General features: G+C 41.0%; 3 protein-coding genes across 8 annotated transcripts; all 3 read right to left on the reverse strand.

Annotated features, from left to right (window-relative positions):
• Positions 1–15,151: 15,151 nt before the first annotated feature.
• Positions 15,152–40,513, reverse strand: LOC311085751 (interferon-induced very large GTPase 1). Of its 4 annotated transcripts, none has more exons than XM_084118371.1 (6): positions 40,434–40,513; positions 39,776–39,829; positions 30,278–30,348; positions 29,662–29,745; positions 21,415–21,446; positions 15,152–20,326 (listed from the first exon to the last, which is right to left on the reverse strand). In XM_084118371.1, exons 4-6 carry the CDS (start codon positions 29,692–29,694, stop codon positions 16,309–16,311), a joined length of 4,083 nt encoding a protein of 1,360 aa, XP_083974497.1. In that variant the 5' UTR covers positions 29,695–29,745; positions 30,278–30,348; positions 39,776–39,829; positions 40,434–40,513; the 3' UTR covers positions 15,152–16,308. The 4 variants fall into 4 exon arrangements, with proteins under 4 accessions (XP_083974497.1, XP_083974496.1, XP_083974494.1 ...); XM_084118370.1 differs by having other exon boundaries at positions 15,152–21,036; XM_084118368.1 differs by having other exon boundaries at positions 15,152–21,039.
• Positions 40,514–44,582: 4,069 nt separating this feature from the next.
• LOC311085908 (uncharacterized protein) lies at positions 44,583–51,323 on the reverse strand. Of its 2 annotated transcripts, none has more exons than XR_014606976.1 (2): positions 44,822–51,323; positions 44,583–44,672 (listed from the first exon to the last, which is right to left on the reverse strand). XR_014606976.1 is itself a non-coding variant. In XM_084118526.1 (2 exons), exon 2 carries the CDS (start codon positions 50,814–50,816, stop codon positions 45,135–45,137), a length of 5,682 nt encoding a protein of 1,893 aa, XP_083974652.1. In that variant the 5' UTR covers positions 50,817–50,951; positions 51,101–51,323; the 3' UTR covers positions 44,615–45,134. The 2 variants fall into 2 exon arrangements, 1 of the variants encoding a protein (XP_083974652.1); XM_084118526.1 differs by having other exon boundaries at positions 44,615–50,951; positions 51,101–51,323.
• A 6,704-nt stretch (positions 51,324–58,027) lies between these two features.
• LOC311093258 (nuclear body protein SP140-like protein) lies at positions 58,028–65,994 on the reverse strand. Of its 2 annotated transcripts, none has more exons than XM_084130519.1 (13): positions 65,719–65,994; positions 65,521–65,601; positions 65,228–65,361; positions 64,928–64,981; positions 63,230–63,263; positions 62,912–63,097; positions 62,299–62,432; positions 59,159–59,206; positions 58,938–59,053; positions 58,756–58,852; positions 58,533–58,592; positions 58,311–58,451; positions 58,028–58,195 (listed from the first exon to the last, which is right to left on the reverse strand). In XM_084130519.1, exons 1-13 carry the CDS (start codon positions 65,813–65,815, stop codon positions 58,127–58,129), a joined length of 1,251 nt encoding a protein of 416 aa, XP_083986645.1. In that variant the 5' UTR covers positions 65,816–65,994; the 3' UTR covers positions 58,028–58,126. The 2 variants fall into 2 exon arrangements, with proteins under 2 accessions (XP_083986645.1, XP_083986644.1); XM_084130518.1 differs by having other exon boundaries at positions 58,938–59,056; positions 65,719–65,992.
• Between the last annotated feature and the right edge of the window lie 6,095 nt (positions 65,995–72,089).

Genomic DNA, 72,089 nt, shown 5'->3' on the forward strand with positions numbered 1-72,089 from the left:
GAGTGACGGGGAAGGAGTTTTTGAAAGGCGGCTGCCTGTTTAGATGCCTCTTGAAATTTCTCAACAGCAGAATTAATGGTGTTGCCGAAGAGGCCAGTGGTAGAAATAGGGGCATCCATAAGAAAATTCTTCTCCTTTTCTTTGATATTGCTGAGGTTGAGCCACAGATGCCTCTCAGTGGCCACCAGGGCTGCCATAGAACGGCCGATGGATTTTGCCGTCTCCTTGGTGGCCCTGAGAGACAGGTCTGTGGCTCTACGTAGTTTGCACACTACCTCAGGTCCAATACCCCCGCCCTCATCTAAATCTCCCAGCAATTCCGCCTGGTAAGCCTGCAGCAAAGACATTGTATGTAACAGAGCCCTGGGGAACACGAGCCTGAGCGCCTGAGCGAAAGAACGCCAGGCGGGATAGGAGCGTACGCAATGGAAGCGCGTCACAATGCTGACAGCCAGCACCCTCGAGTGCTGACTGGGCATGCTCCTCGCCCAAACAAGCAACACATAGAACGTGAGTGTCCCCACCCGTTATATAATGCGGGCAGGGGTGCACACACAATCTGAACTACTGCTTGCTCGCCATAATGCTTTATATATATATATATATATATATATTAGGGCTGTCAATCGATTAAAATTTTTAATCGATTAATCGCATGATTGTCATGAGTTAACTCGTGATTAATCGCACATTTTTTTATTTGTTCTAAATGTACCTTAAATTAATACTTTTCAAGTTTGTAATACTCTAATCAACGTGGGCATGGATGAATATGGATGCTTTATGCAAATGTATGTTTATTATTGAAACCATAGTCAACATAGAGCATGAAGACGAGACATGTTTCAAAGGTCATAGATGTTTTTCAAAGAACTTGTTCATGTCTATTAGACACATGTAGAAAGAACAAAGAAATACCAGGTTCCCATTACTTCTCTTTCTTTGCACTGAGCAATTAACACAAACATGTTTAGATTTTTGCATGACAGGGCAGCTCTTCTGAAAATGCTAAATGTACATTTATTATTTATTATTAGGCTACATTATAGTTTGTCTCTCTCTGTGCCCATTTTGATGAAGCTAAATTCTCAATAAAACTGTTTTCATTGGTATATTTTACTGTTTCTGTTGTCAAACAACGGAATGAATATGAAATGGTGACTGAAACGCGACCCATTAAGACATAACCAGCTCTCCCTTCCAAGATGTTAATCTGCACAAAAATCCTGATAATCGAGCCGTCGTCTGATGAAATCAAATACACATAAGATAAACACAATATCTGTTTTGCGATTTCGGCTATACTTGCATGTAAAATTAGAGAAGCAACATCATATCTGTGTTTAACTGAATTAAAGCGCTGCTCCTCTCTCCAGCGCGAGACGCAGAGAGAGAGAGAGGCGCGCGCGCGTGCTGGGAGAGCAGTACCGGCGGTACCGGTAGATTCTCAGAAACGAAATAAGGTTTGGGCGCTTTGTTGAAGGGGAAAAATCGCTAAATGGGTCTGCAATGTCGCTAAGTTGGCAACACTGTGTATCTCCATTTCTCCAACTAGGTTTTGGGCCACGGGTCAAACAGAAAATACGCGCTGCGTTAATCGAGCGTTAAAAAAAATAGTGCCGTTAATATGATTTTGCGTTAACGCGTTATTAACGCGCTAACTTTGACAGCCCTAATATATATATATATATATATAGAGAGATATGATATAAAGACAAACAACACCAAATAACGGGACAGTTTCACAGAGAGCGCTACTGAAGACACAGAAGCTGACGCTCTCTGTTTTCGAGCAGGCTTTATAGCTTCCTGGTTTGTGACGTCACACGCATCTGACGTTCCACCACACCATTGGACTGATTTTACATGTGCTTCAAGACATCATCACGCAAAGCATTCCCCATAGCGTCAATCTCAACGCAACGCGGGTTGCTTTGTGTTCTTCATTTACTGTTACAAGTACTGCTATAAGTACTAGTCAAGTACAAATACAATAACAGGAAAAATTATATGGATTTAAAAACCGCGAATCACTGAGAAAAGTCTCAATATAGGCGCAGTAAGGTGTGTGAAAATAAACACAAAAGGTCGGCCTGTATAGAACACGAAAGTGCGTTAAACTTGAAGCTGTTGAGCAAATAAACCCAGCAGACACAACATTAAATGTCATCTGCAGAATGTTTTGCTTCCCTCCTGACATGATCTTTCATTAACGCTGCAGGAAGTAAATAACCGGCATAACATTAGTTTTATTCTTGTGCACGCTCTAGTGAGTTCCGTTCATTGGTGGGAGAATGTGAACATGCAGAACTGCTTGAGTTTCAGTGCGTGCAGATGGAATAAAAGCATCCGAAACATTTCTCTGCCGATTGTCTCTGCTATAGCTTCAACTCTCAATGCACTGCAGAACTGTCTACTCCTGATTTAAAACGCAATGAGATGATTTGGCGTTTTGACCGTCTCGCATTACGCTAGAAGTGCGGATTTAAATGGGAAGCATGAATTGAAATTATTTTAATGCATTTTATGTTGTTGCTTTTTATGCAGTTAAAGCTGCAGTCCATAGCTTTTCCTCTTTGTCGCCATCTCTGTTCAAAATCTGCAATTGCAGTTATTTGCGGAATTATCAACTTTACGTGGGTTGTAAATCGGCATGAAACAGCGTGGATGCATCCAATGTTTTGAGGTGAGTGTGCGGCTGTCAATCACCGCGCCGGTGTGGATACTGTCATTCAGAATCACAGAATATACGTTTTGGAAGTATGACCAATATTAGAATTTTCAACGGAAAATGACGTCTGAACAAGTAAGTAACATCCACTTTTGTTCTGATCAACTAAGGGGAAAAAGCATTGCAGTAAATCGTGCTGATTAAATCTAACGATCGCTTATCATATCATGTCAAACCGTGCAAATCATAGAATAGCAGTTATTTTGTACAAACAATTAACAATCATAGTGCTATGAAATAAACGGTGTATGAACGGAATCCCTGTTATGCATAAACGTGTTATAATATAACATAATATAAACATCTTACGTCAGGAAAATTTTCACTTTACCGATCTGATTCAGATCCAATACTTGACAACGGAGGAGGCGGGTTTGATTTTTTTGGAGTAGAGGTGAATTGCTCCCTCTCATAGCTAGCACAAAATAATTAATATTTACCATAATAGCAAAACGAGAAAGGCACAACAAAGGAAACTCCGTAACTGTGTAAATTAAGCGAACAAGTGTGTTACTGTTACGTAATTAAACTATTTAAATGACTTACCTGTCTAGCAAAAAAAAAAAAAAAAGCCGTATCTGCGTCCGTTTTGAACCCCTTTAAAACACGGAGTTCACGCCATCTTTCAAAAGCCCTCCCGATGTTTATCCTTGTTTTCACATGGGCCCGGTTGTAGTCTCTTTTTTTCTCTAGCCGCCCACTCCGAAGTCCGAAGTCTTTTGGGTTTTACAACTGGTGAATCTCCAGTTGTCACTGGTGATTGTCGTTTGAAACATTCTGGATCCGCTATAAGTTTAATTATTTCAATTCTCCATCTCCAAAATTCTCACACACAATATAGCCTACTAGTCGGGACTCCTTCTTTATGTGTACAGATGTGACGTAATGATGCAAAGACATGCTCGAATTTCCCGTGGAAATCCACCAGTACCACTGAAATTAAAATCAATATTAAAAGCTAACCGATTTGAATCGAGCTAAGTCTTTCACCATTTCAAATTGACTATATTTTGTTTGCATTATTTGTCATAACTACATATCTTTACTTTTGTGACTAGGCCTACAGTACATTTGATATGTAGGTTATGTAAGCTGCTTTGCAACCATGTAAAATTGGTTTTGGTGGCCATAGAAAGTGCTATAGAAATAAATTTGATTTGAATTAAGCAATACGCCATTTACGCAAAAAATGGAAATACGTCAACGAAGCGTAAACCCAGTTCTGGTGTAAGCATTGTTGGTGGAGAAATGGCAGCTAGAGTGTTTTCGAATAGCCTGAGTTGACATCCGAAGTTCACCAGCGCTGATGTGGTGAAGAGTGTGGAGATACATTCGTCCACTAAAGGGAAAAAAATGGACAAGGGATATATATTCTTCCACGAAGAGTTTATCCACAGTTACCAAGGTAAGTAAAGAAGAAATTGCTTTAGCTAGCTTTAGCTTTAGCCATATCACCGGTTATAACTCTGTTTACGTTAACTGTAAATCTTACGTGTTGTGAATTTATTTGTAATATAAAGTATAACACATATATGGAAGTAAAATAATGCCAAATGTTTTTGAAACAAAAAAGCCTGTTGAATTGAACTACTTGAAAAAAATAGGCATTGCATTAACCATGCTTGCATTTTAATGCATCGTATTTTTAGGGCTTGCATTTTTATGGGCTGAAATTCAACATGGTTGAATATTTAAGCTGTGAATATTTCAATTAAAAACATTTCAAACACATTTTAATTATTCAAAATTCAATAATCCATATTCACCTTTCATATTTCACTTCTAAAATATTCAAACTGTTTAAAAATACAACCTATAATATTCAACATACATTTTTCGGTCCATTTTATTTCGCTTTGCAAATTCGCTTCCACAAATTCAGTGGTTCAAATTCGACAGTAAATTCAACATTGACATCCAGGAACTGCAGGAAAAGCAGTAGATTGCCGAGCATACTCGCCATCTGCTGTTAGTCAACCTCACCAGCAGGGGGTGCAAAAGCGCGTGTTGTTGACGAAGACCAGCAACAGTTAGAACAAGGCAGTTTGGTCAGTTTATCAAATCATAAACTTGTGGCACTTTCTTCACTTACTATTACTTTACTGAAAGTAGGGTGACCAGACGTCCTCTTTTTCCCAGACATGTCCTCTTTTTTGATACCTATATAATAAAATAACATTGAACATACATGAAATGTAATCATATTTGCATTATGTACGCAGCTCTGCACACCCATTACTCTCGATGAAATATCTCACAAACTCTTCACTCCTCTTTTTTACCAACTCAAATCTGGTCACCCTACTGAAAGTTATAGTTTCATGTTATTATGAACATTGATGTAGCAACATAAGTATGACTTCAGTGTAACCTATTTAATTTATTGTGTCTAGATATCACTTGAGGCAGAAAGTGCCAACCTGAAAGCTTTCTCCTGCAGTTGTGCGGCTGGTAAAGGATTCTGCAATCACATAGTTACCAGACCGCACATTATTCACAGCTGGGTCTGCAGGCTGTTCCACCCCCCCTGGCCTGTACAAGTGGCTTGCAAAGATGGCACAGACCAAGAACACAGGTGGGTTTGTGATAAACATATCATTATGATTTAGGAATCGATGTGTATCTATAACAACTGTAAATTATTATAAAAACACCCCCAGTAGTGACTACAGACTGTAATTGCTTTCTGTCTTTTACTTTTAAGGGAATCCATCCTGAACCGGTTAGTGAGCTGGTGGTGCAAAAGTCCAAAACAGTGGGCAAGAACAGTCTGAGGTCCACACAGTACAAGGCATATACATGTGATTAATTTGTTAACTGTTTTGTTGCTTTGCGAGAGTAAGTTACGTTTTTTTAATGTTATGACTAACCAAATTATGGTTACCGCAGATATAATGAATAAAATGTAAATGTAGTCAAGCACTCATGTCTAACTTTTCTTTTGTGTGACCAATAATCTTGTGTTTCTCTTTGCTCTCTTGTCTAGGACCACTGCCAGATCCATATATGATGGCATCTTGAAGCAAATTAAGCCAGGTGCAGCCCCGACCTCTCATGGCTGTTGTATTGGATGGGGTTTCTGAGATGGAGCTGACGCCATCTAAATTTGGGTCTGTCCCTCGTGGATCCCCCATATCCTATCACTGTCCACCCAAGAAGTCCAGTGATCTCCTCCTACACCACATGGCTCCAGAATTTCCGTCCCTTCCTCTTGATGCAGCACACTTTTCCGAGGTTGCATTTCGTCCCGACCTTACATCAGTTAATGCATCTCCAGTCTCTTGAAGTGTCACCGCAGCTGTCCAGCGAGATAGCAAAAGAAACTCAGCAGCAGTCCAAATGTCCTGCGTGGACACAGCTACGGCGACCATGGCTGACTGCTAGTCGTTTTTGGGATGCTTGTTATAGTAGGGCGTGTCGTGCAGAGCAGGAGTCTGCAGCTATTCAGATGATCAGAGGCTCCACAAAGCAAACAGCTGCAATGAAGCGTGGTCTGCTAGTGGAGCCTGAAGTGCTGGCAAACTATGCTGAACTGTTGCGAGCTAATGTGCTACCAGCAGGATTCATCATTCACCCTGACGCACCACATCTCGGGGCCAGTCCAGACGGTTGCGTGTATGACCCTTCAGAGTCGCCTCCTTTTGGCCTGGTTGAGGTGAAGAGCAGCACAAAAACTGATCTATCTCAGGTTGCTCACCTCAAGGTGCAGGAAGGCCACACCAGTCTGAGGCGTTCACATAAGTACTACTGGCAAGTTCAGGGCCAACTGGCAATCACAGGACTGACATGGTGTGACTTTGTTACAGATACCCTATCAACTTTAACTGTGGAAAGAATTTGGCGTGATGACTCATTCATAGCGGAAATGAAATAGAAATTAGATATATATTATTATGGCACATACATGAATGCATACCTTGAATTCCACTAATCTTGTCTTTACCAATCAGTTAAGCCTTCTGTCTTACTGTTGATGATCTGTAATGTTATTTTTTATTGTAAATGTTTGATGTTATTTATTAAGTTGTTATTAATCAGTTGATGTTACACATACCAAAAAATTAAATGATGCATCATTTTGACCAAAATTGTTTTAATTGTTCATCTAATGTTTTAGTGAAATCAAAGTCACATTTCAACAGAAAAATATTAAGAATTATTATTATTATTTACACACAAAACATTAATTCATTCACTCTTCAAAACAAAAAGGTCCTTGATAATTTGCCAAAACACAGCAGTTAAGCCAGATCTGATTCACACTGCCAATCAGTGTGAGCGGCACGGGAGAGTCCCAGATGTGAAAGGACTTTACCCTACCGATCACTCTTTCTACTATAATTCTGAGGCGGGCAATGGCTTGGGTTTGTTCCGTTTCCTTATTGCTGAATTAAGCTGAACGCTAAAAAGGTGGAATGATGAGCTTAGCTCCAACGTTGTCAGGACCCGGTTTCGAACTCGGGTCTCCGGTGTGAGAAACAGTCTCTTAGCAAACTGAGCCACTAACAGTCAGCAGAACCCAGGAGATGAGGCAGACACAGCAGTACTTGAGACGGTGTTTTAATAATGTAAAAAGTAAAGTTCTTCAGACAAAAATATAAATCCACAGCGTCAAAAGTAATTCCAAGAGAAAAACAGATAATCCACCAAGTCAAAAGGTAAATCCACAAGGCAAGTAGGTACAGCAGAAAAAGTCTCAAAAAAATAAATCCAAAAATGAATCCAAAAAGTAAACGTGTACCAAAACAGAGTTCCACAAGAGAGTCCAACTGGAGCAACAAAAGTTTCACAGCTTCACATAAGGCTGGGTGCTAACATACAAACACAGAGCAAAAAAACTGAGGAAAACTAAGGGTTTAAATACATACAAGGGAAACGAGGCACAGGTGCAAATGATTACTGGAAACAAGGGAAAACAAAAGAATCAGACAAAAAGCACAATGGGGGCCTCTAGTGGTCAAAAACGGAAAACCTGACGTTCCTACTAGCTTTCTCGGGGTGGAGGGCCCTGAATTGTCGAATGAGGTCAGGGTCCAGTATGTCTTTGGCAGGAACCCAGGAGCGTTCCTCGGGACCATAGCCTTCCCAGTCCACCAGATACTGCCAGGACCGCTGCACCTGGCGGGAGTCCAGTATCCGGTGGACGGTATAAGCCGGCTGGCCTCCGATGACACAGGGCGGAGGGGGAGGTCTGCCTGCCGGGACAAGGGGAGAAAAAACAACAGGTTTTAATAAGGAGATGTGAAACGTAGGATTAATATTAAGGGATCTGGGTAAGTGCAGGCGATAAGTAACGGGATTAACTTTCTTGGCAACCTTAAAGGGACCGATGTATTTCTGGGACAGCTTGCGAGACTCCACCCGTAGAGGTAAGTTTTTTGTGGAGAGCCAGACTCTCTGGCCTGGGCGCAGGGTGGGGCCGGAACGGCGACGTCTGTTGGCTTGTCGTTGGTACCGCTGTGAGGAACGCAGAAGATTGAGACGGGTCTTCCTCCACGTAAGCCGACAGCGTCTGATGAACTTCAGGCCTGAAGGGACTCCGACTTCTGCCTCCTGGTCAGGGAACAAAGGGGGGGCATAGCCGAACTGACTCTCGTACGGGGACATACCAGTGGAGGAGGAGCGCAAGGTGTTGTGCGCATACTCGGCCCAAACGATGAAGGACGACCATGTGGACGGATTGTTGGAGACCATACATCTGAGGGCGGTTTCCAGCTCTTGATCCATCCTCTCGGTTTGGCCGTTGGACTCCGGGTGGTACCCTGAAGATAGACTGGCAGTGGCCCCTATGAGCTGGCAGAAGGCCTTCCAAAACCTCGAGGCGAACTGGGGGCCTCTGTCAGAAACCATATCCTGGGGAATGCCGAAGACTCGGAACACGTGGTTAATTACCAGCTCAGCCGTTTCCTTAGCAGAAGGTAACTTAGTCAAGGGGACGAACCTGGCCGCCTTAGAAAACCTGTCGATGATGACTAGGATAGTAGTATTACCATGAGACGGAGGAAGGCCAGTAATAAAATCCAAAGAGATATGGGACCAGGGACGGTGGGGAATAGATAAAGGGTGAAGGAGTCCTTGAGGGCGAAGGTGAGAATATTTGCCCTGGCAGCAGCTGGAGCAGGCCTTGACAAAGGTGCCAACGTCTTCTTTTATGGTGGGCCACCAGAACTTTCGCTGGATGAACTCCAAGGTGCGACCTTCGCCAGGGTGACAGGTGAGACGAGAGGAGTGTCCCCACAGAAGAACCTGGGACCTCGCTGCCTTGGGGACAAACAACCGATTGGCAGGACCTCCTTTCGGACCCGGTTCAGTAGCTTGAGCTCGTCTCACGGTGTCCTCAACTTGCCACGAGATCGGGGCCACGATCTTAGCGGTAGGAAGGACAGGCATGTCAGTATCTTCTCGAATGGCAGGAGCGTAGACTCGGGACAAGGAGTCCGGTTTGAGATTCTTCGACCCGGGCCGATAGGTGAGGATAAACTCAAATCGATTGAAAAAAATAGACCATCGAGCTTGTCTGGAGTTCAACCGTTTCGCCTGCTGGATATACTCCAGATTTTTGTGGTCCGTAAGCACTTGAAACGGTTGAGAAGCCCCCTCGAGCCAGTGTCTCCACTCCTCCAATGCCATCTTAACCGCTAGGAGTTCACGATCCCCCACATCGTAATTTCTCTCAGCCGGGGTAAGCCGGTGAGAGAAGAAGGCACAAGGGTGGAGCTTCTTGTCTTCACCCCTCTGAGACAGGACAGCTCCAACACCAACCTCTGAGGCGTCTACCTCCACCACAAAAGGTTCATCAGCTGTAGGTAGTGTCAGGATGGGAGCAGAGAGGATGCGCTGCTTGAGTCCTTGGAAGGCCGTCTCAGCTTCTTTTCCCCACAGAAACCTTGCGTTGCCACCCTTGGTTAAAGCTGAGAGAGGAGCTGCCACCGAGCTGAAGTTCTTGATGAACTTGCGATAAAAGTTTGTGAAGCCCAGGAAACGCTGAACTTCCTTAACAGACTTAGGGGTGGGCCAATCCGCTACTGCCTCTACCTTCCTGGAGTCCATTTGGATACGACCGGGTTCCACTACAAATCCCAGGAATTGTACTCGGGAGGAATGGAATTCACATTTTTCCGGCTTAACGTACAAATGGCTGTCTAGGAGGCGTTTGAGTACTTGTCTGACATGCTTAGTGTGTTCTTGAAGGGAGCTCGAAAAGATGAGGATATCATCCAAGTAAACGAACACGAAGATGTTAAGCATATCCCTAAGCACATCGTTTATGAGCGCTTGGAACACAGCCGGGGCGTTGGTCAGGCCGAAGGGCATCACCATGTATTCGTAGTGACCAGTAGGCGTGTTGAAAGCGGTCTTCCACTCGTCACCGTGTCTGATCCGCACAAGATGGTATGCGTTCCGCAGGTCAAGCTTAGTGAAGATGGCTGCCTCCTGGAGCAGCTCAAAAGCTGTGGCCATAAGGGGTAGGGGGTAGCGGTTGCGGACGGTTATGGCATTGAGTCCCCGGTAGTCGATGCATGGACGTAGTCCACCGTCTTTTTTAGCCACAAAGAAAAAACCTGCTCCTGCGGGCGAGGTGGATGGACGAATGAGGCCTGCTGCCAGTGCGTCCTTGATGTAGGTATCCATAGCAGCTCGTTCGGGAGGAGATAGGGAAAAGATCCGACCCCTGGGGGGGCAGGTGCCCGGAAACAGGTCGATGGGGCAATCATAAGGTCTATGGGGTGGTAGCGTGGTGGCCCTCTGTTTGCTAAATACCGGCTTGAGATCATGGTAACACTCGGGAACTCGGGACAGGTCGATGGATTCTAGAGACTCGGGAGGAGAACCCGGGGAACTTGGAAAGATGCAAGTAGCTTGGCACGTAGGGCCCCACTGCTTGACACTGCCCATGGACCAGTCGATGTGAGGGTTATGGGTGTGCAGCCAGGGGTAGCCAAGGACGAGAGGGAACTCGGAACAGGAGATCAGATGAAAGTTTATCACTTCCTGGTGTTGGGAAACTGAAAGTCGCAAGGGAGCAGTGACGCGAGTGACAAGTCCAGATCCCAGAGGACTTCCATCCAACGTACTAACCCTCACGGGGTCCGAGAGAAGTTCAGAGGGAACGCCATTCTCCTTTGCCCAGATACCGTCCAAGAAGTTTCCTGCGGCTCCAGAGTCTACCAAGGCTTGAAGGGGTAGCTCGTGGTTGTCCCAGGAAAGGGTGACTGGGATGAGCAGACGGGAGTTGGACGGATGGGGGGAGGTTATGTTTCCCATTACAGTTCCCCCAGGCCTGCACGGGACACTGCGTTTCCCTGGAGCCCGGGACACGCAGAGCGGAAATGGCCCGGTTTTCCGCAATATAGACAGCATCGCTCCCTCATCCGGCGGTCTCTTTCAGCCTGGGAGATGCGTCCGATCTGCATGGGTTCCGGTGGAGCCAGTGGGGATAGAGGTGGGGACTCGGAGCTGGGACCAATAGGAGCTAGGGCGAGAGGTCTACGGTTGAGTTCTCTCTCTCTCAGGCGCTGGTCTATACGCGAGGCCAACTTGATCAGGGACTCGAGACTGTCCGATGGTTCCCGAGTGGCCAGTTCGTCTTGGATGGTGTCTGAGAGACCTTTCAGAAAGCACACCGTGAGCGCCTCGTCGTTCCATCCACTCGCTGCTGCCACCGTGCGGAACTGGATGGCATAGTCCATCACACTGCGCCGACCTTGACGGAGAGTCAGGAGTTGTTTAGCTGAGTCAGGGCCGCTGGTAGGACCTTGGAACACTCGCTTGAATTCCTCAGTAAAGGCTGAGTAGCTGGCACAGCAGGGACTTTGGGCATCCCACACAGCAGTGGCCCAGGCCAGGGCTTTTTCCGACAGCAGGGTTATGATGTATGCGATCTTGGACCGGTCGGTGGGAAAAGATGAGGGTTGCAGCTCAAAAGAGAGAGAACATTGGGTAAAGAAACCCTTACAAGCACTTGGATCACCTGAGAACCGTTGGGGAGGCGGAAGGCGAGGTTCAGCCAGGGGGTTAACTGCCACGGGCACTGGGGCGGGAGCGGTTGCCGGGGGAAGTCGATCCGATATCTGCTTTATGGAAGTCAACATCTCCGACAGAAGTTGAGAATGTCTAACCATCAAGGCCTCTTGCTGAGCCAGAGCAGCTTCGTGGCGTTGGACAGTCCCCTCATGGTGGGACAGCGTGGCAAAAAGATCCTGGGTACTGGCTGCCTCTGGGTTCATCTTGGCTCTGTGTTTCTGTCAGGACCCGGTTTCGAACTCGGGTCTCCGGTGTGAGAAACAGTCTCTTAGCAAACTGAGCCACTAACAGTCAGCAGAACCCAGGAGATGAGGCAGACACAGCAGTACTTGAGACGGTGTTTTAATAATGTAAAAAGTAAAGTTCTTCAGACAAAAATATAAATCCACAGCGTCAAAAGTAATTCCAAGAGAAAAACAGATAATCCACCAAGTCAAAAGGTAAATCCACAAGGCAAGTAGGTACAGCAGAAAAAGTCTCAAAAAAATAAATCCAAAAATGAATCCAAAAAGTAAACGTGTACCAAAACAGAGTTCCACAAGAGAGTCCAACTGGAGCAACAAAAGTTTCACAGCTTCACATAAGGCTGGGTGCTAACATACAAACACAGAGCAAAAAAACTGAGGAAAACTAAGGGTTTAAATACATACAAGGGAAACGAGGCACAGGTGCAAATGATTACTGGAAACAAGGGAAAACAAAAGAATCAGACAAAAAGCACAATGGGGGCCTCTAGTGGTCAAAAACGGAAAACCCCGGCCAAATGCTGACAAACGTCAGCAAGGATGTCTTGAATGAGGAACCCTTTGTCCGCCATGATATCGTCTCCTGGCTCCAGCAAGGGAAGGACTCCACTGATCCTGGTGATCTCCTTATCTGAGATGCACCCAGTGTACAGGGGTGAGATGAATGTCACCAAACCATTGGGAGCAACTCCAATTAGCCCTTTCAATGTCGTCCTGTTTTTGTAATTTGAAAATGTTTCTGACTGTAAGGCTGTCTCCAGGGCAATTTCTGTGCAGTCCAGTATCACTCTGACATTAGGACAGTACCTCTGAAATTTAAGGGGCATAGTAGACTTAACCTTTTCCCTGCTTATCCAGATGGGAAGTGAGCTCAGCATCATAAAAAGATAATTGGCCCAGGTGATGGTAACCCTGCTGACCCTGGCAATGCTCACATTAAACATGTCAGCAATGAGCCAACAGCAACCCGCATAGAGTACATCAAGAACTCATCTATTAATGGCATGATGCGTGGTGGGCTGGGATCTTGGCAGACCTGCCCTCTGTGCTTTGGTCCAGTACACCTGTCTAAGGGCAGATGGTGCAATCGACTCCCAAAAAAAAAACCCTCTCGGATGGAAATTTGGTGTAGAAACGTATTTGGTCGTCCGACGAACAGTATCGGCTGGATACTGCAACATGGTAAATGGTAAATGGACTGCATTTATATAGCGCTTTCACAGACCTATGGCCACCAAAGCACTTTACATATAGCCTCACATTCACCCATTCACTCAATCATTCATACACCGACGGCGGTGTCAGCCATGCGTCAGGAGCAGGTGTCTTGCTCATGGACACATGGACATTATTTAAAAAAAATACATTATTTTATATGAACACTTAATAATTGTATTTTATTGAGAAAATATTTTAAGATTTCTTTTTTTTTTTTTTTTTTTAGATCAGATTACATTTTAAACTGTTATATGGTCGTGTTATAAAATTAATTTAGGAAAAATAAATACTCTGAACCCAAAGTAGGTTTACAAAAATGGAGAAAGTCAAAAAGCGTTAGGTTGTGCCCCTCTCTCCCCTACTGCCCATCTCTGGCCCCTTACAGCTAGACAGCATGAGACTATGTTACAGAGTTACAGATGTAGGCTAACGTTAGTTGAATTTCGTGAACAGCTTATATTATAAACATTAAGTTGTTCAGTTAGAAATGCATTTATCCAATAATGGTACACATAGTTGACTAGCATTAACTAAACACATTATGAACAATCTTACCTGCAGGTGGGTGTGTCACGTAGTCGTGATCCATCCTTACTGCCTTAGCCACCATGTTGCTATCTTCACAGCATAGCTGTATAGACTGACGTTTGAAGGTTCTGTCATATACTGACTCCCTTCTCAATGGAGCAGTAAAGTTGTTCCAAGGGAATAGGCTTGGGACAACACCACTCTTCAGGCGACGAACGACACAGCCACCACTGTAATCATCCGGAGCGAAGTGCCGGCTGCAGACATAGGTGCTACCTGTTTTTATATTAAAACTATTCCCTTCCTCTCTTCAGATCACCTGTATCCATTTGGGTTTAAGGTTTGGATCCACAGGAAAAGAATGAAATGAAAGGTAGGGCTGTTTTTGGTTGGAAGACGAACAGCCTGGAACACAACAGAAACTGCAACTCTTCGACTCTGCCATTTTTCGTATCTGCCACTATAATAACAGGAAGTTCTAATACACTTCATTGACATATTTCCGGTCGAAAAATGCGGAAGTGCGTAAAAGGTCTATAGCCTACCATGATAGTAAATTATTGAAAAGGTAAAGGTCATAATTATAAAACTTCATGATTATTATTATTATTATTGCAACTCTAAACACATTTCCTGTAAACTCAACAAGTAGAACTCAAATACAAGGTTTCTTGTCTTCAGCTCTGCGTTTCTTGTCCTCAGCTTGGGGTTTCTTGTCTTTAGCTCTGGGTTTCTAGCAGTCTTCAGCTCTGGGTTTCTTGTCCTCAGCTTTGGGCTTCTTGTTCTTAGCTCTGGGCTTCTTGTCTTCACCTTGGGGTTTCTTGTCTTCAGCTCTGGGTTTCTTGTCTTCACCTTGGGGTTCCTTTTCTTCAGCTCTGGGCTTCTTGTCTTCACCTTGGGGCTCCTTGTCTTCAGCTTGGGGTTTCTTGTCTTCAGCTCTGGGCTTCTTATCCTCAGCTCTGGGTTTCTTATCCTCAGCTCTGGGCTTCTAGGCGTCGGGGTTTAATGACACATCAGTATTTTATACTCCTGTTGTTTCCCACCGAAGTTAGGTTCTAATCTTCTTGATTGACAAAAAGCTTTAAGCTAGTCTACAAGTAAGATAAATAATTTCAATGCGATAATATACAGTCTGCCAGTTATTATAGCAAAAAACAAACAAACAAACAACAAAAAAACTCCCACACAGTGTGCAAACAAAATTACCTAAATCATACTTTAAAATTGTTTTTGTCCTGTAAATATTTTACTCTAAGGAACATTATTTACATTAAGAGAAAGCTCAAGAAAAAAAAAATCAGTTTTATTAAAATTATTTTAGCAAAATAAAATAAAAAGCAGTATAAAATAAAATAAAAGCAGTATAATTTAATTGGTATAATGATGCAGGGAGGAGATCCAGTCAGATGATGAAGTTAAATTTTATTTCTTAACAGCAGAACATCAAATAATTAATGAAGAGTAAAATGAATTCATCCATAATCAGAATGAAAAGTTTAATAAAGAAACATAAATGAACAGTTAAAATCACTTCTAATATTTCTAAGTAAAATATAATCAAACCCTCTGAGTATAATATTCTTGCATAAAGATAAGCAACTTGTTTGAGAGATCTCTCTTTAAAAAGACAGGTTGCGAAGGAGTCCAAAGGATAGACTGACCAGTACAGGAAATAATCTCCCTTTTATGCAATGCTTATCAGCAAAAGTTCCTCTTTCCGATCTCATTCAAGCAAACCCGAAAGACAAAGACATATTGTTCTTTTGTGGTTTCACACCGTGGAGGGGGGGCCGTACACACATTGTCTCTTACCCCAAATGTGTCAGAAAGTTGTTAATCTTAATACACAATACAGAACTACTGCACAACATGTCCCTTTTGCAAGATGTTCTGCTAAGATAAAATTCGTTTACCACTTTATTCTGAGACATTCGAGCATTTGTGGTCTGTCTATTGGAAACTTATAGACTTTTGACCTCATCTAAACAGCAAGTATAAAAGTTCACCCTAAGTCAATCAGCTACATTTGAGGCATAAAGATTGATAAAAGAAAAGCATTAAACATGCATTTCAAATGATAAAAATGGTAAACACATGAAAATTATAGTAATGAGAAACAAATCAACATGATAATAATGATTTCTTAAAATATGATTGATTACATCTGATTAAATGATATTTAAGTTCTATAATGATTAAAGGATAAAACATAAGCAAATGATAAAACATAAGCAAGAATTAATTTTTTTTCTGATTCATCAGTATGAATATGATGGTTAAGTTAACAATGTTACTAAAAACTCCAGGTACAAAAAGAAGACAAAAACTTATGTAGACTTAAATTATGTAATAAAAACAACAACAATAGATCAATCAAAAACCCTGAACATCAAAGGAAACTAATGTTACACACATATGATCATTATATAAAATAACTAAAAATCTGACTAATTTAATTATAATGACATCTTTTCATATAAAGGCCTTCACAAAGTGGTGAGAACAACAGAACTTATTGGCAATAAACTAAATAAAAAATGTAGCCTAAGGCACCAGTTAAACTTATAGGTATTTTTCTAAACTCTCCAAAGCTTGCTTCTTTGTGTAGGATCTCCATTCATTTGGAATCTTACCATAACCACTGAAAGTTTTGTTATAATACTTTTCCAAATCATTCTGGAATAGACACACAAACCACTTCCAGTATGGCAACTCTGAGACATCAGGCGTGATGCTCCATTTCTCAAAATCCGTACCTGCTGTTCTATACTCCTTCCATAAAACTGTGTCATCTTTTTGAATATCTGGGTAAAAAAATTGTGTTTCACTTGCCACTGAAGATGTGCAGAATTCCAGGCAAAGATTATCTGTGCCCTTGTAAAGCATCCCTCTCATCCCACAGTTACGATGGAAGGGAGCAATGTGATCTCCAAGATGGTCCTCCATTGTGTTAACACAGACAACTTTACAGAAGGGACACTGAACCCAGCAGCACTGGCAGAAATGTTCAATTAAAATATCATCTGGTGGTTCCCTGAACATTTTTATTTCAATATCAGAGGGTTTTGTTAAGTATTTGTTTGACTCTTCTGTGATGGGCTGAAGTTCTTTTTTAACAACCTCTTTTAGAAGTTCAAAGTCAGTGATGTCCTGACAGCAGTTACCAGTGAGATGTTCTTTACTGTATTCAAGCTCGTCTTTCAGACAGTCTGAGAATATCTCCAGCCACATATTGGCATCTCCATGTTTCCTTGAGACTTCAGTTGTTGCATTTTCAGCAGCCTTAATGACACATTGCCCCTTGTTCTTGATGTTCTCATTAATCATTGCAAGAGTTGGGGAGTTCTCCCCTGTTATATATGCTTTCACTTCAGCTTTAATGAAATCTTCAAAGTGGTTCCTCGGTAAATGTATGTACTGAATGAACTTTTGAAAGTCCTCCTCCTCTGCTAGAGTTTTCAGAATGTGTTTCTCCAGGTTTGACCTGTTGCCTTTGAATGCTGGAATATTTGTCCGCATCTCTCCTGCTAGATCATTTGCAGCCTTGTTGTAGGCACTCTGGAGAATGGGGTTTTTCAGCTCACTACAAATCAAGGCTCCAAATATTGCAGCAGATTCTGCACCTTTGCAGAATCCATGGAACACACTGTAGTATTCTGGTTTCTTTCTCTCTAAATAAATCAAAGGATCATTGTTGTTTCTGAACACCTGATGGAGCTCTGCAAACTTCTCACCTGCCCACTTACATGCGCTGATTGTCAGATCAACTGTGAACTCTTTCCTGAATTCATATTGTACTTGTTTGCACTTGTGATTTCCTACATTCATTTTTACAAGTTGTGCAATTTCTTGAATGTAGCTTGGGTTGTAGCCTGTGTTCACAACTAATTTTGACTTCACCTGTTTCCCAGTTTCATGAAAAATACTGTACACCAATTGTTTTATTGACTCTTGTTCTTCTGGTGGAAGAATACTGGTGTTTTTCCAGTATTTTCCCATGATATTTACATATGTGGTGAAATCAGTGGTTTTATGTATGTGTTCATATTTATTTAATCTGTGAAGCACAAGCGCTTTTTCATGAATTTCAGATATTATTGTAATAATGTCACTTTCTAAGTTAAGCTCTTCAAAAGGTTGAACATCCCCTGCCAACTCAGAGACCCACATTTCCCACACTTTATCAAATTGTACCTCCAGCTCATTCTCATCAAAACCTTTTTGTTTGAGCCTGAATGCAAACTCTTTGCTTTTCTCAAGGAGTTTTCGCTCATGCAGAGTTTTCTCTCCATCCAGTTTAGTGAGAGCTTTCTTTTGATAGATAATGTTCTCTAGTTTTCTTTTTGCATCCCTCACAAGCTCCCAATGAAGGTGCTGGATTTTCTCTTGAAATTTCGATCTCCACTGAATCAACATCTCCTTTTCTTTGTGTTCTTCAAAGTAACACTTCATGGACCTTTTTACCTCTTCATTGGTCTCTGCCATCTCATTTTCTAAATGACTTCTCTCAACTTTATGCAGTTGCTTGTTGTTGATTCTATTGTGCAATTTGTCTTCAATCTCCAGCATGGCACTTCTGAGACTCCAGGTCCACTTTGCATACTCCTCTTCTAATTTTCTGTATGTTGCAATTTCCAAAGTATTCTTAAAGCTGAAAACAAAGTTTTCATTCAGAAGAGCGTTCCAGAGGTCTCCAATACGATCTTTGAATTGTGCCAGTGTTAAACCACTATATTGTAAGGCACGAGATAGAATTGTGTTCTTAAGCTCCTGCACATTTTCACTGTAACCTGGATTGGGTGGAGCCATTGGTGGGTTACCTTCCCAGAGCTGGGCAAAGTACCTCACATCAGTCTTTATATCAAATCCAATGACGTCACTGAAACACTCTGCACCACAGACTTCTTCTTTAGCAGCTAGTTGAGTCATCTCATCTAGTTTCTCCTGTAAGCGCCTTTTCCCTACCATGTTCTTCTCGCCCGCTGTGATGTCTCCAACATTCTGATGCACATACATGCAGCTGGGATTCAGTCGTACCTTTTTCATCCTCAAGAAAGCCTGAACAACAATCTGAAGGATGTCCTGCATCTCAGCTGGATTCTCACCAAAGATGTTGATCAAAGTCATGTTTCCAAGACCGACTACAAATGTTGCCATTTCATTATCATGATGTCTTGTTGACCTGCCAGCCAACTCTAGAGCATGAAGTCCCTCAGTATCAACAACAATAATGTAGTCAAAGTTTAACTTGGTTTTAAATTCTTCTGACACCTTGACTAGCTGCATGAAGGCTCCTCTGGTACACCTCCCAGCACTGACCGCAAACTGCAGTCCAAACATGGCATTCAGCATGGTGGATTTCCCAGTGCTCTGAATACCCAAAATTGACAACACAAAGACTTTTTGATCTCCCAGCATTTTGTTAAGTTCATCTAGAACAGCTTGAACCCAAATCAGAGGAACGTGAGCTGCATCACCGTCCATCAGCTCCAGTGGGTATCCACAGATCATGAGCTCTGCAGCAAATCGCGGGAGAGACCTGACATCTAGTTCATATTCAGAACTTTTTTTCTTTCTCACAGATATGTGTGATTCATATATCTGGCCAATCTCTCTTAATATGTGCTCCAAGCCAAATGATGCTATATTCAGGTTTTCAGATAGCTTCTCTAGTTGTGACTGTTCTGTTGTCAGTTGCTCAGATTTATCATGTTCCTTTTTCAAATCCAGCACTTTTGACCATGTTTCATAATACTCATGATGAAGCTTGCAGAGATCTTTTGAAGTATACTCATCCAGGAGGATCCCCAGCCATTTAAGGCAATACATCTTCTCAGTAGCATCTATGGAGTTAAGTTTTTCAATAAACAATTTTGAAAATTCACTGAGGCCAATTTTTTTCTGCTGCTCACGGATTTTGTACATTTCTGTTTGTTTTCGGCAATTATGCATTTCAATGTTGTTCCCTTGAGGACGATGTAGTTCTTTGTTCTTTAGACACCAGTCATGCCACAGTTTTCCCTGACAAGGGAGAAATGTTTCTTTGATTTCTGACATTTCCTTTGTCTCAAGTAGTCTCATCATTTTCTCTGCTGCCTCTTTTCCTCTCCTGCATTTATCATCATTCTCATCAAGTTTGATTCCTGAATGTTCACCCATATTCTCAAGTTTGAAAACTGGTTTAGAGAGAAACTCATTGATGGTTCTTCTAAGTTCCTCTGATACATCTGATCTATTTCTTCCTTTCAAGCCAATTGTATATTTGCCTTCCTTCATCTTGAAAACATCTGAGTCATCTTCAGTCAGAAGGCAAATGAGAGGCTTTGTGCTGTTGTAGAGCTCTTCCACTATTTTCATACTTTTGTCACTGCTATCAAGATTTGGCAAAAGCACTACATTTATTGAGGACTTATCAGTCAGAATTTGTAGCTGTGTGTCATAAGCTTGTGCATCGCCATGAAGATTACAGAAGGCAATGCAGTCTCTAAATTTATCAGTTTTCTCTCCAGAAGGGCAGTACCAGGCGATCTCAACAACTCCATCCATCAGCAGGCGGGATTTGCTGCTTCCACGGCAGTGTCTGTGAAAGAAAGTTGCATGGCGTTCATTGATCAGGTTGTTCATTAATTCTGATTTGGATGAAGAAACTGCTGAAAATCTAAAAAAGGCAACCATAGGTGTCTCAGCCTTGTAGATTGTCTGGTTTTTACTGATGTTTTCTTTGTGTGACTTCCAGCTTTTCTTAAATTGCCTGAAGGTCCACAGGGGACATTCAATCTCCTTGGTAAATATATTAGGCACAAGCAGAGGAAGAGCATACTGACATTGTGACAGTTTTGTTACCATGAGCTGACGAAGGAAATTATCTGCACATAGAAACACTGCCATTTGGATGTCCATTGGGTGAATGGGCTGCCTTTTGCCTGTTTCAACATGCACAGACCTCTTGAAAATGTTTTCAAAGGCATTACCCCCTTGCACATCAGAAACCATGGCGCCTTTTGTATTAAGCACCTCACTTTTTTCTTCTTCCATTGGAATGTATCTTGCTGTGTAATCTGCCATTAGGAGTCCTTGTATATAAGTTTGAACCAGATTCTTCTCATTACAAGGTTCATGCCTTTGTAGTGGAGGAGTTACCTGCAAAAAGTCTCTTGACAGTTTGTAGGAGTTTTCGCGACTTAGTTTGAGTCTACTAAAGAGCTTATCGATGCTTTCCAAATTGATCTGATCCTTGTCTTCACATTGGGGTGGTTCTTTTCCCAATTCTCTTTTCTCACTGTCTTCGCTCTGCTTAATAAGTAAATGGCATATTAACTGTTAATTTCCTGAGTAAATTTTATTTAGATTTGAGAATGATTAGATTTTTAAAAGAAATCTAGACAAATATACTTAAAGTAATGTTAAGGATTCAATGTACATTATGCGGCATTAACTATTATGCAACAGTTACTGTTCACCAGATTTACATGTAATGAAGTTAAATGATTGGATATAAATGTAAAAGTTAGTTGCAACAATTTTATCTTTTTATTTTTGAAGAAAACTGTAAAGTTGTGATAATTAATATTATGCCACAAATGCTGTCAATAAACCTGTATGTTTTTTTATAATGCTAAACAAATACATAATATATGATTATGCCTGCATTGAAATTTATTACCTTACCTTACAATCATGTTGCAGCTGAAGAATATTGCCTAAAAATAAAGATAAACGTAATTTACATCATGGAGCATTTTACCATTATTCTTTCATAAATATTAATGATTTGTTTAATTTAAAATAAATTTACAATAAAAAAAAGTCTCAGGTTACGCATGTAACCATGGTTCCCTGAGAGGAATGAGACTCCGCGTCAGCTGACGCAATGGGGACACGTCCCGTATGACTCGGTGTCTGAGGCACGTGTTGTACCAACTAGCCAATCATGGCGGATGCAGTGATGATGTCGCAGGGAGCTCCCCAGTGTATAAAAAGGGCACCTGAAAACACATCATCAGCTTCAAATGCACGCCCGAAGCATGGCAACGTGATGCAGCATCTTGTTCCTCTATCAGGGAAACATGGTTACATGCGTAACCTGAGACGTTCCCTTTCGTGGGAACTCAACACCATGCCAGCTGATGCAATGGGGACTTCAATACCAACTACGCAATGCTGACCAATGCCTGCTTGGAGACTAGAAATAATCTAGAACTTTAGGCACTGAACTTTAGCCAGCGAGTTAGCTAAAAAGTTAGCCAGCGAGTGGAAACACCCTGCCCAACATTGCAATGGGAAGGATCATAACCTCACTTAATACCCAGGTACCAGGGGAAGGTGACAGAAGAGAATATAATTACCATAGCCGATCATCTCAAGCATCTGTCCGCTTTACTTCCGAATATACTTTCAGGGAGCCAAACACGCAGCGCCAGCTCGACTTGATGCCAGCCATCGCCTTTCATTATTATTATTATTCTCCTCTAACAACAATTTTCTGCACCCCAGCTCCCTCTTTGGGGGAGGGAGGAGAACTTTATTCTGTTCTTAAGCAGAATTTTTGTACCCCAACACCCTCCTCAGGGGGGGAGGGAGGAGATTATTCCCCTTTAGAACAAGGCAAGGATTGAACTTCCCAAAGGTGGCCTACTCAGGGGCGCAACAACCCGGTGTCAGAGGGGTATGCAGCAACAATTTTGGCGGCCCCCCCCCCAAAAAAAAACAACAACAAAGAAATAAATAACTGTGCCATGTAGCCTAATAAGTGAGGAACGAGTGATAGCTAACAGATGAAATAAGTACAAAATGGTCATTTATGAATAAAATTGAACTATACTTCACAGTGATGAATCCACTGCTGAGTGTACCCCTGTCCCTCTAGGGGGTTTCGGGGGCATGCTCCCCCGTAAGAAAATGTTGTGCTTTTTAATGTTGAATTCATCAATCTTGTGCACTTTGAGAGTTCAAAATTAAAAGCTCCAACCCATATTCAGTGTGCAAATTAAACAAAGAAAAATTCAAACCTTTTTTAGTAACACTGTCTGTCTACATTACACTACTATATAATAATAGTTATAATATTAATCCCATGATAGTAATAGCCATATATTGTAAAACAAATGCACTGAAAAATAAAGGAAACTTTCATAATTAGTTTTGTACTAATTTCTATACTTCACATTCAGTGGCGGAACTAGAGTTTTATACATGGGGTGGCCAGGAGGTGGCCACTGCTACTTTCGGGGGTACACAGTACACACACATACACACACACAGTGGAAAAGCTTATGGAAGGAATTGGGTCACTCTGTTTGTGTCTATAAGTGTTGAACATCCAAAATATTTGCAGAAAACAAAGCTTAAGCACCAAGGAGATAAGATACCGTAGCATGTGTCTATTATGTACTGCTGCGTTTATTTACAAAAAAACTCACATTTACAAAAAAAAACAACTGTTTTTTTAATTGTACTTGAAAAATGTAAACAATTGTATTGCCCATCAATATAAAATCTTATCCTAGGAAGATTTAATACAACATAATTCTTTCTTTATAATAATTTATAATTATTCTTTCTAAATATAATTTTTTTTGTGTGTGTGTTCATTTTTGGGTGAACTATCCTTTTAATCTGGCAAAATCATCTCAACTTAAATTCCTGAATTGGGTATGTGATTGACTGCCTGTGTCTGGTAGATGCTCTGACCTGTTGCTGGTCCTGAAGTCTGACCACACTGACTCTGACTAGCCAGTGGTGATGCAAGGGCTGGGGTCTGTTTGCACCTGATCTGCCTGTTAGTCATTTTAAGCCAAAATGGGGGTCAACCTTGAACAAATTGCAACAGAAGCAAACTCAACAGAAGCAAGAGATTGGGTTTGGGACTGGGTCTGTGGGACTGTTTCTGGGGGACGAGTCTGAGGGAAGAACAGGAGACAATGGTAAGGAGAATGCAAAGGACAAAAGGTAAAATAAAAAGTGAATCCCCAGAAACAGTTCCCCTAATGGGATTCTTCTAGACTTTTTTTCCTTACTCAGGACATATTGAGGCTACAAAATTATTTGAGTTTGCTTCTGTTGCAATTTGTTCAACCTTTTTTCATAAAATGACTGGACTATGTTTGTGCTTATTTAAAAAGTACTCTGATATCTCTCCCTTTCTTTTCATGTTTAATTGACCCTGTTCAAAAATATGACAAATTTAAAATATGATTCCAATCATATTTATATTCTAATCATCATCCAATTACCAACATTTTTATCTTAACTCTTTCTCGCAGTAGCCTATAAAAAAAATGGTGTTTTTGGTAATTTTCACAATTTCATGGCACCCCAGAATATTTTGTTGTATGAATATCTGAACATACCAAAAGAATGGACAGACAAAAAATTGTTTTATTCTAGCTTTGTGCGTCTTTTTTTATCAACACTTGAATGTTGGCAAGTTTCATAAAAAGCAACATGAGCAAAAAGCTGAGAAAATCGCATTTTTATCAAAGACTACATCTAGATCAGATTCATAATGATGATCAAAACACAGTAGATCGAGTCCATCAACACCCTACACCCATAAAGCTTCATAGTCCTATAGTGATCGCATTATGATATCACTTGTTTCTGCTCTTCTTTGCCTGCGTTTTGATCTCCTATCCTCACATTAGCTAGAACATTTGTATACTGTAACGTACACACGGCAAGGTACTGCATATGCGTGTATTAGGCCTAATGTAGGCTATTCGGAGCAAACCACCCTGATGCTAAACCTTAAAAACTTACTTCAAATATGATGTTTTCTTATTCGGTGAAGTTCGGTATCTTGCAACCATCTCTCATCCTCTGCTCGTCCGTTTGAAAACTGCGCGCGCGCCGCGCTGCCGGCGAACGTAATTTTTTTTTTTAAATCAGCATCAGCAACTGCCAGTAGCAAATAAAATTTTGGGGTGGCACCCGGGGTGGCCAATCGCATGTCAGGGGTGTCCAGTGCCACCCCGGACCCCCCTCTGGCTCCGCCACTGTTCACATTAAAGATGTGATTGGGTCCAGCCCAGTGTCAATCAAGAAAAGAACCAATGGGCAAAATGTAAAAAAAAAAATTTTTTTTTTTTTTTTTGACCAATGCATTACAATGGCATTACCCCAGCACCGCCAATTAAGCAAAACAAAACAAAATGAATGAGTCGCCGATGTACGAGTTTTATGGGCCGTTAAGACAAAGACAAAAAAAAATAAAAAAATAGCCTATTAGATGTATTGGCCCAAGAAGCACGTCGGCCCACCGGGAATCTCACTGGGAAGCCTACATGCGTGGACGTCACACTTTAAATCCTACCTGTTGCCTTTGACCATCCACTTATTTAGCTGCTGGCGCATCAATTGACATGCCATCTCCTTTTCCCTCTTTCTTTTTCTATTTTTAGTCCTGACAGCTTTTTTGCTTTATCCATCTTTTTCGACTCGTACCGGCTCGCTCAGCGCTCACGGCGCCCCCGCCTGCTCGCGATATTATCCCCCCCTCTCTATGTCAAAATTATATGATGGAATCTTATGAATATCCTACTCTAACCTGTTAGTCCTCTAAAAAGTTATATAACATTGAGGAAATGCAGAAATTATTTAGAAACGCACAAAAGCAGCTACGTAGAGATAAAAAAAAAAAAAAAAAATACCATCGCTTTGGCTCCCCCCTGGTTCTGCGCGCTCCTATGCGCCGCATGTAGCGCATACCCACTTTTTGCGCCACTGGGCCTACTGCGCCTGTGTCTCTCTAAACCTGTTCAATACCATCTCAACAGTAGCGCCGAACAGTCCAGAAGGCGAGACTGGGGCATCCAAGAGGATCACTTTGTCATACTCCATGATGTCTCACAAATTAAGCCACAGATGCCTCTCCTCTGCCACTAGAGGAGCCATTGATCGTCCAAGGGAACGAGCCACCTGCCTGGTAGCATGGAGAGCTAAATCCATGGCTATGCACAGTTTGGAGACCGCCTCAGGGGATAATCCTTCCCCCTGATCCAGGTCCTTAAGCAGATCTGTCTGGTAGACTTGTAATATACAAGTTCACATTTACAAACAAGTCAGATAGAATAAATGGGACAGTATGCGTATTTGGCATGCCATTCAAGGAGAGGGCTCTAAGCTCGGTATTTGGCCTGAACCCAGAGTACTCCCCCCATATTCCTAGCTGTAATATGAACAAGCCAAGAGTGAGAAGTCAGGGTGGTGGAGGGATGCTGAAAACTGTCAAGGAATGTAGGTGAGTCGACTGTGTATAGGCTTCCTCTCATGCTGATATGATTAGATGTGGTAATTGCTGATGATGAGTTGATTGGATTGATCATTTAAACCTGCTCCTCCTGAACTTTGTCAATAAAACATCATATAGTATACAAAGCTCTGCCAGTCTGACCAGCCGCCGAATACGATTTACCCACGAACCTCGATGTCATCTGACATGGCTTAGAGGGCAAAGCAGAAGCCTTCATCGATGAGGATGTCCCTGGGGAAAGACAACTTGCTAAATTTCTCTCCACCCATGGCATCCTTCCATAACCCCACTCAGCCCCTCTACTTTAGAATAACTTGAAGTAGAATAGGCCAGGCGAGCAGAGAATGGATGTTTCCACAAACCTGACACCTCAGTGTGCAAGGTCTGGAAGAAATGGAAGGCTCACAGGAGCAGTGTGCTTTTGACTGCGCAGATATCACGCGTCTAAGCGGCTGCTTGCGATCTCGTGCTTCAAGCCGGACCATTCCAAGCTCAGTCTGACTGTAGCGCGAGTCATAAACTCCACTAGCTCATCGTATTCGGCATTCTGCTGCATGGAGCAGGAAACTGATTTTTTACACATGTCTGTCTCTACTGACTCCTCACTTTCTAAATTGTCAGAATTATGAGCGAGCAATGAGTCCTCATTTTCCACAGAAGAAGCTGCCAAGAAGGGCTTCTGTTTCAGGCTCGGGGACAGCAGAGCTAGGGGGAGAAGTGAGGAGAACTTGCTCATGCTCCTAAAGCAGCTCCTTCTGAGATCCCCATGGCTGTAAGTTGCGTGCTGCCTCAGCGGCTTGACTCTCTTCACTCATGAAGAGCACCAGCCAAAAGCGGAGCTTTCTCAGTGAGAAATCATCACAATGCATACATCCTATGGAATGCCAAAGCTGACATAATAATAAATAAATACATAAATAAACATATGAAGAAATGTAAAAAAAACACACGGTTGGAATGACATTTTTAAAAAGATGCAATGTCACACCCGTGTTTGCTCTTTCAAGGAAATGTAGCTCTCTTAAAGTGCTGAAGCACACATGGGAAAAGGCCGCAGTACAGCTGTGCAGAAAAGCTCTTTTAGGGCTGTTATGAACAGGAGGAAATGCTCTATGGAGATTGCGACCACCGTTGCAGCGCCGTCACACCAACAGTCCACAGTCCATAGTCCATTATTTTAGGTCCGCAGTGCATTCTACGTCAATGATGTGAAATGGTTGCAGTCGGTGAGCTACTGGCTCTACCTGTTGCTATTTTTACTGCAACACAACTCGGAATACACAACTTGGAAAATAAAATACTGATACGATGCCACATTGTGTGGCTTTTGGTTGTAATTTCCAGTCAAAGGGCAACAAGAGAAGCAATGCAAGTCTTCGCTGCTTGCCTAGCGATAAGAAGACGAGAAAAGAATGGGAAGATGCCCGTGGACGTATAAAACTACCTAAAGACCTGTGTCTTTGTTCTCTCCACTTTATCCCTGATGCCTCTGAGGCTTTTAGTAGACCACAGCTACTGAAAGAGCTTACAGGTGGCGATGGATATAAACGTAGGCTTAAACCAAATGCTGAACCATTGATTTTTCCCCACAAGGAGTCTTAACATCCCAGGATATCGAATGAAATACGCACTGAGAAACAGCACAGACAAGAAACGCTAGATGCCATCCTGGCAGGATGTAAACATGCTGACGCTTGTCATGACGCCGTAGCCACTGAAGGAGAAAGTTAAAGCTTGTTTGTGGAAGACCCTGACAATTTGTCAGTTTCATTTAATTTAATTTCATTTCATTATTTATTAATTTATAAAGCACATTTAAAAACAACGCAGGGTTGACCAACGTGCTATACAGATCATTATACTCCAATAAAAACAGAACAGATTATAATCTATAAAATAACAAACACAAAACTAAGTAATTAATTGAAAATGAAAATTAAGAAAATATATTTTAAGCTTTGATATAATAATGGAGAGTGATGGCACAGATTGAATCGATACCAGTAGGCTATTCCATAGTTTAGGCCTTGGCGCTTGCTATCGCTAAAGTTCGGTCTCCTCAATGTTTTAGCCTAGATCTACGGACAGAGAGCAATCCAAGGTTGCCAGACCTAAGTGACTTAAGTGGCCCTAAGTGAGTATGTCAGATAGATAGCCTGGTGCTAAATTTTAGCGCTAAACTAAAATTTTAAATACAATTCTCGATTTGACCAGTAGCTAGTGCAGAGAAGTTAAAATGTGAGAAAATGGAATCGAATTTTCGACTACCAGTAAACAGCCTGGCCGCAGCATTTTGAACCATTTGTAGATGCTTGATAGATGAATGGTTAACTCCATAATAAAGTGAGTTGCAGTAATCAAGGTGTGAAGTAATGAACGCATGGATAACTATCTCAAAGTTCTTTCTTGGAGAAAGAAAGGTTTTAACTTTTGTGAGACGTTGTAGATGAAAGAAACATGATTTAAGAACAGAATTAATTTGTTTATCAAACTTAAGACCTGAATCAAACAAAACACCTAGATTTTTTGCACATGGAGTAACATGGGAACTTAAGTCTCCAAGGTCCAGATCACAGAAGTCATAAAAATCACTTGGTCCAAACAATACTACTTCAGTTTTCTCATTTAAGGCCAAAAAATTGTATGTAAACCTTGATTTCACTGCCTGTAAACACACAAACAGGATCTCTATAGAACTTTAATCATTGTGTTTAAATGGGATTTAGAATTGGGTGTCATCAGCATATAAGTGAAATGAAACTCCATATTTGAAAAAGATACTGCCCAATGGCAGTAAGTATAAAGAAAACAGTGTTGGAGCAAGAATAGATCCCTGCGGAACACCATAGGAAATATGTGCTGCTGAGGAAGTTTTTTCCAATACATACAGAAAACTTCCTATTTGTTAGAAATGAACAGACAGCCCAAAACAGGGCCTTGAATGCCTACATAATTTTCCAATCGAGAGATAAGAATTTTATGATCGACCATATCAAATGCTGAGCTGAGATCTAAGAGGACCAAAGCAACAGCACTCCCCTTATCGGTAGCCAGCATAATATCATTTTCAGTTTCACTACAGTCAGTTAGTGTACAATGTTCTCCAATTATGATTGATGCAGTAACACAGACAATCGCCAGGTTCCTCTGTGAATAAACTTGAAAGCAGTGAAGACTTGCATCGCTTCTCTTGTTGCCCTTCGACTGAAAATTACAACCAAAAGCAGCACAATGTGGCATTGTATCAGTATTTTATTTTCTGAGTTGTGTATTCCGAGTTGTGTTGCGGTCAAAATAGCAACAGGTAGCGCCAGTAACTCACTGAGTGCAACCATTTGACATCATCAACGCAGAATGCACTGCGCACCTAAAATGGCGCCCCGCATTGTCCAAAATATGTATAAAACGATGTGGATTTTTTAAATAATGTAAATCTTTCATGGGTTTTCTATTACATATTTCAGTAAGATACATAATTTACATTATATTAAGCCATACAAGTCTTAATACCCGTTGGTTCCATTTAAAGGCTTTGTTGTTAGTATCATTCATTTTCAATGGTTACCATTAGAATGACTACTTTTTTAACACTACAAAATACTCACAATGTACGTCTTATCAATAAATCAAGAAAGTTCAGTTGCACTTATGTTTAGGTAACTTGCCATGTTTTTCCTTTTTTCCAGGTTCCTGCCCATAAGCCTGAGTTTCCATTTTTTCTTTATGCTCAGCCACTGACTGGTATGTATCTGTTCACAAGAAAACATAATTTATCCTGCGTGTTTGAGGTAGCATACTGTGGGAAAATATCAGTTACTGTCCAGCACTCTATTCCTTTCTCTCTCTCTCACACACACACACACACACACACACACACACACACACACACACACACACACACACACACACACATATACAAAATACTTACATTTTTGTGTTAAATGGATTTGATAGTGATAAGAGTGGGTTTGTTTTCTCACCCATGAAATGCAAAGTCAAACGGTTCTCTTTTTGTCACTCAAGTCACAATAGTTGTGTCATTTCTCAAAAGAACATTGTAGGTGTTGAATCAAAACATGCTTATTGTGTGTACAAAGCAAAAAATCTATGTGGCTTTATTTTTCCATTTAAATTTTTTCCACCAACTCTTTTAATAGCACTGACCTGTAGCTTTTGTGGTGCAGTCACTGCTTAGAAGAGACAGTAATGGCCAAGTTCCAGTGAGACAAGAATCAAGACTACTTACTAGAGATTCCACTAGAGAATGAACAAAGTACTTACGTGGCACAATTCATGAAGAATGATGGGCGTCAAAAAGTCAAAAGTTGGATAGTGATGCCAAAGTTACTCTGCTGTAGAAAGAAGACCAAAACGGATTTATAAACTGCAAACATACACAACTTAAAACAGTGGCAACATATATACCTCAAATATCTGTCTGCGGTGCAAACCATTACATTCCACAAACTCTCCATTTCCCTTTATACACTATCGGCCTACACTTTCACAGCATATGGAGTGGCACTTAAATAAAAGGAATCAGTTATCAATTTAATAATTCAAACAAAGACATGCAGACACACTTTTGGCAGAGTGCCTTGTGTTAGAATACTCTAATAAAGTACAGATTGTTAAAAAATATTATGCTGAGTACAATTTTATCGAGGTAGAGTTGTAATTTGTAAGTAATTAAAGGAGAACTCCGGTCAATTTTAACACTGAGCTCATTTTTTTGTAAATTTGGAGTGCTGTCAGTACAGAGAACAACGACAAAAATCGGTGTTGCCTACACCGTGTTATCCTCTTTTTAAAATTTGCACCCTATTGACTTCAATGGGGCATAATTCGTTGTGGAAAGTTAATTCGGCCAGCGCTCATACCTGTATTTACATCCTGTTTTCGGTTGAAGTCCAAAGTAGTCGATTGTCGAGTTCACGCGCGTGATCATAGCTAACTAAACAAATGCGCGTGAACTCGACAATCGACTACTTTGGACTTCAACCGAAAACAGGATGTAAATACAGGTATGTGCGCTGGCTGAATTAACATAATTTTTATTCATATCTTTCACATCTACTGCAGTCAGATTCACCCGTGTTAACTCTAAAGGAATCACTCACATGACCTGTGCACTTGTAATGACACATCAAGGATGTTAAGAGGGTAAAAGCAGGTTTAAAATATGCCCCATTGAAGTCAATAGGGTGCAAATTTTAAAAAGAGGATAACACGGTGTAGGCAACACCGATTTTTGTCGTTGTTCTCTGTATTGACAGCACTCCAAATTTTAAAAAAAATTTGCTCAATGTTAAAATTGACCGGAGTTCTCCTTTAAAGAGTTAGTTCACCCAAAAATGAAAATACTTTCATTAATTACTCACCTTTATGTCGTTCCAAACCCGTAAGACCTTTGTTATCTTCAGAACACGAATGAAGGACCTTTTGATGAAATCTGAGAGCTTTCTGTCCCTCAGTTGACAGCTACACAATTACCACTTTGACACATCAAAAAGTTCATAAAGACATTGTAAAAATAATCCATATGAATTGAGTGGTTTAGTCACATTTTTCTGAAGAGACACAATCGTTTTATACAGATTGAGTTTAGGCTTTTATTCACATATAAACATTCATGAACTCACACACCAGTTGCGGTAAACGGAAGCTTAAGCAGATTGGTTCCACTTTATTTCGATAGTCCACTTTAGACATTCTACTAACTATAAGTAACTTTTCAACTACATGTCAACTAACTCTCGTTAGAGTATTAGTAGACTGTAGTAGACTATCAGTAGACTGTTAGGTTATGGTTAGGTGTTAGGGTTCGAGTTAGTAGAATAAGTTGACTTGTAGTTGCCAAGTTACTTATAGTCAGTAGAATATCTGTTGGGGAACTATCAAAATAAAGTGTTAGCAAATATTAAGCATACAGTCTACTAATACTCTAATGACAGTTAGTTGACATGTAGTTGCAACATGTCACTTATAAGTGACTATAAGTTACTTATAGTCAGTAGAATGTCTAAAGTGGACTATCGAAATAAAGTTTTACCAGCAGGTTTGTTTGATGTGCGAGAACCAATGAGGTTCATTCTCGTGTCACGCAGCACATTTGACCTTCTGCAAGAACCAATGAGATTCATTCTTGTTTTACACAGCACTTTGAGCTTCTGTAAGAACCAATGAGGTTCATTCTTGTGTTACGCAGCACGTTTGAGATTCAGCAAGAACCAGTGAGGTTTTTTATTGTTACGCAGCACGTTTGAGCTTCTGTAAGAACCAGTGAGGTTCATTCTCGTGTTACGCAGCACGTTTAAGCTTCTGCAAGAACCAATGAGGTTCAGTCTTGTGTTACGCAGCACGTTTGAACTTCTGCACATTCTGAACATTCTTGAGCTTCTGCAAGAACCAATGTGGTATTCTTGTGTATTATGCAGCACGTTTGAGCTTTTACAAGAACCAATGAGGTTTATTCTTGTGTTACACAGCATGTTTGTGCTTCCTCAAGAACTAATGAAGTTCATTCTCGTGTGTTAAGCAGCACGTTTGAGCTTCCTCAAGAAACAATGAGGTTCATTCTTGAGTGTTACGCAGCACGTTTGAGCTTCTGCAAGAACAAATGAGGTTCAATCTCATGTGTTACGCAGGACGTTTGTGTTACCGCAAGAACTAATGAGGTTTATTCTTGTGTTACGCAGCACGTTTGAGCTTCCTCAAGAACCAATGAGGTTCATTCTCATGTAACACAGCACGTTTGAGTTTCCATATGAACAAATGAGGTTCATTCTCATGTGTTATGCAGCTCGTTTGAGCTTCTGCAAAGAACCAATGAGGTTCATTCTTGTGTTACGCTGCACGGTTGTTTGGTTGAGCTTCTTTTTATGTTCGCTGATCAATGTTTATATGTGAATAAAAGCCTAAATTCAATCTTTTATCATATAAAGCGATCGAGTCTCTTCAGAAAATTTGAACTAGAATGCTAAACCGGAGGGACAGAAAGCTCTCAGATTTCATCGTAAACATCTTTATTTGTGTTTTATGAGTGAAAGTCTTACAGCTTTTGAACAACATGAAGGTGAGTATTTAATGACAGAATTTTCATTTTTGGGTGAACTATCCCTTAAAGTAAGTAAAGCTTTTTTATATAAAGCTTGTCAGATAATTATGACTTTAGAACACATACCTCTTTTACCTAGATATCATAATATAGAGACTGTGTTTGTTCCTCGAACTTTAATAAACACAAAAAATCCTGAACCCATTTAACCCCCAGAAAAAAGTGCTCAACAATGAAGGGATGACACTCTAAAACATCAAGAGTGCAAAACAGACACACCCACCCACACACAAACACACTTTTATACACATACACACCAATTGTGATTAAAAATAAATCTGTTTTGAATTTTTAAAAATCACATCTTTAACGGAATGTTACGAAACTCTGTGACTTGTATGGCATTAGGTATGTGAACACACAAAAAAATGTAAGGCATGATTCGAGCAGGCTAAATGGTCGTAAAAAAGTTTTAGTCACACTTTTGCTCTTCGGTCAAAAATTACTGACCATAGGAAATGAATGGGAAATTGACAAAAACACAAAAAATCTATACAAATCGGCCATGATGCAGAAAAATAAAGTGCTCAGCAATGAAGGGGTGAAACTCTAAAACATCAATAGTGAAAAACATAACATAATTAATAATTATAATGTGTATATATATATATATATATATATATATATATATACACACACAATTATTATTAAAATTATTAAAATAATTAATATAATGTTTAAAAATAATAATATAAATAATAATAAGCTGTGATAAAGCATTTTTGAGAATTTCTAAAAAAAATACATTCAAATCCCTCAAATCCACATCTTAAAAGTAAGTAATTTGTTCCAAAAACAACTAGAGAATTCACAAGCCTCTCCATAGAGAGCTATACGGCATCTAGTGGTAAACCCATGCAATAACATGTAATGTTTAATTTTTTATCAACAGATGGCGCTAATCTGACTTAAAAAAAAAAAGGATTTAAAAAGCCTAGTCTCTATATTAATCAGAAATACTGCAATAATTTAAGAAATATTTTGAAAAATTAAAAAAAAAAAAAAAATATTAATTTCAATGGCAAAAATTGACCATAAATATTGCATAAATATTAATAAGTAACATCAAATTCTTCTCAAAATACAAAATTAAAAAGAACAAATATTATTGAACAAAAATAAATTGCATTGGTTTTACTGGGATGGAGAAAGTTTCATTTTTAGGTGTCCGGTCACTTTTGACCGGGAAGATAACAAGTGTGACTCCGAAACGAAGAGCACTTTTGTGACAGTTTGTTTTCAAAAGTTTAAAAGAGTTAGTAAAAGAGTAAAGAAAAAGTTAAAACTTTTTTAAGTATCTATTTTTTTATTAAGTATTTATTTTGTATTAATACATAACCTCATTGTATTAATTTAGAATGTAACATTATAGCGTGACATTTGTGTCAATAATCGTAAAGCACAGGTGACTCCGCGTGGTGGGAGTGGGCCCCCAAATCAAATTCTGCTTAAGGCCCCCAAAAGGCTTGGGCTGGCACTGCAAAAATGAAACAAAGCTAAATCATATTCTAACGTGTTCAAAATGTTGCTGTGTTGCAGATAAGGATGTGTTAATGTCAATGTTGTATTTTATTAATTTGGCGTTGGGGAACTGTAATTAAATGCTCAAGTTTAATATGGGAAGGCTCCACCCCCTGTGGTGAGGTGGGGACTGGGAGAAGGGGAGTAGAATAGTACCTCGCTAGTTCAATTGGTGTTTTCTGAGTACAATACAAAACAATACAATATATTTTTTTTTATTTTTATTTTTTATAAAGCACAATTTAAAATCAACCGAAGCTGACCAAAGTGCTGTACAAGTACAAAAGAAAACCAATAGTAAAAAACACAAAACAACAAGAATTTCAAACAATAAAAGACAATAAAACGATGTTTAATGTTGAGTAACACATACTCCGTTTGCAGCGTATGCGGTGCGGAATTTTTTTTTCTTTTCGCATCCATGTTTAGAGCTTTCACACTGCACGCGAATGCGGTCTGGCTATGCGTTCCAGTGCGGTGCGTAGGCTATACATACAGTCGGCATCTAGTCATAGTTGGGGGCGTGGCGAGGGTGGAGTCGGCGTGGGGGAAAACACCGCGACCATCGTGTGTATTTGAATGACAAAAATGTCATATTGCGAGTCATTGACGCCTGCCGACCGGCAACGGTACATTGCAAAATTAACTGCAATAGGTTATGATTGCCCTTATTTAATTAAAAACTGGGTCAATGACCCAACCAAATGGCCGGAGGTGTCGTTTCCAGACATATTTTGTTATTTGGTTGAATCTCCAGGTAAGACATCGCGGCAGCTGTAGCGGTAACATTAGCCTATAACTCAATCAACTTATGTTGCATACTATAACTCCATAAAACCTTGTCACTTACCAATTGTACGTATGCTCACTCCAAACTATTAATCCTTTTGTAAAACGGTGATCAGTAGTACGAAGTTGCCGAGGGACTGTGCTGACAGTTATCCCTAACTCACAGACTGCAGTCTGTTTTGAGTGTAGACCTCGAACTACTCCATAGGTTCGCGATTGGCCTTTCAAGCGAGCCTTCAGCTGATAACGCTAATGTGAATGAGACATCCCTTATGAAAAACAACTATAGGAATCTTGTAGTATTTTGTGACAAAATATTATAGTAATCCTATAGGAATACTATAGGAATACTATGTGACCCGATCTGGCGAAATGAGTCGGAAGTCGCAACGTTCCATTTTAAGATATGGGCCGTTTATGTGGAAAAACAATGAAATATTTTTTTTTTTTTTTTTTTTTTTTTGTGCTAAATTTCAAAGAACAGACATTCAAAAATAATCTCCTAAAGTTTCGTAGTCCAGATAATTGAGTAAAGGTATTTAAATGACTATTAAAGTTTACAAAGTTTTACTAAATTCGCTGGAAATTAATATTGCTTTTCTCAACTCCTCTCGTCACCTCTGAGCATTTCCCGGGTATCCCCTGAAACGTCTCTGCTCTCCAAATATGGTGTTACACGTTGTATAGAACCAATCAAAAAGCTTAGAAATGTACACAAATGCTGATCATTTGTCAATGGGAAGCCCCATTTCGACTGACCGGCACGCGATTGGTCCAGTCATCCTCCTGTCAGACTCGCGGCGCTCTGTGTAAACAAGCTAGCAGATCTCCTCAGAAAGATTAAATATTATTAATTTGAGAAATGTCGCTGTCAAAAGAGAGCAAAGTCTCCAAAAAGTCGCCAAAAGCGTTGAACTCACTTGAGGCTTCTAACCTAAGCTCTGCTGCTGGTCATCAAGAATGGCTAAGGCTAGTCAGTGATTGTTTTGGATCTGGAGACGTGTCATCCTCTGATGATTTATCGTGTATGAATGTGAGTGAGTGCAATTATTTTGTGAGTGTATTTATCTGCAAGGAGAATCCATTACAATGTGTTTGATTTATTTTAACCCAATATTTAACTGTTGGTATATCCGTTATGAATATGTTACACTGTTATTGTCAACTAGCCTACACAAAGATATGATTGCATAGGCTAACATTATTTGTTCTCTGTTTCCTTGTCTCTCTGCCTCTCTCAATTTCTCTCTCTCTCTCACACACACACACACACACACACACACACACACACAGAGAGAGAGAGAGACACACACAGACAGACACACACACACACACACACACACACACACACACACACACACACACACACACCCTCTCTCAAGCAAAACTGTAGCACCTCTGTTCAATCTTTCAGATTTTAGTAAATGTTTGTAAAAGTGCCTTTTAAATTATTTATTCAAATAAAAACTTTAAAATAATTTGAGCTTCAGCCTGGCATAATAGCATATATTAATGTCTTTGGTCAAATTAGGCTGTACAATAAATAGTTCATCCCTTTAAATGCAATGGATTTTGAAAGATATCAACAAAAAACGGGCAAAAAACTTTAAAAGCGATTTTCTCAGGTTTTCAATTGGAAAAAGTGGGCAGACGACCATAATTCAAATGTGTATATATTTACAACCATTCAAGGTATGACTTTGACTAGGATATCATTTGAAAGCTTATGGTCTCCTCTTTCCAGTAATACCAAAATATCAGTTTTGAAATTTGGGTCACTGTGACTCATTTTGCTGGATCAGGTCACCTATAGTATTTTGGGACATACTATAGAATTAAAGTGACAGCGCATGGTTCGTGGTCAAAATGAACACAGATTGACATGAACATATAATAATCTCACCATAAATGCATTTAATTAAATCAAAATTTTGTAATCTCACCATAAATGTATTTAATTAAATACTACTATTTTTCACAGTAATCTTTTTACTTTAAGACCGGGGTAAAGCAAGGAAAACTACAATTTACCTCAACAAGGCGACATAATGAACAACACTCGTCTCATTCGTGGAGGTGGAAAAACAAGTTCTTTGTGACATGCAAGATTTATTGTATTACAATTTAAATGCAAAAGAAAAGGCATGAGAGTCGGCTGTTTTTGTCAATTTTAAGTTTTAATTTAAAATGTTTGCGATTTTAATATAAGTAGCCTATAGGCCTATGAGACCGGGGACAGTTGCAACACTTTTTGCATTTCCCTCAGTTACTCAGAGACTATTTGGACTAGACCAACCAAATTTGTATATTAAACTTGCATCTGTCTGCTAATTACCCATACCATTTAAAGATGATTACATATGACATATCGTTCACAGTATTTATTTGAATGGAAGAAGCCAGATGTTGCAACTGACCCCAACCCAGGGGACAGTTGCAACACAACCCAGGGACGGTTGCAACATGTTAAAAATACCTTAAATTTCACTAATTAACTTAAGCTTTTTGTCTCAATGAGCATAGAATTCTGAAAATATTAACTGTTTTAGGCCTACTATAATAGTATTATTTATTTCAATAATATTATTGTAGCCTATAATTTATTTATTTAGTCATATTTATCAAATAACAGTTATTGAGTTTTGTTTGTTCATGTGTAGAACATAGGCCTACATAGATTCAGTGTGCATGTGTTACAGATGCTATTCAATCCCTCCATATTTCAGTGTCAGACAGGAAGAATTGAACAATTTGCAATGCATCAAACTTTTATTAAACATGCAATTTAAAACTCGTTGCAACCGTCCCCAACCCTATCAGCCATGACAGAACATCATGTGCCTGCTAGACACACTGACTTTGACTCTGTCACGTGTGGTTGAAGCAGATGAGGGAGTAGGATCCATTTGCAGTATTTCGTTATTACACAAACTCAGACTCAGGAAACAAGGCGCAGGAACAGAACAACCAGCAAACAAACATTAAGGATTGACAAAGACTGAACTAGACACACAGGCTTAAATACAAGGGCAAACAAGCTAAACAAGATAACAAGGGGGTGTGGCTAATAGGAAGCACCTGGGAAGACTAATAAACATAACTGGGAGCTGCTAAACATGAAACAAGACAGAAACACAGACTAGACTTATGACAGACATATGCTAACCATGTCACTTAGAAGTCAACAAAACAATAATTCAAACTAAGTAAGTTTTGATTAATTCATACAAAATGTCAGGACAGTATGACAAAAATATATTTCATGAAAAAATTTACTTTCATACCTCCAAAACATGTTTTGTTCAATAAATGCAGCAGCAGATGTTGAATATGTCTACTGTCTTCTTAGTGGGGGGAGGGTCTAACTGTGCATGTGCAGTATGAGTTTCATCACTCTAGCTTGTTTCTGATTGGAGAAAAATGACATGTTGCAACCATACCCATGTTGCAACTGTCCCCGGTCTCCCCCTACATGGTTAAATATTTTACCACTTGCTTGAGCAACTTAATATATAAATCTATAGAAGTAATGCATTGAATAATACATTGTTTAAATTGTGTTTAAACGTGAAAACGTCTATTAAAGAGTGTACAGTATGTGTACAAAGAAAATCGCAATGCTGACAAAACTTTTTTTTTTTTTTTTTAAATAAAAGTTGCTGATAACTTCTGGATTTGAAAAAAAAGAAAAAAAGTGAGTATGTGTTTGTGGTAGACAGCTGTGGATCAGTTACGCACTGCAAGCGCAGCATTATAACGTGTGCTGCTCCTGTACTATGAGGCTATGTGTGAAACATACGTTTAATGTAAACATTACAATCTAACCCAGGTGAAAAAGACGTACTATTAAATATATAAAAAATGTACTTGAGTATGTTTTTAGTACAATACAAATATACTTTAATGCATTTTTAATACATTTAACAGTACGTCTTTTTCACCTGGGAAGCAATGCCTGGCACTGACAACCAAAGAGACATATTACAGAGAAAACTTAGAATAACTGCATAAACACTGCCTGCAGAGTGCAAAGTCATTGCCTAAAATGGCAGCGAGGCAACAAGCTAGCTTTTGAACATTGACAAGAGTGGGCGAGTTTCCAGTAAAAGTGAAAGTAAGATGGAGAAAGAACTCAAGAACAACACACAAAGCACAGTCATAATAGCAAAAGGAACAACACTCAACTGTAGGAGCACACCCTCTTCACTAGAGCTACCACATGAGGGATGCAGGAATTAAATTGTAATACTTCATAATCTAAATTAATATTTTAGACACAGTTATGTGTTTGGAAAGGCGTTTTTAAAGGATTAGTTCACCTCAAAATGAAAATTTCCTGATAATTTACTCACCCCAATGCCATCCAAGATGTCCATGGCTTTCTTTCTTCAGTGGAAAGGAAATTTCTTCAAAATAAGGAAAGAAAAAACAAAAGACGAAGAGAAAATCACTCACTGCTCTTGGCTGAATAGGCCAAACTTTTGTAGCTTTAATAATAATCATATATTTAATTCATACAGTGAAAACTAAGCAGTGTTTTATTTTTGCATTTGATTATTCGGTTTCTGTTGTTAAATAAACCTAATGTAGGCCTTCCTGAACCCCTAAACCCTGTGGTTTACGCACTGATTTTAAAATAACACTTCTTTCCATCACGTATGCTACAGTAAAACACTGCTGTTCGCTTTCAGAAGTTGTAGGGATGTTTTCTTGTCACAAAAATAATTAGGTTATATAATTTTAAATATATTTTAAAGATAATTTAAGTTTATTTTACACACTTTAAGCATTATCGTATCGCATATCGAATATCGCATTATTTAATGATTTCGCATATCGCAATTTTCTTCAATATCGTGCAGCCTTAACAAAGAATAGTGCTATAAATACATGCTGTTGTTTTTTAATAAAAATAATAAAAACTTGGCTAGATTTACGATGTTAGGTTAATCACTGCAGAAATTATGCTATAGTATTTTGTTATTGGATCGAAAAAAAGCAGTAGTTTACCTTACAGCATCGGGTTTCTCCACAAAATGAATCTAGATCTTCCTTTCTCGTATTTTCAACTGTCTTGCAACCACACCCACAGATGAAAATGAAAGAAAAACTGCTTCCTGGTCCTCCAATTTCTGCGCTGTTTTGTATGCAGACATGGGCTGCGTTCGAAACAACATACTCACTGAGTATACTTCATTTCAATAAATCCAACAGTGATTCTAACACTTTTCAGTTAACTTTACTTAATGTCTTAACTTAATTGTAAAAATCTAGTAATCTGTACTATTCACATACTAAGATTTGTTTACTAAGAAATCCCAAGTTCAGATTAATTGATTAGTTTGAGTGTGGTTTTTGAGGTGGGGAAAATCTTAATTGACTTTTCACTTAATGGACTCTGTTTGCATTCACTCATTTCCCAAAGTCATCTTGAATGTTGAAATTTTAATACAACTGATACATTTGAGAGAACATCACATAAGCTGACTTCATAAATTGATGTTGATTTTCCTAAGATGTTTTTAGTCACCATTATGGCGATTAGTGATCCCTTTGGTTGGGCACTTGGAACTTCATTTATGCTATTTTTAATTCTCTTCCCATTGATGCAGCGATTGCAACAAGAAATCAGTATTTTGGTTTCAAAGGAAGAGAAGTATATGTGTATATATATTACTTATATATATATATATATATGTATGTATGAATGAATGAATGATGTATAACATATTTCATGTCAATTAATGCAATTTATAATTTTGTTGCTAACTCTTATGTCCTACACACCTTGTGAAACCTTTAATTGTGTTGATATAATCCCTCTATATTTGTGACAATCTTGCAATTGATCATACTTGAGTCACACAGACTTCAACATTCAGCCTGCAAAACACAACAATGGTAACAATTATATTTTATTTAAAGTAAATTATCAAGTACTCTGTACAGTTTTTTTTTAGTTAACAGAACTCTTGTGTAAGTGCTATAACTATACTTACTAAGCATTTGTCAGTACCACATACTATTCCTATTTCACTTTACTTGCTTTTTTTAAGGCAATCGGTTTGCATGCTTGCAAGTCCAACTAATTAGATTTTACAGTGTACTTAATGAGCGCTAAAAGAGTAACCCCAGAGAATGTCTAATAAGGGGAGAAGTTCCACTCTCAGTAAACTTCCGGCTTCCGAACTGGTTGCAGTTCCACTCTGGTTCCATGCGAGGGCGCTCACAGGACGAGTGCAGAATGAATGGAGGTCTATCCCAGATAGCAACATTGTTTCGGCCCGGATCCGGCCCACATCTGGCACTTGTGGAATGCGGATCTGGCCCACATGCAGCGTGGAATGATGGCCCTTGGGTGGCCCACTCCTGTTTGCCAGATCTGGGCCACAAGCAGGCCAAAGCAATGCCACATGTCAGCCAAGAGCAAATAAATAAACCTGAACTGGACCTTATCTGAGCCACAAAGTCTGTGTATATTAAATATGGAGTCATCTCATCCTTAATAAGCCTGTTTAACAAGCAGAATCACTGAAGGAAAGAAGAGAACAGAAAAAGAGACGAGCAGAAACACAAGAACTACAACTGACTTCAGACACAGTCTCAGATGAAATCAACTGAAGAGAAAAGAAGACATTAAATCTGTGAAGATCTCAGCAGAGGAGGATTAAACAACTCCACAAACAGCATTACCAGCTTCACTTATTACTAACCAGACTGACTTTATTTCTGTCAGACGTCTACAGAAGTTTTATTGAGAATTAACAGAGGTTTAACTCTAATGTGTTTCATTTAAAGTCACCACAACAGTGATTAGTGTTTCCATTAGTTGGGCTCTTAACTCGTATTATATATTTTGTCTTTTTTGGCTGCTCTGACAGTGTGTTTGTCAAACACATTTGCAGCAGCAAAGAAAGCTAAAGTGAGATGAGATCAGGTGATGATGGTTTCCTGTTGATGGTTTTATAATCATCATGAAATAACCTCATTCACTGATGTCTTTGGAATCTAACAATTGTGTTGATCCATACTTTCACATCACAAACCCTGTGTTACTGCAGCATGAGATCTAGCAATATTATAACAGTCAGTTTAATGCTTTTAACAAACATGAGATCAAAAACTTGTTTTATGCTGACACACACAGATATCAACAATCAGCGTATGAATCTCAACAATGGTGACAATCACAAATATTTTGATAAACAGATTAATTCAGAACATCACTGAAAAGCTACTAATTCACAACAAAAACAACAGCAAAAAATAAAAGCAAATATTTAGAATTAAACAAAATTATAGGACAATTCAGCTGCATAATTTATTCATGTTGCAATGCATGCTGGGAGTTTTGTACTATACTGGTACCCAGCATGCATTGCAGCAAAGTACTTTTGATTGTCACCATTGTTGAGATTCATACGCTAATTGTTGATGTCTGTGTGTGTCATCATAAACTGACTTTTTCGTGCTCATGTTTGATAAAGTCTTCTAACTTATTGTTATACTATTGCTAGATCTCATGCTGCAGTAACACAGGGTTTGTGATGTGACAATATTAATGGATCAACACAATTGTTAGATTATTAAAAACCTCAGTGAAACAGGTTATTTCATGATGATTATCAAACCATCAACAGGAAACCATCATCACCTGATCTCATTTCACTTTAGCTTTCTTTTGCTGCTGCAAATGTGTTTGACAAACACACTGTCAGAGCGGCCAAAAAAGACATAAGATATATTGAGTTAAGAGCCCAACTAATGGAAACATTAATCACTCTTATGGTGACTTAAACCTCTGTTAATTCTCAATAAAACTTCTGTAGACGTCTGACAGAAATAAAGTCAGTCTGGTTAGTAATAAGTGAAGCTGGTAATGCTGTTTGTGGAGTTGTTTAATCCTCCTCTGCTGAGATCTTCACAGATTTAATGTCTTCTTTTCTCTTCAGTTGATTTCATCTGAGACTGTGTCTGAAGTCAGTTGTAGTTCTTGTGTTTCTGCTTGTCTCTTTTTCTGTTCTCTTCTTTCCTTCAGTGATTCTGCTTGTTAACAGGCTTATTAAGGCTGAAATGACTCCATATTTAAATACACAGATCTTGTGGCTCAGATAAGGTCCAGTTCTGGTTTATTTCTTTGCTCTTGGCTGACATGTGGCATTGCTATGGCCTGCTTGTGGCCCAGATCTGGCAAACAGGAGTGGGCCACCCAAGGGCCGTCATTCCACGCTGCATGTGGGCCAGATCATCATTCCACAAGTGCCAGATGTGGGCCGGATCCGGGCCGAAACAATGTTGCTATCTGGGATGGAGCTATACCCCTCAAAATCCACTTTTCTCAGGATATAATTTTTTGTCTAGTAATTCGAATGTTGTAATCGAAAGGAGATGCAAAGAAATTACACATTGCTGGGTGTTAGATTTTTTAGAGTCACTTACTGTATTTGCTTTAAAAAGTCTTTTAAAATGTCAATGACTTCATGCATCGTATGACCAGAGATACTGCTTTATGGCAATCCTTCAGTCGCTTTGGTGCTTTCGCGCTCTGCACTTTTCTCTCGAGGCATCGACAACACAGCTGACACAGGTAAATACACGTGCTAGACGAGTTTTTGTTTTGTTTGTTTCTGGTCCCGCTTCGGATGCCACGATGCCATCAAGCATTATCTCTGGTCGTAATCAGTCCTTCACTGACCAATCAGCGTTCATTAGCAGAATGCTAGCGTGTTATGGGCAACAACAAGTCAACCTGTAAGAAATCGAAAGGATATAAGTACTCGTTCATTCAACTTTCAACCTATAACCCATGTTGAACTTGCAAAACCTATACAATCAAATCTGAGATTTCTCAACCGCAATCAGGTGAAAGAGACTAATTTAGCCGTCTAGCACCATAGACTCCCATTCATTTTGCACTCATGGGCGATCGCCCCCAGTGGAACTCTGGTGGAACTACAACCAAAATTTGGTACAATAGGACTTAATAGGGAGTGGGCAGGCTCTCCGTAGACAAGCTCTGGTAACCCTGCGTCTTAATGTCCATACTATCCATCCTAAACAGTATGTGAGATTAAAATAAGTTTGTCCCAAAGCATAGTATGTTGAAAAGAGTATGCCAGAAGTCCCCTGATGGTCTACTATTTTCTGTGGATGTTATGTTGCCAAATGAACACGTAGATAAACCACTGAAGAAGACCAGGACCACAAGGGACGTTTTTGCATTTTAATTTCTTCTCCAGATGGTGAAAACTGAAAGCATACACAACATGCTCTTAGAAAAACTGAGCTCTATACAGACGAAACTAAAGTCATACATCGGCGCTTTAAAGTGCATTTCCCAATCAGACAATACAAAAATACATTACTTAAGATCCTTATAAACACATATATAAACTTACGGCATTGCCTTGTCAGAGCTTTAGAGAGAATGGCGACAGATCGCTGACCGTGTAATGCTGGATTCCGCCTGCTCTGTTTACCATGAAACCGAAACCGGAAGTTAGCGCGGCAGAAGCGGAAATTAAATTGTCCGCTAATATTTTTAAATAAAACTTACAAATAAACATGAAATACTACAAGAAACTTTTAGAAATGCTTTTTAAACATTTTAACCCATTTAACTAATTTATTAAATTACAGACTGCCATAAGGCAGCACATTCCCCGCCTGACCTCAGGGAGGTCACTATCAACAACAAAAACTTAGAGGGAATCAGTCCTTTGGCAAAAGAAGAATGACTTCAGTAACTGGTCGCAAAAAAGTCTTTCTAGTGCTTTGGTCATTTACTGTGACCTCAACCTTCCTTACTCGATTGTCCTTCCCAGGGAAAGTTGCCGTGACTCTACTCATGAGCCAGCTGTTCCGTGGAACCTGCTTGTCCTTGAGCAAAACAAGGTCACCAACTTGTAGGTTTCGACAAGGTACAGTCCATTTCTGTCTCTGCTGCAATAAAGGCAGATACTCTCGCCTCCAGCGTGTCCAGAACTGGTTAGCAAGAACCTGAACTTGTCTCCATTGTTTGGTGTAAAGGTCCTTGTCCAAGAAATCTCCAGCAGGAGGTATAAGGCACGATTTCTGGGTTAGCAGCATAGAGGGAGAGAGAATGAAAGGATTGTCTGGATCGGACGAAACTGGAAGGAGTGGCCTGGCGTTTATGATGGCAGACACTTCAGCCATAAGTGTGCACAATACGTCGTGAGTGAGTTGCACCTTACTTTGAAGCAGTATTGAATCCAGTATTCTTCGTGCAATGCCGATCATGCGCTCCCAGGCGCCTCCCATGTGGGACGCATGAGGCGGGTTGAATTCCCAACTGCAACCTTGATCATTCAGGTACAGTTGCAGAGCCTTGTCCATTCCTAACTCCTTGGAAGCCCCAATGAAATTAGTGCCACGATCCGATATAAGTTTTTTGGCAGGGCCTCTCAGGGCAAAGAAACGTCTCAGGGCATTTACACAACTGCTGGTGTCTAAGGACTCAATCACCTCAATGTGCACGGCTCTAGAGCTCATGCAGGTAAACAGGATAGCCCAACGCTTACTTTGTGCATGTCCACCTCTGGTACGTCTGGTGGTTACTGACCAAGGCCCGAAAACATCAAGGCCTACGTAGCTAAAGGACGGACATGTTTTCAACCGTTCCGGGGGAAGATCTGCCATGAGTTGCTCTTCCTGCTTTCCCCGCAGTTTGCGACAGATAACACACTTGTGGATTACTGAATTAACTAGTCTCTTTCCACCGATTATCCACAGACCTCCAGCCCTTATCGCACCTTCTGTAAGGTGACGACCCTGGTGCTTGACCTGTTCATGGTAGTGGCGAGTGAGCAGGATAGAGACATGACTGTCTTTTGGGAGAATTATCGGGTATTTTTCAGAGTTCTCGAGCTCTGAGTGTTTGAGTCGACCTCCAACTGAAATGATGCCGTTGTCCAGGACTGGGCTGAGCTTTTCCAAAGGGCTTTGCTTGGCGATGGATTTGCCAACGTTGAGGGCAGACAGCTCCTTTGCGAAGGTGGCCTGTTGCACTTGTTGGAGGATGACACGTTTTGCTTGATCCATTTCATCTGGTGTACGAGGAAGCTGACATATGTGCCACCCTTTACATCCATGGTTTGAATTGGAGCCATTGAAAGATTTTGCCATGTGAATGAGGAAGGCGACTGCACGGACCAAAGACTTGAAGGTGGAAAAGCGCTCAAAGCGCTTACAGGAGACTACTTGAAGGTGAGTAGCACAAGTGCTCACTTGTGGCCTGATTTCACAGTCTTTGTCAGGCTCAACTAACTCAAACTGGTCGTTTTCATTTTTTGCTTCTGGGGGTGAACGACGGATGAAAGAGGGTCCCGTGAACCAAGTTGTTTTTGCTAGTTGAGATGCTGTGAGCGAGCGTGATGCGTGATCCGCTGGGTTCTCCTCTGTGCGCACATAGTGCCACTGCTCCGGCTTTGAAGACTGGCGAATACGCTGCACTCTGTTGTGAACATATGTGTAGAATCTTTTAGATTCGTTGCAGATGTAGCCCAAGACCACCTTGCTGTCTGTGTGAAAGTGAACTGCATCAAACTCTATGTCCAACTCATTCTTGACAAGATCAGCTATCTCTACAGCCAAGACAGCGGCGCACAGTTCCAGTCTTGGTATTGTGGGCTCTGACTGAGGAGTTAGTTTTGATTTACCCATGACAAACCCTACTTCAACTTTGTCATTTGTATACAGAGCTCTCAAGTAGACTACTGCACCTATTGCTTTTGTCGATGCGTCTGAAAAGACATAGAGTTCTTTGCGCTTTGCCTGACTGAGAGAGGTAGATGTGTACGTTCTCGGGACATGGAGTTCCCTTAAGTCCTGCAGCGAATCCCTCCAAGCTTCCCATTTGCTCTGCTTATCTTCTGGAAGTGGTGTGTCCCAATCAGAGTTTTCTGAGGTGAGTTCTCTGAGTAAAGCTCTTCCTTGAATGGTGACTGGTGCTAATAAGCCTAGTGGATCGAAGACACTATTAACAGATGACAAGACACCTCGACGAGTAAATGGCTTGTTTGTTGTGGCCACTAAAAACGTGAATGTGTCTGTCATGGTTTCCCAAATTAGGCCTAGACTGCGCTGTGATTGTGTTTCCTCACCACTCAGATCCAGATCTTTCAAGACTGCTGCGCAATCTTCAGGAGAGAAGGCTTGCATGACTGATGGTGAGTTAGAAGCAAACTTATGCAGGCGCAGATTGGACTCAGCAAGTGAAGCTTGCGTTCTTTGGAGCAAGTCGATAGCTTCGGCTGCAGAAGGCACAGAAATCAGTCCATCATCGACGTAGAAGTGTCTCTCCACAAACTTGACTGTGTCAGCTCCATAGTCTTTCGCTCCAGCTTCAATGGCCTTGCGCAATCCGTAAACAGCCACAGCGGGAGATGGAGAGTTCCCAAACACATGGACCTTCATCCTATAGTCAATGACCTCCTTTTCAACATCATTGTCCATGTGCCACAGAAAGCGAAGATAGTTCCGGTGATCCTCACGCACCATGAAACAGTGAAACATTTGCTGTATGTCGGCCATGACAGCAATGCTTTCTTTACGGAAGCGGAGGAGTACTCCAATGAGACTATTGTTTAAGTCGGGGCCAGTGAGGAGTACACTATTGAGTGAGACACCGTCCTCTTGGGCACTGGAATCAAAAACTACCCTGATCTTGTTGGGTTTTTGAGGGTGGTAGACCCCAAACGTGGGGAGATACCAGCATTCTTCTCCTTGCTTAAGAGCGGGCGCTATCTCAGCGTGACCGTTGGAGAAAATCCCTCCCATAAACTCCACGTATTGCTGCTGCATGTGGGGTTTCTTTTGCATGCTCCGTTTGAGAGACAAAAAACGTCTGACTGCTAGCTCTCTATTGTTAGGCATTTTCCGGCGAGGCTCTTTGAAAGGAAGTGGGGCGACCCAGCTATTGTCATCGTCTCTGTACATGCTTTCGCCCATGATCTCTAAAAAGAGTGTGTCATCTATGGAGGGAGCTGGCTCATTGTCGTTTTTGCTGCGGTTGAAAACTGACTGTCCCAGACTTTGCTCTGGAGCCTTAGAGTGCCTGTTAATGCATGGCGTTTCCCTGAGCTGACGGAAGTTATCACACTGTCCAAAAACTGTGGGGCGGCCATTTTCAAGAATAATTGTCTTGAATGAGTTGACTGTGGGCTTGTGGACCTTACCTACACACACCTCCCCAACTACGACCCACCCTAAATCTAGGCGCTGGGCGAAGGGCGCATGATGAGGGCCATTAACTTGTTCCCTTACTTTGTGTGCACGTAGAACATCTCGCCCAAGCAGTAGAAGTATTTCTGCCTTATGGTCTAGCTCTGGAATGTACTTTGCTATGGACCGAAGGTGTGGCTGGTGCCGTGCAGCGTTTGGTGTAGGGATCTCGCTTCTTTCATTAGGAATGTCCTGACATTCAATGAGAGGAGGGAGTGGGATTACCACAGACCCATCTAAAGACTCAATGTGAAAGCCTTCAGCCCTTTTCCCCCATGTTTCAACGAGGCCTGAACATGTTCTTAGATCATAACTGACTAGCTTATCTTTGATCTTGAACAGATCAAAGAACTCTGGCCTGGCTAAGGAACGATTGCTCTGATCATCAAGTATGACGTAAGCCTTAACCGCACTGTCCTTGTGACCCTCTGGATACACCTTTGTGAGACATATTTTTGAACAAGAACGACCCCACTGACCTGGACCGCACACTTTGGTGCATGTTGTGGTTACTGCGATGCTATCTGAGATATCTTTTCCCTCCCCGCCATCCTCTTGTGCGGGAGCAGGAGCCTTGAAGGTTTGTGGTGGAGGGCCAGGATGCATTACTGTTTCGTGGCTCGTACTTTCACATTCGGAGCACTTTACTGTGGATTTGCAGTCCTTAGCGAGATGAGTGTCCGAGGCACAGCACTTGAAACAGATTCCTTTCTCTTTGAGGAAGGCCTTTCTTTCATCGAGCAGTTTGTACCTGAATGTCCTGCATTTATTGAGTGGGTGGGGCTTATTGTGCAGCGGGCAGTTGCTTTTAAAGTCCTTGTTGGGGGGTGTAATATTAGTTTTATTTACGGAGATGGGTTTGGCGGAGCTAAAGTTTCTCAGGTTGGGTCTTTCTAATTTTAATTGTGTTTGGCTGTTCTGTTGGTTAAAGCTTGGATCGTTACGTCTCTTAGCTTCTTTGCATATGAACTTGCAAAAGTAACTGAAAGGTGGAAAGCAGTCATGATGATCCTCCTTATATTGTGAACCTAGTGACATCCACTTCTCCTGAATTCCATATGGGAGTTTATCCACAATTGGCCTGATTCCGCGTGACGTGTCAAGATAAAGAAGACCGGGCAGATACCCATCCTCTTTTGCTCCTTGAATCTCCTGTAACAGATCCCCAAGTTCCCTCAGTTTCACATTATCCTTTGCTGTAATTTTAGGAAAACTGTCCAATCTCTGGAAGAGCGATTTTTCGATGATTTCAGGAGCCGCATAACACTCTTGGAGTCTGTCCCATGCTTTCTGTAAAGCTACTGCAGGGTTATTGACATACACAGAGCGAATGCGTTTAATTTGACTGCTTGACTCCTTTCCTAACCATTTTGTCATCAAATCGAGCTCTTGTGTTGGCGTGAGGTGAACGTCTGCTGTAGCCCCGGTAAATGAGGAGAGCCACGCTCTAAAGTTCTCTGGTTTGTCATCATATTGGTATAGACCTGAAGTGATGAGGTCACGGCGTGCCATATATTGTGCAAGTGGCTCTGCTTGGTGTGACGTGCTACCAGGTGAGTTGTAAAGAGGCACGAAAGGGCTGGAGAATGGGTTGAGTGCGTTCTTTGTTTGTTTACTTTTTGGTTTAGTCTCACCTTTAGGAGAGGAGGGTTTGGTTTGGATAGTCACGGATGTGTGTTGGTTGTGGCGCTTGGGCCGAGTGTTAACAGGTGAAGTCTCTGCGTCTGAAACGTCGTTTTCAGAAGGATTCCATGTGATGAATGTGCCCTCTATTTCAACACTTCGGTTGCAGGTGACTGGAGCGGGGTCATTATGTTTATTCACATTCATTTGAGATTTCACATATTCACATGTTCTTTCTTTTTTAACTCTATCTGATTCTGATCTTCGGCTCTCATGCCCATCTCGTATTGCCTCTGCTTCTTCTAGCACCTCTGCCTCAGCTACTGCGGCATCTGCTTCTCTTTGTAATTCTAGCACCTGTAGCTCTGTGTCGATTTTCACCTTTTCCACTTTTAACTGTGCTTCCTTGCTTGCATATGAGGCTCTTACCCTAGCGGCTTCTGCTTTGGCTCGAGCACGAGCGGCACTGCTTGCAGATGAGGATGAAAGACTTGAAGCATTTGTAGCAGATCTGTTGCTAGCTGCCATTTTGACCACGATGAAGCTCTTAATGCTGCCTTTTCACTGTTATGTTGCCAAATGAACACGTAGATAAACCACTGAAGAAGACCAGGACCACAAGGGACGTTTTTGCATTTTAATTTCTTCTCCAGATGGTGAAAACTGAAAGCATACACAACATGCTCTTAGAAAAACTGAGCTCTATACAGACGAAACTAAAGTCATACATCGGCGCTTTAAAGTGCATTTCCCAATCAGACAATACAAAAATACATTACTTAAGATCCTTATAAACACATATATAAACTTACGGCATTGCCTTGTCAGAGCTTTAGAGAGAATGGCGACAGATCGCTGACCGTGTAATGCTGGATTCCGCCTGCTCTGTTTACCATGAAACCGAAACCGGAAGTTAGCGCGGCAGAAGCGGAAATTAAATTGTCCGCTAATATTTTTAAATAAAACTTACAAATAAACATGAAATACTACAAGAAACTTTTAGAAATGCTTTTTAAACATTTTAACCCATTTAACTAATTTATTAAATTACAGACTGCCATAAGGCAGCACAGTGGATTTTCAAAATGTGGATCCATGCACACTCTAACAGCTAATATTGCTCACAACCCATTGCGCTTCGGAGGAGGAACTACAAACACGAGTAAAAAGTGTTAAAAACTACAAAAAACATGGCGGATATGCGCAACCGACAGTGAGAGGTTAGCCTAAAGGTTTGAGTGACTAATCAAAGTTTAACCTGATAGAAAAATATTTATTTAATGTTATCCGTGTTATATTTCATCTGCAATAACAATGTGGACTTTTATAAAGATCTGTTTGGCCATTAACTTTTAAATGCATCATGATGATATGAGGAGAGTTCTCTGCATGAAAGAACCATGACTGCAGATCAAAGTGCTTCTGGATTTGTCTCCACTACATAGGAAATGAAACGTGGAGTATTTTATCTTTGATAAGATGATTGACAGGGGTGGGTTTGCATGACCGGATGCGTGTAACTAAGCGACAGAGAGTAACAGTATGTCCCAAAGCTTGTCTACTCTTCTGCTACACACTCAAAAGTATGCACTTTTTTCTTTTACACAAAGAGTACATACTTTTAGGGCATAGTATAAGTAGGCGAAATGAGACGCAGCATAGGTATTTTATAGCCTGATCACGTTAAGTATGAATGCGATCCGGACATCTGCCATGTTGAAGATGTGACCTACGACGTGTTATCACAAGCGCAACAAAAGGCCCCCTGAATTTCTTAAATAAACAAACTTCAACAACATAAGGGCAGATCCTTTGAGCACAGCTGATGACGCTATGAAGTGACTGTAGCGTATGGACAAACTCACGATGACTTGTCATTTTAAGATTCAGAAATGCTTTTGACCATCGACCTCATAAATGTAAATCACAGCTTAGCTCCGATGAGTCTGAATCAAATTGCCCCTTTGACACGTTCGTGGCCGAGTGGAAGTTTAACAGAAACACCTCTAAACTCCCCTGTGAGCTTCAAACAGATTACTATCAATTTTACCCCCACCCCCCACAGTACTCCAAGTCCAGGTGGCTTGAAAAGCCCTCTCCAGATGCCACAATACGCACACACAAACATTCTTTGCATTTAATTCAGAATATAAGTGATTCAAAAGTGTATATGATGTATTCCTGTATGCATGTATGATTAGCCCCTTATATTGGCATAGTTATGATTTCCCTAGTTGTGTTAGTTGAACTCTAAGTGCTTATTTTAGAGAATAAAGATGTATCTCTATGTTTGTATTTTCCAGATATAGCAATCTTACCGAATTAAACCTCTCGGTGTGCCTAAGCTAAATATATGTAGTAGGTTATAATAAAATGTATTATACTCTGTTTACCATCATTTGGAGTAGAAATGATGAAGCCTAACACCGTCATAAACCATGCAAATTAGGCCGTCAAGCAGAGACAAAGAAACACTTTCCCACTCAAACATTGCTTAATTTGATCGGTCTGACCACCCAGGAAAGGAGTGGACTTCGAACTTTTTAAAGGGGTCATATAATGGTACATGCACTTTTACAAGTTGATTGTACTGAAATGTGTGTTGGCAGTGCCTGTACACAACCATCATAAAATGATAAAAATCCATCCAGTGTTTTTTTTTTTTTAATCTCCTTGTATGTTTTCCCCGCTCTCAAATCAAGCCGTTCGATTTTGTGACGTCACAAAATCGATGCCCCTCCCATGATTGTTGATTGACAGCAGCGTTTCAACACAGACCCGCCCTCGCTCGTGAGTGAGCTGTCAATCATAGTCCGCGCAGACCGGCACGGCCATTGTTGATACGCTGGAGTGTAATAATGCGCTTGGGTGTAATAATGAACACAGCAGTCATTTTGATGTTCCTAAATCCGTACAGCTGAAGACGCAGTGGCTGAGTTTGTTTTCAAAGGGAATATTCCCCCACGATCAATGTCAATGCTTTCATGTTTGCGCGAATCATTTCACCAGACTGCTTTACAAACGAGGGTCAGTAACGTTATAAGGCTGGTTTTGCTAAGAAGCTGCTCCTGAAAAAAGGATCGGTACCAACTATTCGTGTTCCTGCTGCACCTCCAGAAGAAGTGAGTGTAACGTTTTATTAACCTTTATATTAATATTTATATTAATCTTTGCAAATCGCTTGCACGCTTCACGATGAATGCGGCTGTTTACACTCAGGTACATTACGGCATGTTTTCTATGTACGACGTTCTCAATATAATTCATAATCCCACGTTTATAATGAACAATGCGTTATGGTTATTGTGTTATTAAAACTGTGTACGCAGTACGCACAGAACAGAGGGGTGGGGTGAGCAAAGCTCATTATCATTTAAAGATGCAGGCACTTAAACGGCGTGCTGAAAACAGAGCTGTTTTTGACCAGGTAAAATGAGTGTTTTCTTACAATACTAATGAGAATTTTTAATTAAAGTATATTACAAACTTTTAATTTAGACCCTAAAGAATCATATTAGCTTGTACAAAAATGGCATTATATGACCCCTTTAAAGAAGGATGCACACATTATCAGTCGCTTCTTGTTTGGTCTTGTCTTGTCTTCTCTCCTCTTCTTCAAGTTTATCCGCTCTCCATTTTGTTTTGTGTTTTACTTTTGCTTCTTAGTTTTTGTATTAGTCGTATCTCCGGCTCCTTGCCTTGTTTTAGTCTCGTGTTCACTCATCTCTATTTTCCAGAGAAACGGACTTTAAACTAAGTTTCTGGCAACTCTTACAAGTAAGCTGTTTGAACTTCCCGCAAACTACACGATCTCCCGAAAGAACGCGTCCAACTAACGGACACACCGAGAACGGACACTCACACACACGCATTCCTGCTCAGCAACAAAAGATCAATGCAAGTATTATCTTTTTCAAGGTTTAAATGCGTTAAGGTTATCTGCCCCTGCTTAAAGTGATTTTGATTCTTTGCTGGTTCTCAAAGGTTCATTGTTTGTGATATGTTTGCCATTCTGTGATCTGCTCTTTCTTTATTTATTTACTTTCATTATACTCATATATGTATTCTTTGTTAGATGTAGTTGTATGTTTATAGTTTCATTTATTAAAAACCCATTATACGCTTGATTGTCTCTGTTTGCTGCTCATAGAACAAAGCCTCTTAAATGTGCGATCTTAGCTACAAGCTTTATAAAGTGTGATCAGCCTACAAGTTAATAATCTTATAAAACAAGAAAGTTATTCCTTCATGGCCAGAGGGATAGCCTTTCTTGAGAGTTTATAAGAAGAATCCTCCTTGAGAATCGATAAAAAAATCGCATGATTCGTTTGGAGGACGAACAAATTATTCGATGTGACATTAATTTCGTAGGCATTCACAAATTTGATCTATAGCCCATCTGTATATTCATAATTGATTGTAATTCGTTGTGGTTAATTATCTATATATAGAGATACAAATATATGGGCTATGTATTCCCTTTTTGGGCGATTTAAAATGTGTAGGTAATGAATCATAACCAGTATGATTAATTATTGATTATGAATGATTAATTATTAATTATACATTCCCCTCATTTGAGCTGATTTCATTACATGACGCTCGAGTGATCAGGGGCGAGTCTAGAGGGGTGGCACAGGCCCCCCCTGGAATATGATTGCCAACATCATTGGGCTAGATTTACTGTCAATCTGACAATGCCCAACGCCATTGGATCAGAGCGCTGTCAATCACTGCTTGATTTGCAATTCGCAAAGCGGAATCACATGTCCGCGTTCTTCAAACAGTTGGAGAGGGAGAGACAGCTTGACACGTCACTTTCGTGTTTGACTGATCAAGCTATTGTATGTCGCCTGTATAACGTTGGATTAGCTAACGTAACTTCAGCAGACTATTGAATAGAGAGGACTTGTTAGTGTTATTCAGCCGCAGTGCACACCACCAGGGCCGGCCCGCGGCATAGGCGGAATAGGCAAATGCTAGGGGCGCCACTCATCCATAGGGGCGCCAAAATGAGTGAATGAGTGAATTTTTTTAAAATAATACTATTTTAAGGTATAAACACATAAACTACCGATATTATACTTCAGATCGCCTAAGCCATTCACAGGGGCGGTAAACGTCGCCATGGTAACCGTGGCGCGAGTTCGACCAATCAGAGACGTCAGTGTTTTGATTAGAATTGTGGGTATTGTAGTATTTCTCCAGAAGATCACAAATAACAAGGTTGATTTCATACTTTGTGGCTTTTATAGGAGCATAAACTTTCTTTTCAGAACCTCGTAGCTCGTGGTCAATCTACCTTGGATGGTTTAGACATTATGGCTGAAAATCAATATCCTACGGAGAAAATGAATGGGATGTTGGTGGTCTGTTGGGGCCCCCCTTGGTTTCAATTGAAACGGTAGAAACATAGGTAAGGCCGCGTCTGCGCATAGGATACACCTGTGCATCATTGCTCATGACTCCTCAGGAAGCCTCCTCACTCCTCGACTCCTCGCGGTGCAATTAGAAAATTGAGATGTCCTTCAAGATGGCTGAGCTCGATTGGTTTCTGGGTCATTGGATGGAGGATGGAGGACGGAGGAGCGAGGAGATGAGGAGGGATATTGAGAAGCACCCATAATATTCCTCATGGAGGAATGCCCATTAGGGGGCATCAAGGACTGAACAAAAAGGCTATCTTGGTTACAAATGCTGTAACTTTTGAAAACTTTATGCAGTCACCACAAAATTTGATCCAGATGCAGCTCACATGTAGAGGGACTTCACCAAAAATGTTTCCTCCTACCTTATTTCCTTCCTGAGTTATTCCATGTCAAATAAGAAAGACATGCAAAATCATAAAAAAATTATATATATATATTTTTTTGTCTTTTATCAGCAGTTTCTTGGCAGGAGAATTTCCAAATGTAATGTAATTTATATTTTCCAAAAATTTGAAAAGTGTTCTATTAAACGATACCTACCTTTTGACTCTCCTTTATAGTTTTGTAGTTATGATTCTTTACTTTTGTGTGTGTCACTCAGACAAAACAATATTACAAATCCAGAGGTGGCAGCAGTGTTGACTTTTTTTTTCTTTTCTTTTTTTTATGCCAGGGTAATATAACAAAATATTGTAAGGGGTTTTACAGTCAAAGACCCAGAACCAGATATGTTGAAGACCCGGAGTAAGAATTATAATAAATTAAAGAGAAGATTTAATGAAGATAATTTGCCGTTTCATCAGCAGAAGTCATCTTCAAGACTCACACAGGAGGCCGCCCCCCTTACAGTTACAAAGATCACAGCAGGTATACCCTTCACCAAGGTCTAAGCTACGTCCTAGCTTCAGGTTGAATGATTCTCATTGGCTAAGAATAGATAAACATAGTAATTTTCCACACATATACAGATAGATTGAAGCATATCTTCATCGATTATGCAGCTGACACTCGGATCCTGAAGTTAGGCACGTCGTGACCTTTTAGGTCGCAGATTTGGGTTGCAGAGCGCCAGCATGTCCAGAACAACAACTTAGTCAATCTCCAATAATGCCAGTGGTTCCTTAACCTGTAACCAAGAAGACTAACACACACACACCGACCTGACACACACACACCAACACACACACACACACCAACCTGAGCTTCCTCAAGGTTGGATTTGGCCAGGCTCTAACTATAAACAGGAGAGTATTCTCAAAACATCAAGATAATACGTTCTTTCTCTCAAGGAGAGCTACAATTTAGTCTAACTGGAAACTAAGGCTTTAACAAAGAGATGGTCCCTTAAACTATAGACTTCATTGGCCCCTGTGACCATAGTTGTCTGAGTACCCAAAAACAGATGAATGTATTGACACATGTTGAAGACCTTTCTAAAACAAAACAAAACATCTTTCCATATTTCATTTCTGGAAGCTGGGCTAAATGAGCAAGCACTGTCACTGCATTCATATCAAATACAGACATTAGAGAATACATGAAAAGAACATTTCAGTGATCACACTGGTAACTTCTATAACAAAGTAAAATCTCACAAGCCTAGAGTAGTCATTCAACTCGTGTGATATTTAGAGGAAAAATATTGATGAATACTTTGATTATAATCAATTATTACATATACATTGAAGCAACAGTTTATTCCAAAATCCACACCCTTCAGTATATTGCTATAAATGTAGGCCCTCGGCTGTGAATTGATTCAAGGAACGAAAACAAAACCCGGAAACAAACTAAATTTTAACAGGAACAAAAACGAAAATGAAATCAACTTTAAATGTTCCGAATAGAATCTATCATTAACCTGTTTATCGTTCTGTTTAAGATTTTAATTTGGCAGTCAGCCAATCGTGAATTCAAATATTACAGCCTATGCAAATGTGACATCCAACATGAGTGAAATGCAATATGCAGTGTGGAGGCAATGTGTTGGCATTAGCTGTTGGATCGCAGGAGTTTATCCAAGGATATTTTATCATGGCAGATTCTATCCAGCGTGGTGTGTTTTGAAACCAGAAACCGCTACTTTTCAGGAAAAAGTATTTTTTAAATGATTAACACCTTGTTGTCAAAGTTAGTATTGTGGCTTTATGGTCAGACACTTGCATTTAGCAAGTTTGCAGAATGGCAAGAAATAAAGTCAGAATTGCAAGATATAAATACATTTCAAGATATATTAGATATGTGTTGAAACAAGCTTCCATAGTATCATATAACCTCACAAGTGAGAGAAACACATTCACAAATTAATAGTGATTGTTCACAACTGCACTATTTTTTTAATGAAGTCTAAATTGTACAATAGCCTTCACACAAATGTCACGTCGAAGGACCTCTTGTTACGGTGTGATGTTATAGGAGTCTAAAGATGGTTTCAAAAAGTTCCTTTAGCCTAGAGGTCATTCTACTGAAGTCATTATCCTACAAAGAAGACAAAGAACAATGTCAAATTCAGTCAATAAAAATAAGACAATATATAAGCACATTTTTAAGACTCCTGTCATTAGTAACATTTGCTAGCCCGAGTGAAACTCACCCTTTTGGAAGTCCATTGGTGAAAAACGTATTCGATATCAGAGACAAACTTTTGCACTGTTTGATAATCATTATTCTCCAGGTTCAGCTTCACTCTGCCCAGCATCATGGGACCACAAATGTTCTCACTGTTTCTTGGGACCTGAACAATATCAGTGCAGACGTCACATTCTATATATTTACATTCCAACTTTAAATAATCTAAAACAAATAGAAGCTTTACATTAGTGCAGGGGTCAGTAATGCTCTCATGTAGCAGGTGTAACAGCAAACACTGGCAGTGCTGAATTATAAAAGACAGACAAACAAAATTGTTAAAGGGATAGTTCTCACAAGTTTTATTTATTTATTTTATTTAAATTTAAATGTCTAAACGATGAAAGAAATGTTATTTTGGACCCCAATGACTTCCATTGTACAGACAAAACGTTTTGCATAAACTTTACCAGTGTGTACTGAGAGACTGGACTGCTCAAAACGCCCTGGGTCTTTCGACTGGAATCCTCCATATTCTTTATCAGACAGAATGTGCAGCTCCACTGGCTTCAGTACAGACAAAACACACAATATTACACACGTTAACTGTTTAGTTTGACTAAACCAGGTAAAGGTTTTCTCTCTCTCTCACCCAGGTGAGTCTCCATCTACAACTGGTAGGTGACAGTGTGAATGAAAAGCTCGTGGACATTCGTCACAACACACGAGATCTCCCTCAGAGTCACACACGAAACACACGTCATCATTCTGCTGGGACAAGAGTTCATAAAGAAATAAAACTGTATCGTCTTCAAACACATTTTAAATGTGATGTTTTTGATATGACTGTAATTGTGACTGATGATTTCTTACTAGGTCTTCTTGATCACAGTTGACTGTATGTGGTTCCAAAACTCTTTTCTGTAAAGTATGTGAAAACACATTATAGGCTATTGTGTTTATTGCAATAAAACTTGATTGGCCGCTGTCATCCCACAGACAGCGTTCCAGACAGACTGGTAGTCCATGCATTAGTGGTGTCAACACCAGTAGGTGGCAACAAGATGTCAAAAAACATCAATTCATTCAGGAAAAAAAACAAGTGAATATCTGAAATTAAAATAGCATACTAGCATACTTTTACTATTTCTGTCATACAAAGATATTTAAAAGTATGTAAGAATATAAGAGTGTATATTGATTTCGTCCCCTTGGAATTATAAGGTTCTATCTGCGTTCTGAGCAGTTTTGAGATATTGAGCTTTAAAGTTTTTGCATTCCATTCGACTGTGTAGAAAGAACCTTTTTATTTTCTAAATAAAAAGTTCCAAAATGTACACAACTTAAAAAACAACATCACATAATGTAAAGAAGTGGTCACAGAATAAGAATATGTGAATAACTAAATTTTGACAAAAATGTCAGATAGAACCTTATAATTCCAAGGGAACGATTTATAAAGTTACATTTATATTTAGGCTAGTGTACTATAAGAGTATATAGTGAGAGTATATATAGTATATATAGTGTATTATAAGAATATAAACACTATGCTATTCTGAATTTAACCACTCTTTTTATCACTGAATCATTGTTTGAACAATTCATTTAAAAAAACTGATTCATTTCATAACAAGTGACCTTTTAAATTCGGAATAGCATTACCAATACAACACTTTTCTGGCAGCCAGAGTTGGCAGCCCCGAGTAACAGCACGAAATAAACAATAATGAACATTTGAGGATATGTTGAAAGATACGGTACAACTTAAGGCCAAAGTATACTTCACTTTTTACGCGTATACAAGCGTCAGCGTACAGTGCTCGTGACCAGAATTTCGTCATCAAAAGAGTACATGCATTGCTGGATTTTTAAGATACTTAGATTTAACTTCCTGGCGCCTCTCAGGAACCTGATGACCAGGTTGTGCTTTCCCAGTGACCTGCCATCAACAACATCGTGATGTGCTGCGATGGCAGCGACATACACCTTCAAGGAAGGAAAGCACAGAGCCGCTCGGGCATTTCCGGGGGTCTTCCAGCCAGGAAACACCACTCTGCGAAGCATAAGCACATTTCGTAGACGGGGCTCTAGCTGAAGTGATAGTGTCAACTACGGCACAACTAACAAGACCTGCTCCCCGTCCTCCCTGAGCTTGCACAGTGTTTGTGCGAGAAGGCTCACCGGGGGAAATGCATATTTGCATAGGCCGAAAAGGCTGAAAAGCACTGTGAATTGTGTCCAGATACCAATAATCCAACCGCGAGCGCTCGGGAGACAGTGCAGGGTTCCACTCAACCCTGATGCCCGCAGTGGCCCGGGAAAGCATGGCCGTCAATTCTGAATCTGATTCAGCGTGAGAAACCACCCCAGAGGGGTGCAGCCCAGCTTCCTCATCCTCTCCAGAGGACCGAAGCCCACTCCCTGATGCAGCAATCGACATCCGATCCGGAGAACCGAATGAGACACAAGGTGCCTCATGTGAGGGACCCATGCCAACATTGCATGCTAGAGGAGTGGGAGGTTTGTGGGGGTGGGCCCGATGAAGAAAATCCCACTCAGATTATCAGATACTCAGATATCTCCCAGAGTGCTAACCAGACCCATGGCTCTACAATGAGAAGATGCAGGGGGCTGGGTAGCAGCAGAGGGGACTCGTGCCTCCGTACTAAAGGAGGAGAGTCATGACCTCAATGCCAACATGGACATGCTCTCGCAGTGATAGCATGCACCATCCTCTCTCTGCATGCTGTTTGCCCAGGCATGAGAAACAGTGATCGTTGCCATCAGATGAAGTCAGGAAACGACCGCATCCAGAAACACAGAAAAAAAGACATCTTGAAAACATCTTGCTCTTTTAGGGAAACTGCTCTGAATGCCGAAGCACCAAGGGGTGAAACACTGCACTCTTCTGTGCACAGCAAGGTTGGATGTGAGACACTGCTGGATGCGCCTTCACACCGGCAGAGAGATACCACGACAAGCTGCAAGCAATAACAATTAAAATGGCTGTTTTCGGAGTAGCAATTCAATTTTTCTCCTTGTTAGCAATTCAAATTGCTGTTTGCTCTTTTCTTTCTTGTAGACATTTACTCTTTCTCTTGAAAGGTGAATGGTATCCAGACGCCAGTCCACGTAACGTCGAGCGTGACTGACTGAATGTGAACAGTAAGTTTTGAATGCTTATATTTTCTAAATGCTAATTTTGTCATTGTTTTGGAGTACATTAGCGTATAGATAAAAGTAAAGGTATAGGGACACACCAAACTGACGCCAAAGAACTAGCGCAGATGAAAGCTGACTGTGTTGTCGCCTTGCATCGGGGCAAAAAAGCTGCACTTGAACACACGAAAGAACTACAGCCGACTGTCAGCAAGCCTGCGTGTTCTGCGCCTGCTTGTAAATAAGAGAACCGTCTATTTCTGCAGATATATTTGTCTATATTCATCATTCAAAAAGGGAAAACGACACTGAAAGATGCAGATACACAAACCATAAACAAAGCAGCGCGTTCTTACCGTTTTGAATATCAATCCTGCTGATCACTTTCTTCATTCCACTCCGCTCATGTTAATATTAAAATATTCGCCAAGGAACCCTCTGGTAAGATGACGTAAAATTTGAACAGCCTTCTGTCTGTACTGTCTTGACTTCTTTGCTCGCTATTTTGCTATTATTCTCGTGCACTGACTAATTCACTAAGCTGAACAGCCAATCTGAGTTCTCTCTCCTCCCGACGGCGATGCTACATGCTGAATCGGCCCAAAAAAAACCCTGACGTTGTCCGACTAGAGCCAACGCACCGAAAAACACACCGATGCTCAAAAACAGCCCGACAATGCCTGGCGGCCGATTGTTGGCTTGGTGTATCCCGGGCTTAAGACTAACATATTCATACTAAAAGCCCAAAAACTTTTGATTTCATGGGGACTCTGAAGGGCCCGGTCATCACGGCCCAATGTGACCGCCTTGTCTGTTAATACTGTAGCTTAATATGATATATTTTCTTTTACCGTTATAAGTTTTCCAAGGGGCATTCCATGGGCAACAATGTCTTTCCTCCATTTTCCATCTGGTTTGTTCAATCTGATGAAATCCCCTGGGCTCAGCCAGGAGTTCTCTGTTCTTATGCATCTCCCACAACGCCCTGAAAAAAAAAGACAAAACTGAGTGCAAAAGTCTTGTATCACTCCAGTCAAGCACTGTATTTACATTCATTGTCAATATGTTGTCTTATGAAACACTTAGTTAGTGTGGTAAGCAGGGCGGGGTCGAGAGCCGTGGGAAAGGAGCAAGACCGGTGGCGCTAGTGCTATAATAAGCATCACCTGCCCACCACACCGGTGTCGAGTCCCACTGTGGAGCTCTGGGAGGATAAAAGGAGGAGCGACGACAGTGAAGGATGAAAGAGGACCATGAAGGCCTGAAATTTATTTTGGTGTTTTATTATATTTATACGCAGTCATCTGCGAGGTGCTGCCGCTTTATTTTCGTTGTGTTGTTTGTTTATTTGGTGATTAAAAGTTACATTTGTCAGTTCCCTCCAATTTCTTCCCTGAACTTTAACTTTGTTATAGTAAGTATAATTTGTATAATTATTCAAAATAATTATTCTCACTCACACACCTGTGGCAAAGCGATATTTGTGTAGGATGCCAGAGCCAGAACCGCAGGTAACAGGTAGGGTAGGACGTTCAAACACGCTCATGTCAATACCATCATCATCATCATCACCACCATCATCATCATCATCATCACCACCACCATCATCACTATCATCATCATCATCTTGATTTTCCTTTTCATCTGATTCTACAACAAATACACAAACAGAATACTCAGGAAACAGAATATTTTATTAAATATCTTTCTGAATAACTGTTGTAAGTTATTATTTAAAGGAATATTTATTTTCTATTTTCAATTCTGTCATAATTTACACACCCTGTTGTTCCACAACCACAGGCTTTTTCTTCTTCTGCAGAACATAAAAGGAGAAATGTTGATGAACATCTTGGTCACTCTTAACGTATGTCACATGTAATAGTTTCAGTCTAGAAAGGTTAAAGGGATAGTTCACCCAAAAATGAAAATTCTGTCATTATTTACTCACCCTCAAGTTGTTCTAAACCTGTATGAATTTCTTTGTTTTTCTGCTGAACACAAAAGATATTTTAAAGAATGTAGGTAACCAAACAGTTTCTGGTCCCCATTGATTTCCATAGTACACTCACCTAAAGGATTATTAGGAACACCTGTTCAATTTCTCATTAATGCAATTATCTAATCAACCAATCACATGGCAGTTGCTTCAATGCATTTAGGGGTGTGGTCCTGGTCAAGACAATCTCCTGAACTCCAAACTGAATGTCAGAATGGGAAAGAAAGGTGATTTAAGCAATTTTGAGCGTGACATGGTTGTTGGTGCCAGACGGGCCGGTCTGAGTATTTCACAATCTGCTCAGTTACTGGAATTTTCACGCACAACCATTTCTAGGGTTTACAAAGAATGGTGTGAAAAGGGAAAAACATCCAGTATGCGGCAGTCCTGTGGGCGAAAATGCCTTGTTGATGCTAGAGGTCAGAGGAGAATGGGCCGACTGATTCAAGCTGATAGAAGAGCAACTTTGACTGAAATAACCACTCGTTACAACCGAGGTATGCAGCAAAGCATTTGTGAAGCCACAACACGCACAACCTTGAGGCGGATGGGCTACAACAGCAGAAGACCCCACCGGGTACCACTCATCTCCACTACAAATAGGAAAAAGAGGCTACAATTTGCACAAGCTCACCAAAATTGGACAGTTGAAGACTGGAAAAATGTTGCCTGGTCTGATGAGTCTCGATTTCTGTTGAGACATTCAGATGGTAGAGTCAGAATTTGGCGTAAACAGAATGAGAACATGGATCCATCATGCCTTACCACTGTGCAGGCTGCTGGTGGTGGTGTAATGGTGTGGGGGATGTTTTCTTGGCACACTTTAGGCCCCTTAGTGCCAATTGGGCATCGTTTAAATGCCACGGCCTACCTGAGCATTGTTTCTGACCATGTCCATCCCTTTATGACCACCATGTACCCATCCTCTGATGGCTACTTCCAGCAGGATAATGCACCATGTCACAAAGCTTGAATCATTTCAAATTGGTTTCTTGAACATGACAATAAGTTCACTGTACTAAAATGGCCCCCACAGCCACCAGATCTCAACCCAATAGAGCATCTTTGGGATGTGGTGGAACGGGAGCTTCGTGCCCTGGATGTGCATCCCACAAATCTCCATCAACTGCAAGATGCTATCCTATCAATATGGGCCAACATTTCTAAAGAATGCTTTCAGCACCTTGTTGAATCAATGCCACGTAGAATTAAGGCAGTTCTGAAGGCGAAAGGGGGTCAAACACAGTATTAGTATGGTGTTCCTAATAATCCTTTAGGTGAGTGTATATTATTTTAGTCAACGGGGACCAGCAACTGTTTGTACATATACTTGTCTTCTTTTTTGTTCAGCAGAAGAAAATAACTTCATGCAGTTTTAGAACAACTTGAGGGTGAGTAAATAATGACAGGATTTTAATTTTTGGTGAACTATCCCTGTAAATCCTTCATCAAATCGGAAAACAATCCAATAGCAGCCAAACCTGTGCGTCCTGAACCTTGCTTTTCACAAAGTTTTTAGATGTAAGAAAACCATCCTATGAATAGAAAATGGAACAAATTCAGAATATGTCATGAACATATATGTCATCATTATTGTTATGTTGTCTTCCCTGTGTCCATTTTCATATCAGGGAACTGTTATTTAACTGGAATTTCTCAAATGAATTCTGACTCACTAATCACCAAGGCCATGATAAAAAAAGAAGGTAATTATAATTGCACTCAAGTGCATTAGTTGAAACTGTTAGTATTGATTATGTATAGAAACCAATCTTATGTACCTCTATGAGTTTCTGGAGTGGAATCCCAGTGCTAAGGATGCTGGTTTTCCACTTTTTGTTCCTGTCCATCATCCCAAACCTCTCAAACTCAGTGGGCTTGAACCACTGGCCTTCACTGAAGATGCACTCCTGTTCTAAGGACAGAAAGAGTTTATTCAACCACTATTGGAATGACTTGTTTCAGAGCTTTTGAATGTTAGATAATAATCCATAATAACAATCTTGAGACATTCAACAATTTAGCTCCTCATAAACATTACTGCATTCTTTAACAGAAACGTTTCTGCACCTACTGTTATTATATTTCTTCAAATGCAAGATGCCCTCTTTATAACCACATGTAACAGGAAGTTGAGAATTGTTTTGTCCCGATTCTGAAACAAGTACAATCAAATCAGTTAGCGTAAAGTACACCTCTTCATATTTCAAAGGACATGCCTGATTTATTATACTGTCTTGTCATTTTACTAGTAAAAATGCTTTAGACTCACTGGGGCACTTTTGTCTCTTGGCTTGTTTCTTCTTCTCTGATGTGCAGAGGGAGGACGATCCCCTCAGCTGTCTCTTCTTACAGTTTTGTTTCTCCATCCTCCTCTTTTTATCCCTTGATGTCGTTTATTTCTAACGCTGTTCTCACTCAGCCAGTCATTTACTGGAATGCTCTCAACGAGTGATTTCATAAAGGGGCTGTCGTATTTTCTGCATTATTTGAACAGCAGGAAGTGGACGGGTTCCTCCACGGTGAGTTGCCTCCCTCTCACATTCACATGAAACGAAACTCAAGGTTGCTTTTTGGTCCGCCTTCATTGAAGATACACTCCTGCACTAAAGGCAGTTTATTCAACCATTACTGGAATGACTTCTGGATGCTTTCGAATTTTGATCTCTTGCAACTGAGTGCTGAGTGAAAAATAAAACTATAAAAACAACAGATGAGAAAGGATATCATTTTTTGGCTTGTCCACAGAATGCAAATATTTTTCAGAACCTTTTAATGGAAATGGATTTTCAGAACAGTATTGTAATATTTTAAAAAAATATTTCATTAACATGCTAAAATTATTAACTCTTTTACTGTTGTCCTCTTTCACAAACATACAATAAAACATAAACAACATCAATATTCCTTAAAATCTTTGAAAAAAATTTTTTTTATCAAAAATGATTGTGTCAGTTAGTGATAGCCAACAATAAAGTGTAACCATGACTTGCCTATAAATAGTACAAAAATATAAACAAACATTTTTATTTTTATTTTCTGTGACATGGTAGTCATGCTATGTTTGACAAATCTTGTCAAGGATGAATAAAAAACAAATTATGAATGTTACATGAAAATAGAACTTGCCAACATTTGAACATGGCTCAAAGATGTCACTTCCAGCTTTTGTAAGGCCCGCCCAATCGGTCCAACAACAGATTCCGAAAAGCCGGTGAAGGTTTCCTGCACGTTCTGTCTTTTCAGTGTGGCAATTTAATTCCAATTAAATGTTTATCTGACTCCATTTTATCACAACCTCAAATTTAGGTTAGAATGTTGTGTTTCAAAGTGTTTCAAAAAAGAAACATTCTATTTAACTCTTTTTTGAAATTACACCCGTTTATCCGGATTCCTATAACACGTTGAGTCTCGCACCGGCCGGGTATACTATCTCATAATCACAAACTCGTCAGTCTTGGTCATTAGACAGATGCGATTGACTAATATTCTAGACGACCGTACTCTACTTGCTCATTCTAGAATATATGATTTAGTCCCCATAAATCTGAACACACTTAATTAAGGTAAGATTATATCTAACCAGAGGTCACGACCATAGAACCAAGCTGACCAACTTAACTTCCTCTAATCGTAACTTTGTATAATCATGCAATGGGTTCCCATGTACACTTAGAATAATATTACAATAATCAGAGGTTGAGGCTCACTCTATTTAGATTGGTCTAACAACACTCTGTTGCTCTAAATGGAAAACCCATTATTAGCCTAAGTATACATGACTAATGCCAATGTGTTAGTCTGAGCTCTGAAATTTCAGTCGGCGTGGTCCTCTGCTCCAACTAGCTGGATTTTAGTCCATTACTAACCTGAGCATAAATTTGTGGTGTTATGGACTTAACGTAATCTACTAAAGTTAATAATTTCAGAATAAGTCAGAATAAATCCAGATGTAACAATTACAATTACAAAATCAATTCAAAGATAATCAATATATTTCTTTAAATACCCAGACCAAGACAAAGCATCCCCCAATGTGGGGCATGAACTTATAATAGGAATTTGCATTGACTAGGGTTATGGACCTAGGGAGTTTGCACCTTGTCGAGGAACAGGAGATAGTTTAGATGAAGGACCCTGGGAAAAAGTGTATACCCTGTAAGCAAAGTATCTCTAAACTCTTAACCCTTATTACCTTTTGATTCAAACATTGTTGATTCACTTGCATTGACATAGAACATTATATATATATATATATATATATATATATATATATATATATATATATATATGTGTGTGTGTGACTTATTTAGTATGAATGGCAAAACTAGACCTTTTATGACGGTGAAGTTATGGTGTTATCTGCAGTCTTTTTGGCCTACGGTGGCTAGAGTGATTCTTGGATACTTTAGACCCTCCTCTTGTAACGGTAAAAGATGAGGAAGCAATTGCAAGTATACTCATTTATTGAAGTGACTGAACAAGGAACAAATAACAGCTGAGACAGGATGGTAACGCAGGGACCCCGATGGTCAGATGTTCCAGTGCAGACGGTGAAGTGGTGCGGTGAGAATCCCAGGTGACGAATAATCCAAATCCAAGGGAACACGAACAGGAACAGGAACAGGACAGGCACAACTCGACACGAAGACTGGGAACACAACCGGGAAACCACATACAACGATCTGACAGGGGAAATGAGAAAGTGGTGAGTATTTATGGGGTGATGAGATGAGCTGCAGCTGGTGACGGGAGTGATGAGCTTAATTGTTGATGATCGCTGATCAGACAACCCGCCCACACAATCAATGCACAACACACACATGACAACAGAACACGAGACAAGAAGAAGACAATGGACTTATGAACCGTGACAGTACCCCCCTCCCTAGGAACGCCTCCTGGCGTTCCCAGGCTCCCTTACCTGTCGATTGTAATCATCGATAAGGGAGTGATCCAGAATGTCTCTAGCAGGTACCCAACTTCTCTCCTCCGGACCGTAACCTTCCCAGTCCACCAAGTACTGAAATCCGCGTCCCCTTCGCCTCGAGTCCAGAACACGATTAACCGAATAAGTAGTTTCCCCATCTACGAGTCGCGGCGGGGGGGGAACCGGGGCTGGCGGATTAATGCGTGCAAAAAAAACGGGTTTATTTTTAGACACATGAAAGACGGGATGAATCCTCCTGTACACTGGGGGAAGATTGAGGCGGACTGTCACCGGACTAATGATTTTAGTGACAGAGAACGGGCCAATGAATTTGGGTGCAAGTTTATTGGAAACGGAGCGGAGCGGAATGTCCTTAGTAGAAAGCCACACTTTGGAACCGACGACATATACGGGAGGCCTACGCCAGTGGCGATCGGCTTTGGCCTTGGTGCGTGCCCCCACTTGGAGTAGAGTCTCACGGGCTCTAGTCCAAGTGCGGTGACACCTCTGGACAAAGGCGTGGGCGGAGGGGACCGCGACTTCGGATTCCAGACTAGGAAAAATAGGTGGCTGGTACCCTACACTACACTCAAACGGTGATAGGCCCGTGGATGACACTGGCAACGTGTTGTGGGCGTACTCCACCATAGACAGTTGCTGACTCCAAGAGGAAGGATTCTTGGACACTAAACATCGCAACGTTCTTTCCAAATCTTGGTTGGCTCGTTCGGTCTGACCATTGCTCTGGGGATGAAACCCGGAGGACAGGCTGACAGTCGCCCCCAGAAGTCTACAAAACTCTCTCCAAAATTTGGACACAAATTGGGGTCCTCTGTCAGAAACCACGTCTGTCGGGAGGCCATGAAGCCGAAAGACGTGGTTAACGACAATCAACGCTGTCTCCTTGGCTGAGGGTAATTTGGGCAAGGGAATGAAATGGGCCGCCTTCGAGAACCGGTCCACCACGGTTAAAACTACCGTGTGACCCTGGGAGGGTGGGAGGGCGGTGATAAAATCTAGAGCGATATGGGACCAGGGTCTCGAAGGCACCGGCAGCGGTTGAAGTAACCCATCCGGGGGCCGATTGGAAGTCTTACCCATGGCGCAGACTGAACAAGCCAAAACAAAACTGTGAACGTCACGAGCCATACCAGGCCACCAGAATCGTTGCTTGACTAAAAATTGAGTACGATTAACTCCTGGATGGCAAGCCACATTGGAGCAATGACCCCACTGAATGACGCTGGACCGTAGACCCTCAGGCACAAATAAACGGTTCGGTGGACAACGAGTCGGAGGCGTTACCCCTTCTAAGGCTCTCTTGACCTTCGATTCGACCTCCCATGTGAGTGAAGAGATGAATAGATTCTCTGGTAAAATGCACTTGGGAGTAGACGGGCGTTCGGAACGGTCAAAAATGCGCGATAAAGAATCGGGTTTGATGTTCTTAGAACCCGGGCGGTACGAGAGAGTAAAGTCAAAACGACCGAAAAAAAGAGCCCACCGAGCCTGCCTGGAGTTCAATCTTTTAGCAGTCCGAATGTATTCCAAATTCTTGTGATCGGTCCAGACGATAAAAGGTACCCCCGACCCTTCTAACCAGTGGCGCCACTCCTCCAATGCTAACTTGACTGCCAACAACTCCCTGTTGCCAATGTCATAATTACGTTCGGCAGGGGATAAACGATGTGACAAAAACGCGCAAGGATGCATCTTGTCGTCTGAAGGAGAACGCTGGGATAACACTGCACCTACCCCCACCTCTGACGCATCGACCTCCACCACGAACTGACGTGATGGATCAGGGGTTATCAGAATAGGGGCTGAAACAAAGCAACCCTTCAGTTTGGCAAACGCAGCCGAGGCTGCGTCTGACCACCTGAACGTAGTACTGGGGGAGGTCAAGGCGGTCAGAGGTGCGGCTAGTTGGCTGAAGTTGCGAATAAAACGCCGGTAAAAATTGGCGAACCCCAGAAACCTCAGTAGGGCCTTACGGGAATCTGGGTTTGGCCAATCCACCACAGCCTTAACCTTCTCAGGATCCATGCGCATTCCCTCAACCGAGATGATGTAACCTAAGAAAGGAACAGACTGTGCATGAAAAACGCATTTCTCCGCCTTGACAAAAAGCCCATTCTCTAGCAACCTCTGAAGCACTTGTCGGACGTGTTGCACATGTTCCTGGAGAGACGAAGAAAAAATCAATATGTCATCCAGGTAGACATAAATGAACTGATCGACCATGTCTCGTAACACGTCATTGACAAGTGCCTGGAAGACCGCTGGGGAGTTGGAAAGGCCGAAAGGCATAACCAAGTATTCAAAGTGCCCCCTGGGGGTGTTAAAAGCGGTCTTCCACTCATCCCCCTCCCTGATGCGGACCAAATGATAAGCGTTTCGTAAATCCAATTTCGTAAAGATAGATGCTCCCTGCAACCTCTCGAAAGCTGAAGACATCAACGGCAAAGGATAAGTATTCTTTACCGTGATGTTGTTCAACCCCCGGTAGTCAATACAAGGTCGCAGCGACCCATCCTTCTTCCCCACAAAAAAGAATCCCGCCCCCGCTAGAGAAGAGGAAGGACGGATGAACCCCGTTGCTAGAGAATCAGAAATGTATTTCTCCATGGCCTCTCTCTCTGGAACAGAGAGTGAATATAACTTGCCCTTAGGCGGAGACGTACCTGGTAATAACTCTATAGCACAGTCATAGGGACGATGCGGAGGAAGAGAAGCAGCCCGAGACTTACTGAACACCTCCTTCAGGTCCAGGTACTCCGCGGGCACGTTAGATAACTCCACTGTCTCCTCCTGAAACACAGGGACAGAAACAGACGGACAGGCAGACACTAGACAAGACTTATGACAAAAGCTACTCCACGAAGACACAGATTGTGATGACCAGTCCACTCTGGGGTTATGACGGGTGAGCCAGGGATGACCAAGGACGATGGGTGCAAGAGGAGTGTCCATGATGTAGAATGAGATGGTTTCAGTGTGGTTGCCTGATGTGATGAGGGTGATGTCTTCGGTGGCAAGTGAAATGGTGGGGAGTTCTTGACCGTTGAGAGCGTGAACTGCTATCTGATGTGTGAGGGATCTGAGGGGAACTTGAAACTTGAGTGCAAAAGTGTAGTCCAAGAAATTACCTTCAGCCCCAGAGTCCAGAAGTGCTCGACAGTCGTGAAGGTGAGAGGACCATCGGAGCCTTACCGGAAGGAGAGTAGATGTGGATGAGGTCTTCTCGGCAGAGATCCCACCCGACAGTAGCCTCATATTTACTGCCGGGCTGGGCCTTTTAACGGACAGCTGTAAGCAAAGTGTCCCGCTCTCCCACAGTACATGCAAAGGCCCAGGGATCTCCGCCTTTCCTTCTCCTCCCGGGAAAGCCGGACTCGACCCACCTGCATGGGCTCGTGATCTTCGACGGGGCTGACCGCGTCCCTCTCTCTGGATCGTTGTCCCTCGATCCCTCCCGGGACCCGCTGGGACTGAAGACGTCGATCAGCTCGAGAAAGACGACCATCCACTCTTATCGCCAGGGCAATGAGATCACTCAATCTGGCCGGAAGGTCCATGGCGTAGATTTCTCGTTGGACGCGGTCAGCCAGCCCATGCAGGAACATGTCCCACTGCGCCTCCTCGTTCCATTGGCTCTCGGCTGCCAGAGTGCGAAACTCGATCGAAAAGTCAGATACGGATCTTTCTCCTTG

Source organism: Abramis brama (assembly GCF_963993115.1).
Source record: "Abramis brama genome assembly, chromosome: 1".
NCBI classification, from domain to species: domain Eukaryota; kingdom Metazoa; phylum Chordata; class Actinopteri; order Cypriniformes; family Leuciscidae; genus Abramis; species Abramis brama.

Excerpts from the sequence above, each read along its gene's own strand:
- LOC311085751 (XM_084118368.1), bottom strand. The coding sequence starts at position 29,710 with ATGGAAACTCAGGCTTATGGGCAGGAACCTGGAAAAAAGGAAAAACAT. Across the intron at positions 21,447-29,661 it reads TGGAAAAAAGGAAAAACATG|GCAATATTCTTCAGCTGCAA; the intron begins GCAAGTTACCTA and ends CTTTATTTTTAG. Across the intron at positions 21,040-21,414 it reads AGCTGCAACATGATTGTAAG|CAGAGCGAAGACAGTGAGAA; the intron begins GTAAGGTAATAA and ends TTACTTATTAAG.
- LOC311085908 (XM_084118526.1), bottom strand. The coding sequence starts at position 50,816 with ATGGCAGCTAGCAACAGATCTGCTACAAATGCTTCAAGTCTTTCATCC.
- LOC311093258 (XM_084130518.1), bottom strand. The coding sequence starts at position 65,815 with ATGGAGAAACAAAACTGTAAGAAGAGACAGCTGAGGGGATCGTCCTCC. Across the intron at positions 65,362-65,520 it reads TTTGAAGAAATATAATAACA|AACAGGAGTGCATCTTCAGT; the intron begins GTAGGTGCAGAA and ends TTCTGTCCTTAG. Across the intron at positions 58,452-58,532 it reads TTACTGACCCCTGCACTAAT|GTCCCAAGAAACAGTGAGAA; the intron begins GTAAAGCTTCTA and ends GATATTGTTCAG.